Raw genomic sequence first — 72089 nt, forward strand, 5'->3', positions numbered from 1 at the left:
ATATATTTCTCATTTAAAGGAAATCGGAAATTTTTCATAAAAAGACCTGATAGTGTCTGTTCATATCGTTTGCCCACTTTTTGATGGTGTTGTTTGTTTTTTTTCTTGTAAATTTGTTTAAGTTCTTTGTAGATTCTGGATATTAGCCCTTTGTCAGATGGTTAGACTGCAAAATTTTCTCCCATTCTGTAGGTTGCCTGTTCACTCTGATGATATTTTCTTTTGCTGTGCAGAAGCTCTTTATTTAGTTAGATCCCATTTGTCAATTTTGACTTTTGTTGCCATTGTTTTTGGTGTTTTAGTCATGAAGTCTTTGCCCATGCCTATGTCCTGAATGCCTAGGGTTTCTTGTAGGGTTTTTATGGTTTTAGGTCTTACGTTTAAGTCTTTAATCCATCTTGAGTTAATTTTTGGGTAAGGTGTAAGGAAGGGGTCCAGTTTCAGTTTTCTGCATATGGCTAGCCAGTTTTCACAACACCGTTTATTAAGTAGGGAATCCTTTCTCCTTTGATTGTTTTCATCAAAGATCAGATGGTTGTAGATGTGTGGCATTATTTCTGAGCCCTCTGTTCTGTTCCATTGGTCTATGTATCTGTTTTGGTAGACATGCTGTTTTGATTACTGTAGCCTTGTAGTATAGTTTGAAGTCAGGAAGTGTGATGCCTCCAGCTTTGTTTTTGTTTTTGTTTTTCTTTTTGTTTTTGTTTTGCTTAGGATTCTCTTGGCTATATGGGCTCTTTTTTGATTCCATATGAAATTCAAAGTAGTTTTTTCCAATTCTGTGAAGAAAGTCATTGGTAGCTTGATGGGGATGGCACTGAATCTATAAATTACTTTGGGCAGTATGGCTGTTTTCATGATATTTATTCTTCCTATCCATGAGCATGGAATCTTTTTCCATTTGTTTGTGTCCTCTCTTATTTCCTTGAGCAGTGGTTTGTGGTTCTCCTTGAAGAGGTCCTTCACATCCCTTGTAAGTTGTAGTCCTAGGTATTTTATTCTCTTTGTAGCAATTGTGAATGGGAGTTCACTCATGATTTGGCTCTCTGTTTGTCTATTATTGATGTATAGGAATGCTTGTGATTTTTGCACATTGATTTTGTATCCTGAGACTTTGCTGAAGTTGCTTATCAGCTTAAGGATATTTTAGGCTGAGACAATGGGGATTTCATTGACAAACATATCATTTGGGACTACCTTTTGGGTTTGTTTGAAAATAAAAAAAACTTGCAATAAGCTTGAGACATAAACCGTGCATGCTAATCTGACTTTTACCAGAACTGTGCACTGGAAGATAGAGGTCGTTGGATAAATATTAGAAAGGGATACTTTGATTTGATTCTATTATTTTCCCTCATATCTTTAGCTTATTGGTAACCGCAAGAACAGAAAGAGTAATTTGCAGCAGAAAATTTTGTCCTGCAGTGTCTGAAAGGTTATATCTTTAAATAGCACCAAATACTAAATAATATTCCAAATGACAAGGCTTTCAAAAGTGTCTTAAGTTCTTGGAAAGTAGAAGAATAGTGCTAATTAGTTCTAATTACTTGCAATCAACATGTCAAAAGAGAAAGCACTCAGTGCTTCTTGTTTCTTATTTTATTGGCCATGGGAACCAGTAAACTGGGTGATCACAGTCCTTTCCTCTTCAGCTAATGACTGCATGTGTCATTAGACAATTAACCTCTTTATACTCTAGTTTTTCCATCTACTTTGTAATGATCTTGACTTCAGAGGAATGCTATGACAAATAGTGCCATATTTTATGAAAATTACTTCTTACTATTAAGTTTAGATTTAGTAATTTCTCATTATTGTGATGATAAATGTCCTTAAATCAAAATAGGTAGAAAACCTCAGAAGCAAGATGGCATTGGAACAGGTTGTGTAGGTTTATTGCAAAGTTGTGATTCTCTAGATCTTTCTGTTAAGTAATAGGACCAAATAATCACATTTATAGGAGCACGCACAGTAGTTTATGAGTGGCAGTATATGCGTGAGTGTTTCCTTTGTGCTAATGCCTTACTATATCTAGGATTTAGGTACTTGACTTAAAGCAATGACGAGCATGATGTTAATCTTACTATTCATAATAATAAAATTATTTTTCAAATAACAAAGTTAATAGTGTTTCTTCACAACTAAAGACTATTTCCTACAAATTCTAAGGGACAGCAATGCTAATATAAGTAGCTCCTAAATTCACAAAACCCAATCAATTATTTACCCATATTTGAAGAATGTATAGTCAATGTATTGGTGTCATTTTGAGTAATTTATTGTCATTCAGCATGTGATTTTTCTAATTTACTTATTATCAAGTGTATGACAGATGGGTCAAATTCATGGAATGAATAGCATAGTACTAATAGGCCTGCTTAATATCTTCCTTTCAAAATCCTAAAGATATTAAATTATCTTATGTAAATCTACCAAGTTAGAAAATGAGGTATCTTAATAAAGAATTATTTTTCACATATCCATTGTATGTGAAGATACATACTCAAAGTAGAAATTTTATAATTACTCAATTAAAATAAACAAATAGATTAAAAATCTATTTTTAATTGAGTTATTTGATCTATTAACTTGCTTTAGCTATTCACCTTTAAACATAGTAATCTCTAGAATTTAAAAGACATTTCAACTAAGAAATCAAAACCATTATATTTTGGTGGTCTAATCAGCTGATGCTTAGTTCCTTGTGGTTTTCACTATTAATACAGCAATAGTTACAGCAATAGTGATCATTTAGTTTGCACTTATTTTAGAACATACTTTCTTAACAACAGTGAATGACTTAGGGGGAACTCTGTTCAAAGTTCGTAGTTGAGAGAACTAAAGCTAAGAGCATGCAAGCAGTACGTAACAGAAATGGAATGCTCAGCCTAAGCCAAAGCCATACAACTCTAGAAATAGCACTGTGAACCACTTCACTATGCCTTTCCTATTTATTGCCACATCCTATACCTTAGTCATATTCACTGCAAAATGAATGACTGGCTTTCATGAGACTGGCATTGAGAATTAAATGTTCAACGTATTTTTATATTAAAGCCATAGCTGATTCACGTTTTATAAGACATTAATGCTACCATTCATTTAGTCATTTATGAATTCATTATTTTATGGCTAATGAAGAATGAGCATCCAATACTGATCAACAGTTTAACTTGGGTTAAAAAGATTTTGCAAAGTTACTATGATATAATAAATAGATAGAAGATATATAATTATATATATAATGATACACCTTTTATGTCTTATATAATTATAATATATAATGATATATCATTATAATATATAATATATAATATATAATGATATATCATTATAATATATAATTATATATTATATATATTATAATGATATATCATTATAATATATAATATATAATATATTATGTTATATATAACATAATATAATTATATATAATATACATTATGTAATATATAACATAATAATATAATATATATTATATAAATATATATTATATATAACATAATAATATAATATATATTATATAATTATATATAACATATGTAATTATATAATATAATATATTTATTATATGTATATTATATATAATTATATATTATATGATATAATATATTATATATTATAATATATAATATATTACATTATATATAATTATATATAATTTTATATATAATTATAAAATATAATAATATATTATATATAATATAATAATATAATATATAATGTCATATATTGTATATAATATTTAATATATAACATAATGTTATACATTATATACTATATATAATAAATATAATGTACAATAGATATGTAATGTATAATATATACAATATGCACATTGTATGCAATATATACAATATTATATACTATATTAATATAATATTATATATTATATATTATATAATATGCAATATATATAATATACAATATATGGTAATATATTGTATATATATTATATATAATATATAATAAATTAATAACTATATATAATTATATATAGCATATAATTAATAATTATATATAATTATATAACATATAATTAATAATTATATATAACATATAATTAATAATTATATATAATATATAATTATATGTGATATACTTTTATATCTTACATAATTTTATATCTTCTATTTATTATATGTTCTGTTTTATTCAGCTATATTCAGCAATGTAATGAAGTAAGTTACTTGTGCTAACTTATTCAGACCTATTAATGGCCTACTCATAGGTACAGCTACTTGCCCCATTTCACAGATTAGACTGATCAAGAACAGAGAGGTTAAACAAATTACCTAGGGTCACTCAGCTAATAAAAGGAAGAGGTAAGGTCTGAAGTTAGTACACAGGCAGCGAAGTCCATCTCCTTAGTGTTCAGGAAGAAAGATCAAGATACATAGAGAAGACAGGGAACTAAAAAAAGCAATGATATACTGAAAAGTAGTTTTCATATATTTTATTTGAAACAAAAAGTACCCAATAGCATAATATAATGTTCTTGTTTAGATTTTAAAGAAATACTTTTGGTATGTTTTTGTAAAAGTGTTTATTTTTTATTTGTACTATATTTTATTTCAAACTGATTAATTCTTTGATTAAATAATTCAATGTAAAATTATTTAAGTAGAGTTTTCCATGAAATAAAATATAGTTTATATGTAGACAATTTTTAAAATAATTTATTTATAGATAATTTCTTTTAAATTGTCTAAAATATATGAATGATAAGCAAAATCTTCAAAATCAAAGCACATAGTATCTTTCCAAGTGTCTTGGATTATTTCTTAAAATTTTAATTGTAACTATCAGTTAGACACTATATTTATGAGCATCAATTTTTTAGTCTTATAATTCTACAATTTTGTAATGGATATATTAAAATTTAATATTTAAATCTGGGAATGATGGAGCTAATTATCTAACACTGACAATTGGTTTCTCAATTGCGTTCCCTCTGTGTACTTTATTTGGTACCAATGAGGAACAGAAGGAGAAGCTAAGCAATAAAAATATTTCAAAGGATTTGACATATTCCAATTTAGTACTTACTATCTGTCAGAGACTAGGTTGTGATTTAAATTTTTGATATCTCGTTTGCATGATAAAGAAGGTGAAAATAGGTTCTTATTAGTTCTTTCACATTGCAATGATTTTTCTGTCTACATAGATTTTTAATGAAGAAATTAGTAATTAGGAATATTCTGAAGCTTCTTTACAATGGCAGTAATAATAAGGAAAATAAGGCTAAATACTCATGTTTACAACTAAGAGTCTTTTGATGTGTTATGAAAAAATATTCAAATATCCCATGGTTATTAAATATGATTACAGGGTTAAGTCCAAAAATTGAATTTTTTTATTTTATTCAAGAAATAGTGTGTAAAAAGAAACTCATAAATTGTGTATTGTTATGTTACTTCAAATTGCAAGGAAAAGAAAATTGTAAGTCCACAAAATTGGAAATTTATTATATGTTTGTGTGATAAGAAACCACATTAAAAAACACACATTAATAGTAGCAGATTATTTAGACACTCAAGATCAAATGCACACATTCATTTAAAAAGTATTTGGGAGGCCAAGGCGGGCGGATCATGAGATCGGGAGATGGAAACCATCCTGGCTAACATGATGAAACCCTGGCTCTACTAAAACTACAAAAAATTAGCCAGGCGTGGTGGTGGGCACCTGTAGTCCCAGCTACTCGGGAGGCTGAGGCAGGAGAATGGCGTGAACCCGGGAGGCGGAGCTTGCAGTGAGCCGAGATCCTGCCACTGCACTCCAGCCTGGGTAACAGAGAGAGACTCCGTCTCAAAAAATAAAAAAGTATTTGAATCTTTAACATGTGCTAACTCTTGTAGTAGGCGCTAATAGATATGGTAAACAAAATGGGCATGTTCTCTGCTTTCTTTTTAGGAAAGAAATACAGAGAAAATTGCACAATTCAATGCAAAATTATAGCTCTAATAAGTTATCTATTTGGGCATATATATAGTGTTAGTCTCAGTAGTGGGTGCAGATAAAACCTTTTTGGGAAAAGTGGCATTTGAAGTTGAGAGATTTAACCAAGTGCAGAAGAAGTGTTCCAGGCAGATGAACACAATGGTATGCAGTGGCAGAGGTATCATGACATTTTGGAGGAATGAAAGAAGCACACATAAATGAAAGTGTCAAGTAAGACAAGGGAAAGAGTATAACGGGCACTAAGCATCAGATTAAAAAATTCAGACGAAATATATATGTACATATGTGTATATAAATGTAGGTGTGTATATATACACCAAAGATAAACCATTGAAAAAAATGAATTGGTGACAATATCAGATTTACATTTTGAAAATTAATTTAGGCTACACATTGGACATTGTAGCAAGGAGGTATGGATACTGGCGTGTCTGTTAATTGATAGTAGTAATCTAAAAAATGATGAGGAAAATTCTGATTAAAATCATGTTAGTGGAGAAGGATATAAGCAGAAAGATTCTAGAATTACCAAAAAAGTAAAATTGTAAGAACTGGGCCATATCTTATAAGAGATGAAACATCTAAGGAGAGTCGGAAATGAGCCCCCCATTTTCAGACTGAGAAACTAGATAAATGATGGTGCCAGTCATGAACAGAAGGAACGTAGAAGTGGACCAAGTAGAATGAATAAGTGGTGAATTATTTGTCCATCATTCCCTGTTTATTTAGTTGAAATGGTATAGATGTGAGGGATTCTTAATAAAGTTGGAAGCTGATACATACAGTAATTAATGGCTGAGATTAATGCCTCATGAAGTACTGACAAGTTATTTAACTTCTCCAAATCACACTTATTTACTTTGTAGCAATTTGATACAAACCAGAACAATCAAATCAGCTTTTTAGCTTTATATATCAAATTGTTTAACATAATTTTATACCTATTTTCTCCAACCGCTAAAAAAAACTCCAGGTGATATGAGAAGACATTTATTAATGTATTTTAGGCTTTCTAAAAGGTGAATGAGAATATATTGTAACTAATAATAGTAGAACATTAAGATGTATTACCAGTAGCAGAAATAAACAGGAATAAAAATAACTTATGCACATGTACGTATTTTATATGCTAGAAGCTGGAACCATTGTTTTTCTAATTGTTAATAACACTTGCATCAACGTTGCTGAGTTGATCATACCCTAGGCCACTTGAAAATATCAATGAAGAGTTACATATGTTGTTGAAGTTAATCTTCCCTTTTGGAGCAAAGCCAGTTTGTAATTACAAGTGGCTCTTGAATTTTCCTATTAAATGAAGTCTACATAAGATACATGCTCTTTTCTGTACCATCACTTCATGGATGAGTGTAGTGGCATAAATGTGTGGAAACATTATGTTCATTCATCATTTTACTCTAGTTTTAGAGACATTTTCTTTGAAAATTTACTACAAAATATTTTCTAATCTGGGAATATAAAGCTTTGGTTCATCATAGTGGTATCTATTTGATTTGGGTATCTCCAATATCTTACACAGAAATTTTTAAATTTTGATGCTACAGAATTACACAGAAATACAAATGTATTTATTTTTCTTGGTAAACTAGGTAACATAAATGAAATTCTCGATGTATTTCCATGACACTGGTCCTATACCTAGTCATCTCCAATTTAATCTTCAAAGCCAGAGGACACCAAAAATTCCTGAAACTTCAAGCAGATGGTAGAAAAATATCTGGTTCTTAACAAGAGTAATATAAAATCTATAAATCCGTTGCCTAGACAATCATTTTGGACTTATAATTTTTTTATTACACTAATATCAACATTGCTATAAAAACTGTATTCTTACGTATGTATACATGTGCACATGTACCCTAGAACTAAAAGTATATAAAAAAAAGAACTGTATTCTTACCCCATTATAACAAATGACTTTACATATAATAATTCTAACACCATTTTTGCTATTTTAATATTTTTATTTTTTTAATATTGAAGTAAACTTTTTTAGTGCAATATTATTTTTGCCCCGTGTCAGCAGCATGAGAATGATGTTTCTTGCTAATTTACCAATCACCCAAATTTTCTTTTCTTGACTCCCCTCTCCCTAGCCCACTCCGTGAAGTTCACACTAAGCCTACCAAGACTTTCTCATCATTCCTGTTTTTCCCTCTCAACCCTACTCATCTCAGTCTGAATGCCTTTATTATAATATTTCCCAATTTTAAGGGCTCCAATTAGTTGAAGAGGACTAAAGTTGAAGGAAACAGTAAAACCCAGGAAGAACCACTATTAGTAGGTATTATACAATTATTTCATACTTTACAAAGATCTCAAATAAATCATTTATACTCTATCACCAAGACCAGCAACTCAATTATTTAATTTTTAGAAAATGCTTACCAAACAAAACTCTTCTAGACTCAGGCAGCTTTATGCTATGTCAAATTTTTGTGTTAAAGAAATATATATATGTTTAATAAATTTTTCTATATTTTTATAATCCTCAATAGGGGAAATAAAACAATAAACAATTCAAATATTGTATTACAATATTTTTTATTCAGTTCAAAGGCTTTCTGAGAAGGTGGAACATAAATACAGCGTATTAAAATTGATACTGGTAACGTTTTGCACTGTAATCACCACCTATATAAAATGGAATGTAAAAAGATACATGAAAATGCCTATTTGAAACAAAAGCTATAGTTTACTATTGAAAATATTGCACTTACTAAAAAATAAAACAAGCAATTCTTAAAAAATATCAAAATATCAATGAGAGAAAAGATTATTGGAAGATAGAATCAGATACAAACATTTGGTTTAGCTAACAATGATCTCCTCACAAGTCTACAGAATAATATTAAATCCAACAAAGCTCTTTCAACACAGAGCAGAGGAGAAAATATTTGCAAATCATGTATCTTATAAGGAACTTTTATTCAGAATCTGTCAAAAAATGTAACTCAATAATAGAAAGACAAATACCCCAATTAAAAAATAACCAAATGATTTGACTAGTCGTTTCCTCTTCAAATAAGATATTAAATGACAAAGAAGTACACGAAAAGATGCTCGATAGAATTAGTCATCAGGGAATTCCAGATTAAAGCCACAATAAAATACCACTTTACATCTGCTAAGATAGCTATAATAAAAAAGACAGGCAATAGCAACTGTTGTCCATTATGTGGAGAAATTGAAACCCTCATGCATTGCTGAAATATAAAATGCTGCAGTTACTTTGGAAAACACTTGCATTGTTAATCATAGAGTTCCCATATAACACAGCAATTCTATTCCCAGGAAAGGGTGAAGAGAACTAAAAACATGTGGACAGGATGGAAATTGTACATGAATATTTACAACAGCATTATTTATACCAACTCAAAGAGGAAACAATCCACATGTCCATCAATTAATAAATAGATTAAAATATATCTATACAATGGAATATTATTTCACAACACGAGTAAAGGACTGATACATGTAATGACGAGAAAAAACCTCGAAAGCATCTTGCTAACTGTAACAGCGAGTCACATACATATTTTATAATTAAATTTATATGAAATGTCCATGGTAGGCAAATCTCTAAAGACAGAGAGAAAATTAATGGTTGTCATGGACAAGAGAGGAGGAAAGGGAGTAACTATTGATGGACTCAGAGTTTCTTGTAAGGATGATCAAAGTTCTAAAACCACTGAATTGTACACTAACATAAGAAAATTTTATGAAATGCAAATCATCTTGCAATAAGGTTTTAATTAAAGAAAGGAAAAATAAACTTGTATGGCCTTTGGACAACTTTTCACCAAAAATTTATTCCTCACTTGATAATGAACCTAATGTTTTTATTTTTACAATCATACCTTGAGAAAGATGATTAAACTGTATATTTTAGTATAATATTAATTTATAAATGTTGCAGGTTACATTTGGACTTTATTAATTTAATTACATTAGCAAATAAATATATAGGTAAAGTAATTGAAAATAATGAGTATACTTACTCTTTTGTGTGGTATTTGGATTTGAAATACAATACCTATTCACTGACATTTAGATTTTGAAAGTAAACAATTTAACCAAAATTTGAGTATGCAATTACTTTCGTTTTGTTTCAATATTGCATCATTATTTGCATAATATATTGACTTTAGAATCATTATTAAAAACTATCCTTGAGATAAAATTTATGATAAAATATTTAACATTTCTACACAACATATGTTCTATGTATGTATGTATGTTTTGAGACAGTGTCTCATTCTGCCACTCAGTCTGCAACATGGTGGAGCAATCTCAGCTTACTGCAACCTCTGACTCCCAGGCTCAAATGATCTTCCAGCCTCAGTCTCCCAAGTAGCTGGGACTACACGCACGTGCACCATGCCCGGCTAATTTTTTGTGTGTATTTTTGGTAGAGAAGGAGTTTCGCTGTGTTGCCCAGGCTGGTCTTAAACTCCTGGGCTCAAGCAATCCGCCTGCCTTGGCCTCCCAAAGTGCTGGGATTACAGACGTGAGCCACTGCACCTGACCACACAGTTCTTTTTAAAGTTACAAATTGTCAATTTGTCATTTTTTCCCCAAGTAGCTTTACCACGTGTTTCATACTATGGCTTCTCAGGTGTTGGATTTCAGATTGTTCTTTCTACAGGTAGATAAATGAATTTCCATCACTGAACGACTTCCTAACTGGTTCTTTGATGTGCAATACTAGACTACTCAAAAGATTATATGTGCTTACTCAATTTTTCAAAACCAGTAAGTGCCTCAAGTCGAGAACTCACTATATTTTTACTGTGCCTGTTATGCATACTTTTAACTACCATATTTAAAAAGTACCTTGTTTTTTTATTATTTGTATTTGTTCACTTTTGAAATGATTGGCCTCTTATTTTATATCAGGGTTGATATTTCTAAACTTCTGGAATTTCTTGGACTATGGGATCCTTCAATTCCAAAAGTTTATTTTAATAATTTTTAACTTAATATAAACATGAATCCTGAGAGTGAGGACAGAAATTAGGGTGAGGAAAAGTATCAGAAGCTAATTATCATTGGCATAAATAATAAAGAGGATGAAGACAGATAAATCATTCAGAAAATGTTGCTTACAAATTATTTGTATTTATAAAAAGATAAAGTAAGAAGGAAAAGTAGACAAATTTTCAAGGAGAATAGTAAAGACTGACAAGCTAGTCCTCTGAATGATTGAGTACTGCAAAGACAAATAAATAGACTGAGCTAAAACAAAAGATGAGACTATCAAATCAAACTCATGAATCAGAGCTCTTTTCCAGTGTCAAGCTTTACTGATAATTTCAAGGATATAAACACTGAAGAGTAACAGGCAAAGCAAGAAGATGTCTATGATAGCAAACATGGTTTTGTAGGTCATTTTTCCTCATACTGAATTTACTCCTGGGGACAGAGTGATAGATGAGGCTACTAATTAGATAACTCAGAGTACCTCACACAGCAGGGAGCATATAGGTTGTAAAATATCTCCACTTTATACTCCAGCATAAATGATGTTTTTTGGAGTCTGATAAGTCCATAGAGGCTAAGATTGTTTAACTTAAGCATTCCTAAACCAGCAAAATTCTAAAAATATTTCAAAAATAAGGAGTCTTCTCCTAGCAAACACCATTATTTATTTACCATGAGGTGAATTACTGGAATGCCTGGAAGGGGATGAAACAAAGTAACTGCCTTCTTTGTTTCCTGGAAGTTGGAAGAGGAGACACTTTCAGGTGTGCATAATAGGGGGCTTATGTAGGACCAGAACTAAGCCTCTCAATTATACCAAGCTATCCATGATAGACCAGGGATCTGATGAGAATCCCACTGACTTCCTGGAAAGGCTAAGAGGGGCCTTGGTAAAGCACACCTCTCTATCTCCTGATTTAGTCAAGGAACAATTAATCCTAAAGGATAAATGTATTATTCAGGCAGGCCCTGATATCAGGAGGATGCTGCAGAAACAGGCCCTGGGACCTGATAGTACTTTGGAGAACCTCCTGAAAGTGATCACCTCGGTCTATTACAATAGATCACTGGAATAGATTCTTGGATTCACTATACCTGAGTAAAGAACTGGAAAGCTGACAGAGTTACCTCTGTTAACCCAGAAGAGAACACAAAGTACCAATGTGAGGAGATCGGGGACCTCAAGCTAAAAATCACATAAGTGTTAATAATTAACGTTTCATGAATATCCTCTTTATAGTCTTGCTTATGCTTGCTGTCTTTACCTTTGTTCTGTTCTATACCATGGGGTACAATGTTGTTTTCAAAATGATTAATATTTCACGTCTATTTCTGTAATCTTTGGCGTTAGATTCTCTCCTTTTATCTCTCTTTGTATAATACACATATTTGATCCATGCATACTTAACCTTGTAAATCTTGTTTCTACTAGCCTAGAGGCCATCAAATTCCAAACAGCCAGGCAACTGGACCCTTGGACAATGGCTCCCTTTTGCCAGGGACCCATAGATAGACCTCTGGGAGAATTCTAAATGCTTTTCTCCCCAGAAACCATGCCCCTGTCAGCAGGAAGTAGCTAAGACCAGTCATCATCCATATTTTAATGGCAGTTAGATATGCCTCCCCCGTGAAGGTCCCAACCCTCAAGCCTGGAACCACGCAGCCCAAAGTGAGGACATACATTCCTGTTTTCCTGCTTGACTGTTGGGTTTTCCAAAACCACCCATGGCCCACTCTGCCCCACCCATCCTGGGCCCATAAAAACTCCAGGCTCCACCAGCAGAGGAGAGGAGAAGAGGAAAAGCAGCTGGACATTGGAGACTATGGTTTGACATTGGAGAGAAGCAGCTTGACCTCAAAGGGAGAGCCTGATGGTGTAGCTTTGGAAAGGAGTCTGGCTAGGGATGGCTGGATTCCAGGAGATTATTTTCCTTTTCCATCCCCTTTTCAGCTCCCCTTCCCATTGAGAGCCACTTTCATAGGCAATAAAATCACCCACATTTACCATCTCCAATTTGTTTATGGGACCTTATTCCTCCTGGACGCTGGACAAGAACTCAGGTACCGGTGCCAAAAACTGTCACACTGACCCTCCACTGACCTGTTAACAAATAAGCCATCCATGGATAGCAAAGCTAAAAGACAACTGACTGTAACACTCTATCTGGAGTTTCAGGGGTCACTGGCAACCCCCTTGATGCTGCCACAGGGCTCACAGAGTTTTGCTACTGCCAGTATCCAAAGGCGCTTGCCCTAGCTCCTGCACCTGCTCAACTGTTCTCCCCCTCCTGCAAGGGGTGGAACTCAGCAGGACCAAGTGAGTGGAGTCTGCCTCTGCTGACATGGAAGCAGCTAGCCAGCCCTAGTGCCCATGCACTCTAGCTCCCATCCACAGAGGGGTGAGGGAAAATTTTCTGCTTCACTGGAAGTGACCTCATGGAAATGGGAGTGAAAGGAATTACAGGAGAGCTGCTTAACTCCTTTCTTCTGCAAACAAAACTCCATACAATCCAAAAAAATGACAGTGAAATAATATTTAAAATTACAGAATAAAATGATGAAGAAAATAAGTGTATAGGCTGGGTACAGTGCCTCACATCTATAATCCCAGCACTTTGACAGGCCAAGGAAGACAGATGGCTTGAGTCCGGAACTTTGAGATCAGTCTGGGCAACATAGCAAAATCTCCTGTCTGCAAAAATACAGAAATTAGCTGGGCATTGTGTGTGCACCTGTGGTCCCAGCTGCTAGAGAGGCTGAGGTGGGAAGATTGATTGAGCTCAGGAGGTCGAGATTGCAATGAGGTGAGATGGTGTCACGCACTCCTGCCTGGGCAACAGAGTGAGACCCTGTCTCAAAAAATAAACAAACAAACAAACAAACAAATAAATAAATAAATGTGTAACTTTAAGACAAAGACTAAATGTCAATTTAAAAGGATAAATTAAATATCCATATTCGTTTTTTGTTTGTTTCTTGGTCTCTGACTCCTCTGACGAAGAAAGTGAATGTTTAAGTGAAGAGACAGGGCAAGAATTTGTAAAAAGTACCTGATGTCCAAAATTTGTAGAGATCCTTAAATATAACCAGTACTTAATTATAAAGTACTTTTCTCCGGAATCACTGAAATACATGGTAAAAAAAAATGTTCAAATTCAATTAAGAAATTATGGGTTCAAAATACTGTCTTCAGAGGAATACAGTAAGAAAATATTGACACTTCCAAATAAGGAAATGACATTCTTTAGAATATTGTCAGGATAAAGAACAATGGAACTCCAGAACTTATCAGATGCCAGGCATTGTGCTACTTGAAAGTTGCTTAGAGTAATTTGAAAGTGATTATGTGGCTATAAAACTTAAATTTGTAGATACAAGTTTTAACATTAGAGTTGAAAATTAAATAAAAAAGATTTGGGCTGATATTAAAATAATAAAATATTTTGTTCTCCATTTGTGAACAAGATATAGACTCATAGGGAAAATTTTACTAGTGTATGTTGTTATATAAGTAACTCATTGAACAATGATGCCTAAATAGCATGACCTTTTAAAAGATTTTCTTGGTTTTGATGTAGTGATACATTTTTTTTATGTACTAATCACCCCTTTTGTTGTAGGAAATAAGAAGCTTCTATATGTGACAGATATTCAAGATAACAACGATCCTGAAGGAACTTGAAATACTGCAGTTTGGTAGCAAGCTTTAAAAGTTGGAATGTTCAGAGCTAAATATTAGATGATGGACATTATTTCAAAAATTTAACTGAGCAAATATAGGAAAACATAAGGAATCAGCACTAACACTGGGAAAAATATGTTATGGAATATAGACTGCAGTAGCTTGAAAATGTAGATGTCAAAATTACCTAGTGCAGCATCAGCTGGCTTTTATATTTTTACGGTATGGAACAAGGTAATATAAGCCTTGTGAAACTTTATGTTTTCTGGTCACTGTTGAAGAATTGTATTCCATTCAAAAGGCTATATTGAAAAATAAGACTTTTGCTTTTAAATCACATCATGCTAAAAGCCACTAATGCATCTTTCCTCATTATCACATAAATATATCTGGAGACTATGCAAAATACAAGTGTCTGTCCAACTTGAGGATTACTCCAGTTAAATTTTATTTACTAAAGGAAAGAAAAAATTTAAAATATATGTATAATAACATTACAATTCACTCTTATAAATAAATTGGTACCAACTTTCACCAAGTAGGTAGGAAATGGATTTGGCATTTCTTCACTAGGTTTACTTAGAAATGCAACATTTTCTTCCACGAGAAAAGGATTTAACTCACTATCCAACTGTCTAAGTACATCATTCCAAGTCAGACAGGGTGTTGCCAGCCTCACTTTTTCTACTACTTATGGTTTAGGTGGAAGAATGTGGAGCATAGAGGCGAATGATTGAAGCAGTAATGTGTATAATGTTTATTACTCTTGCATAAAGAATTGTCATGGAGAGATATAATTGAAAACACTAGGGACTGAGTATTCTGGGCTGGTAAAAAAAATGCAGACTGCCTTACCTTCTTTAAAACAATTTATATCACTTCTACTGGGAGCGATATAAAAATTAAATAAAAATAAAAAGATTAAATTAAAAAAAGATTAAATAAAAAGAAGTTGGCTTAGTATCGTAGAGCTGCATTATAGGATGCCTGCTACACAAGAGCAATTAGACCAGGGCCTGAATTATGCCTGATACTTCCGGGAGAGCAAGTTCTAAAGTCCAAATAGAGACTGATTTAGACCAAAGTAAATTCACACACACCATTTCTCGGCAGAAAAAATATATAAAGGAACAAAAACCTAAATCACAATAGATAAAATATCAAGGAAAATCAGCGGGAAACTATTACAAGTCTTAAGAAAAATACTGAAATACAAAGAGAAAGAAATAGCATTCAGAAGGCTAAAAGAAAAAAATAAGATAAATGTCAATTTTCTGAAGAAAAGTGAGAAGACATTCAGGTGACTTTAGCTTCACATCCATGTTACAAGGAAAAAATAATTGGCCCCTATGCAATCATGGCAGGAGACTATATAAGAAAAAGATGAGATGGATGACACAAAACCAATGGTAAATTCTGGGTAATCACACACAAATGAGACCAATAAGTCATATCATAAGTCCAGATAAGTTTTGCCTGCAGTAGAGTTTAAATGTAAAAATTCAAAACAAAATTTTAATGTAGGTTACTTTAAAATAAATTTGGAATAAGAAAATCATTTCAAAGTGTCATGCTGTAAGAGGAAGATTAATATTTTAAAATAAATAAAAATAAAAACATTTCCACATTAACTGAAATAATAAACTTTTTAAAAACCTGCAAAAATACTTGAAACAGTTAGGGCAATCATGATTGAATATCCTTAATTTATCCGATGATGTTATAAATGAAAGTATCTGCATAAATTTAGAGGTCCATTAGGATTTTTAACAGATAGATAGTAAAATTGGGGCTTCAAAGCAACACTTCTCTGAACCAAAGTCTAGTTTTTACCTCTTGATTGCATAGGGTTTCTGTTTTATTTTATATCTTCTACTTGACTGCCTAAATAAATCAAATATTAATGGTACAACTTTTGTGGTACTTACTGTCAATATATATCTATTCTATTGTTATAATAATCCTGTATTTTTTAACTAAGTGCAATTCATCATCCTGTGAGATTTCTTCCATTTGCATGTGGAATAACCCAATAACAGAGAAGCAGAATTATTAGATGTTAGCCTGTCTTCACAATTTGTGGGAGCATATTTAAACTTCATAATTTAGGATCAAAATATATTACCAATTTTTATTTTCACTTATATTTTTCAGTTGTGTTTCCTTTCTCTTCTACTCTTCTTTATCCCTATACCACAATATTTTTCAACACCAAAGCAGGGGATTTATGGATAACACTTTGATAATGTCTTTTAACAATATTATTAAGGATGACATATTAAAGTGCCCTTTTCAATTTAGTCATATTAATTCTATGCTCAGAGACTAAAGTGGTGTGAGGTTTAGGTATGATGTCAGACTTAGCGCTAGGATAAGGAGATCTGTAATCTTATCTCTCATGTTACTTGAAGATGCAAATGTTAGTGTTTTATGCTGCTTAATGATGTTGCTTTGTATAACTGCTAAAACAAAGTGTCTTCTTAAAGATAGCCCTTCTAAAATTAATTGTTTCAAAACAAGTACCTGTCAATTAATCTGTAAAAGTTTCAATGTCAAAACACATTTTGTTCAGGCATTTAAAAAAATCTTTATTCCTAAAATGTGGCACATATACACTGTGGAATACTATGTAGCCATGAAAAAGAATGAGTTTATGTCGTTTGCAGGGACATGGATGAAGCTGGAAGCCATAATTCTCAGCAAACTAACACAGGAACAGAAAACCACACAGTGCATGTTCTCACTCATAAGTGGGAGGTGAACAATGAGAACGTGTGGACACAGGGAGGGAAACATCACAACAGGGGCCTGACAGGGGGTCGGGGCCAATGGGAGGGAGAACATTAGGACAAGTACCAAATGTATGCAGGGCTTAAAACCTAGATGATGGGTTGAGAGGTGCAGCAAACTACTATGGCACATGTATACCTATGTAACAAACCTGCACTTTCTGCACACGTCCCAGAAATTAAAGTAAAAAAAAAATCTTTATCCCTCATACCTACTTGAGACTTTCTAATCATTCATGTGCATGATGATCGTGTAGCCCTCTCAACCCTCATGCCACCCTTCCTTTACTTGAAGGAGGAGGAAGGTTAAATTCTATATTACCATCCCTCCTTTTACAGACACTTGCATCAGATTCAGAAAGCTTCGTCTTGGATAAGCAGCAGACTTTGGCAAAATAGAGGGTTAGCAGTGGATAGATTACCTAGCTTCTAGTTTTGTGGTGTGGTGCAGTGTGGTTGCTGCAATGATGATAACCAAAGCAGAAGCGTTTACCTAAATCTCAATTTCAGCCGCAGTGGTGTGACCTAGAAGCAAAAAGCCTACAATAGCTCCTTAATTTCCAGTCCTTTAGCACTTCCATAATTTTAAAGTACATATTTTGTATTAGTATGATTATGATTGTTGTTATTTTGGCTTAAAATACTAATATTAATATTTATTACCTACATACACCCCTTATTAAACAAACTATAAAGATCTATTTTTAAGAATGTAAGATTTTTTTTGTGACCGAGAGGAGCTTATATGTACAAAAGACTATTTAGAATTACATGGAGTTTACTACTTCATTGAAATGGCAAGTTTAAAAGGGCTAGCATTCTTTAATTATGGTTTACCTATTTACAAATATATAAATTTTATGTAAAATAAAACATTCATTTTGAAGAAATTTTAATTGTCTGATTATCTCAAATTTAATAGAATACCCTTAAACAATCGGCTATTTAACTACATTTATATTAACTTTTAAATTTCCATGACTTCAAGAACTTGATGTTAACAAGCAGAAAAAGCACATTCTCCAAATACTTAAAAATCTCTTAGAAATAATGTAGTAAGTGAGAATATATTGATAAGGAAATTGGTAATATTTGCTAATATTCCTATGCTGTTAAATATTTTAAACATTCTTAAGTAACAACCATACAAAGAGTGTTTCTAAAAGTTACACAAAGATGCCCATTCTACATACTGGATTAACTTAATCAGTCTTATAGTTAATTCTAAGTCTTCCCAGTTTTGTAAACCTCTTAGCTTCTAAGAAACAGATTTACCTCTGGGTACTTAAGTTTATTTGGTTTGTAACTTATGAGTTTCATTGACAGCAATTTCAATTTTAGACAGGATGGAGGATGCAGAAGACAAGGCCTATAAGCTGCATGGTAAATTCTAGCTGTGGTAGAGCTGGGCCCGTTATTTTCATATTTTCATCTCTAAGACAGTGGTCAATTATAAGGCTGCATCCTTCAGGTCGAATGGTTTCACTGCCTGCGTCTTATGCATTCGTTATATCCATACGTGATTCTTTCTTTAACTCGTTGACTGAAACCTACATAGTTTTAGTTCTCTAAAGTTACTTAATGGTTCTCAGGGCAGTTTATCACCTTTATTTTTTCCCAGACTTGTTCCCCTTTCTTAATCATATTCAATAGATGCAACTGTCTAAATAGTAAACAGGGACCTGGCCAACTCACAGTCCTGCCATTGAACTTGCCTACTGCCTAATCTCTCCCTGACTCTCCAGAGATAACATCCTACAGAGATTGAATTTCCTCCTAAGGGCACACAAATGTATTAGAGAAGGACATCAAGTTTAAAAAACTAAGTAATGATGGTTTCACCAGTGTATGCACATGCTTAAACTCATCAGATTGTATACATTAAATAGCTGCACTTTTATATATCAATAAAGCTATCTAAAAAAAATTTAAAAAGCCAGCTGGACGCTGGACATTTGTTAATGGGTATTACCAGCATTAACACTTAACTCAGAGCAAAAAGAAGCAATAATTTTTAGAATATATAATTTTTTTCAGGTTACATCTACTTAATAAATAGTTCAGAATATTTCCTCTGATTTGGATATACCCTTTTTGAACAATTGATTATGCATTTCCTTGTCTATATATCAATGTACTTTTTGAATACTTGGCCATTTTTTCTCTTGAGAATATGAAAAATTTATTAGAGGAAGGCCTGAATATAATTTTGTCAACCATTCAGTGCTCATGAGATGGTACTCCATGACTTAGAATTTTAAAATTTTCTAAGAATAATTTAATATAAGGGTAAAAGTAATTATTGGCTTCTCTGGCCTTTGCATGACCCCTAATAATGTCACCTAAAATTTTATGAATGTAAATTAGGTGATGGAAGGATATTTAAGCTAGGGACAGCTTTAGAAATATTGGACTAGGGAAAAGGTTTTTACCTTATTACGTTTTGTCCATACAACTCACGTTCAGTAAGACTACAGCCTATTTCCGAAATGCCTACAGGCTTCGTGACATCCATCGCACCTCCTAAGAATGTGTCAACCATTCTGTCCCCTAAGCTTGGTTACTTTGAGTTTCATTAGGACATAACAACTACTAAATGAGAGTAAAGAGAAAGGTGGCCCAAGTATCTGTTAGTGGAAACTTTACATACTAATGTATAAATGCTCTATATTTCTACAGTCATATTTTCATCTATTATTTTCAAGCAAGCTATTACGACCTGCAAAAATATTGTGACTTCATCATAAACCTGAAATATCTACTAGTTGGAAAAGGTAGAATGAAATAAGCACAGATTTACATGTGTGCAGTTTTTCAGAAATATTGCACTGAAATCCCACATTCAGAAGCAACCTATGTTATTCTGAGTTATCCAGAGAAACCGAGCCAATAGTATGTATGTATGTGTTATAAGACATTGGCTCATGTGGTTTCAGAGGCTGAGAAGTTCCAAAATCTGCAGTTAGCAAGCCAGAGACCCATGAGAGCCAACGGTATAGTTCCAGTCCAAATCCAAGTCCAAATCCAAGTCCAAAGGCAGAAGAAGACAGACATCTCAGCTTGAAGACAGTCAGGTAAAAACGAAGTTCTCTTTTAGTGTCTTTTTTGCTCTATTCAGGCTTACAATAGATTGGTTGTGGTCCACTCACTGTAGGCAGGGCAATGTGCTTTACTCACTCCACTGGTACAAATGTTACTCTCATCCAGAAACACCTTAACTGACATACCCAGAATATGTTCAACCAAATATCTGGGCATTTTGTGGCCGTTTCAAAGGGCCACATAAAATTGCTCATCACAAGTCCTAATAAAACAGCTAACAGACTTAAGCACTGTATCATTACTTTACTACTGTCTATTTCATACATCATATTGATATTAATGTAATTTTACTCTGTCACAATTTTCTCCCTTTATTAATGGGTAATTATGTCCTTTAAATAATATCATTCTTGCAGTTGGAAAATTAAGCAAAAGAGGGAAATCTGTTCATCTTCTTTCCATCACAGTGTAGCTACTTTCTCCCATTACTATTCCCATGCTGAAGCTTCTGTTACTTTCAGAGGAAGAGTCCCTTTCAGAGCACTCAAATAGATTTTCCCTTGGAATTGCACTTTATGCACTTTAGTTGTATGGTCCCTTGTGTCTGAAACAGGTGAATTAAGCCTGGGACTGCCAAAAAAAAAAAGTATCATCTTTGAAGTTCCAAAGAGAAGTGCCCTGGTCCAGGCTGTCAAACAGGAAAAGGTTTTTGTTTCGTTTTGTTTTTGGTAGGCATTGGTCACCTTTTCCTCCAGAATAGAGTCATGAACACAGTATTTAGGTTTTAAAGACAAAAGACTTGGCTTCAAATAAGAGCTCTGCCAATTTTTAGGTTTCTCAAGTAACTTAACCTCTCTGAACTCCATTTTTCCGTTTTATAAAAGTCTGGCAGAGTCATTGTGAAATTAAATGAGACTATGTGTGTGAAATGCCAAGTTGTTAGAGCTTGATTCTCAAATAGCATCAGGATCGATAGTGGTGAAACATGATATTTTAAAAGAACAGTGTTGAAGTGACTAAGGTAAAAAGATTTAGAATCTGCTTCCTCCTCTGTTTTTAACTCTCCTTTTTTTTTGCTTACTTTTCTTTTTTCTTATCAGGATTATTCTTTCTAATAATTCTCTTTAATTTTTCAATGTAGGATTTTTTTTTGAGATTTTTTTTGGAAGTCAGGAATGATGACACACCTCTGTGATTGCATGACTAATACATTACGTATCAAAAAAAGGAGAAAAATCATTTTGAATAAAACCCTTAAATATAAATCTCTAGTACATCTGTCTGTCTTCTAATTTATAGTAATTATATCTACTAATTTATAGTAATATAAATAATTATGTCTACTAATTTATAGTAAAATATTTATTTTATTATTTATTTATTTATTTGAGATGGAGTCTTGCTGTTGTTGCCCAGGCTGGAGTGCAATGGCGCAACCTCAGCTCACTGCAACCTCTGCCTCCTGGGTTCAAGCGATTCTCCTGCCTCAGCCTCCCCACTAGATGTGATTACAGGCACCTACCACCATGCCTGGCTAATTTTTGTATTTTTAGCAGAGATGGAGTTTCGCCATGTTGGCCAGGCTGGTCTCGAACTCCCGAACTCAGGTGATCCACCCACCTCGGCCTCCCAAAGTGCTGGGATTACAGTCGTGAGCCACCGCACCCAGCCAAAATATTTATTTTTATAATGTTAGGAGAGAGCTAATCCAGGAGGGCATTGAAAATACACGTGATCAAAACACAGAGTTGCCATCACAGGATCTTGCTAGAAATGCATGATTTCTTCAGATTTTTCAATCAAAATATATATTTAAATTAAATCCACCAGGTGGTTCATATTCCTGTTAAACTGTGAGAAGCATGGCTGCAGAACATTTTATTGATCAAAAAGGTGCTTATCTAAAAGTCTCTTTCTCTGAAAATGCTTAAGATGTGGCATTGCCTACTACTTTAATATCTGACATTATGAATTCAAAAGAAACTGAAGATTCTTTGATAACTTAGTTCTTCTGATTTCTACTTGAATGCAGATTCTTCTGAATTAGTCAAAGCCGTAGTGTGGAAGGGAAGAGAAACCTGAGCCAATGACACTGCTCAGTTCAAGTAACCTCTTAGATTCTTCTGGTGACCTTTCTTTCTTTCCCATTGATATAGTTTGGCTGTGTCCCCACCCAGATCTCACCTTGAATTGTAACTCCCACAATTCCCACATGTTGTTCGAGGAACCTGGTGGGAGGTGATTGAATTACAGGGAGGGCCTTTCTTGTGCTGTTCTCTTGATAGTGAATGAGTCTCATGAGATCTGATGGTTTTAAAAATAGGAGTTTCCAGCCGGGCATGGTGTCTCACACCTGTACTCCCAGCACTTTGGTCAGGAGATCAAGGCCAGCCTGGCCAACATGGTGAAACCTCGTCTCTACTAAAAATACAAAAATTAGCTGGGCGTGATGGTGTGCACCTGTAATCCCATCTACTCGGAAGGCTGAGGCAGGAGAATGGCTTGAACCCAGGAAGCAGAGGCTGCAGTGAGCCGAGATTGCGCCACAGCACTCTAGCCTGGGTAGGAAAGCGAGACTCAGTCTCAAAAAAAAAAAAAAAAAAAAAAAAAAAGGAGTTTCCCTGTATAAGCTCTCTCTTTGCCTGCTCCCATCCATGAAAGACATGACTTGCTCCTCCTTTTCTTCTGCATCATTGTGAGACCTCCTCAGCCATGTGGAAATGGAAGTTCTCTTTTTCTTTCCAGTCTTGGGTAGAAATTAAACCTCTTTTTATTCACAGTCTTGGGTATGTCTTTATCAGCAGCTAATACACCTATCCACCCTAATTTTTGTTCCAAACATTCCAAACAGTTCCCAAGGGTGCTTTCTCTAATGACAGATCTTCTATCAGCAGCTGTCACAAGTAAAGTTATGACTTTCCCCATTTTATCATTATGATTATTATTTGAAGACATGATTATTTCTGAAGATAATATCACATATCAGTAAGGAGACCTGGAAAATGTTAGAGAATTAGTCATATACCTGTATATCTAGAAAGAAATCACATAGATCTTACCAGCTGCACCTACCATACAAAATAGTTTCATGTTATGCCCATAATAGAAGTGATAGTTCAGATAAAGTTTATTTTGATGGTCAAGTACAAAGATTATTCTAAAGAATTTTTTTTATATATTTTGCTTGGCTCTGCTTCCAGACCTACTTTCCACTGGCAACATTTAGCTGAGTAGTGAGCAGAGTTTAAGTAGAGCCATCTAGATAAATTCTGATTACTGTTTAGTTTAGAATGGCAGTGGTTTCAGGATGTCATATCTACACTTTTATCTCTAGCTATCTTTTTAAAGTAACTGAAGACTGGCTAAAGGTAAATTAAAATAATAGCCAAGAAATTGGGCTGGTGCATACTTTTGGAAATAAGGATGACTAAAACACTTATAATTAAATATTATATAACTTCTGATATTCTTATGTAATTGACTCTTGTGGTTTTCTAAACAATTATACCTGTCATTTTAATTTTTATTATATAAAATATGTTCAGATGTACTTAAACTTGTCTAGCAAAATAGGGATATTAAAGGATGAGTTGGGCTGTAAAAATGTGCATTTTTAAAATGTTCATTTTTTACTGATATATTCTTTGGAAAGTTTACCAAAATGTAAGATTTTTTTTTCTTTCCTACAGCCAAAATGCTCATATTGAAACATGTTCTATTTTGTCTCATACTAGTCTGCAAGGGGAGCTTTGCAATATGAGAAATTCAAAGAAACTTATGAGCAGGGCTTGATTATTATAGGTATCATTTCAATTCATTACACCTAAGGGAACCCTGGATTATCAGAACTACCTATGTTAGTGAATAGTTTAGTGGCAAGAGAAATCAGAATGTAGTTATTTAAACCTATTTTTTTCTTTCAAGAAAATAACTTTAATCTTGCAAAAAAAGATCTACAAAAGAACAAAGTTTCAGGTTTCAAATCATACTTAAAGGTCTACCTGATAATGACTCTTACCAAGTTATTGTATATCCTGTCATTTTTTTTTATCTATGCAGTTGCATATGTGCATGTATAGAAAAATATGTAGCATGGTTTGTATGTTAAAAAAATTACAAAAATGGTATCACACTGTTTTCATTGTTTTTTATTTCATCCTTATGATATGATAAATTCCTACACACACAAAGACACACACAACACACACACACACACACACACGAACCTAAACAGTTCAAGTGGAAATTTTAGAATAAGCTTAAAATTGTCATAGGCTGAATCCTTCTTTAGTGTTCATTAATATCACACATATTTAGGAAAAATATAATATTTGATTTAAAACAATAGGGATTAGGTGTAACATAATTAATATTTTAACATAAAGTTAAGTAACTAGATTTTTTTAATACGTTACTTATGCTGTCAAATAACATTTTATTAGTGGGTTATTTAAATTACCGTAGTTTGCCCACAGAATAATATTTAAACATAGTTATATTTTTGTATTTCTTCTGATGTTTGTTTTCTTTCACTCTGTAACCCTATTCATAGTAATTTTATATTGCTGCCCACTCTATATAGAAACATATATCCCCTGCCCTCTAGGACTTATGCCATAATTTATAGAACTTAAATATATTATATTTTATTATTATGGCACCCAGCCAGGATTCTTTGGAATATTTTTATAGATTAATAAAAGCATTCTTCATCAAGCTACCATCTGCTAACTTGTCAATTTTATCTTACCTATGCACAATGAAGTACTACAGGGCTTGTAAAATCTGCTCAATAATAGAATCGATTTAGGCCTAGAATAATTATGCTTTTTAAATTTATTTTTCTTATCATGTCCATGGAAGTCAGTAATAGTGTTCACTATTAGGGACTTAAAGAAACACATGAAAAGTGAGCACAGGCATATCGCACTACTACATTTTTCCCTTCCTTTAGGTGCTCTATAACTGTTAAAATTTCTTCACAGTTTTGGATATGGCTGTTTAATATAGGTCAATTCAATATGGCATCTTAAGTTTCATTATGAAAATTTGATTGCTCCTCTACTAAAATGAAAATCTATATCAATATTTTTGTTTAACATGCTGAAAATTGTCACCAAATATTTCGCATTCTAATCAAATACTTAGTTTTATATATGTGTGGATATCAGCAAGAAAGTTTAATATAGTTTAACAATACTTGTATAAGTCAGACTTCTTAATTAATTATTATCAGAAAATCATTAGCAACTTACAAAAATAAATTTACTGAAAATACAGTTTTGAGTAGCTGTATTTTGGAACATTCTTTTTTGCTTTATATTTTGCTTTTTTCCATATATTGATCTAACAAATATCCAGGTTAGTATTTTCTTTTAGCACGACTATATTTTCTTGGTAATTTTTAAAAAATTACTGTTAATTCTTTACATCAAGGGATAAGCACAAACATTATCTAATTTAGATAGAAAAAAAGAAATCAGATTATGCAGAACACAGATGTAAGTAATACTGTTTTTCTAAATTAATATTATATGGGTATCAAAATGTAGCTTATTCATGAAATACATAGACGTGTTGTTTAGAATTTTTTTTAACTTTTATTTTAGGTTCAGGAGTACAAGCGAACGTTTGTTACATAGATTAACTCATGTCATGGGGGTTTGTTTTACAGATTATTTCATCACCCAGGTATTAAGCCCAGAACTCAGTAGTTATCTTTTCTGCCCCTCTCCCTTCTCCCACCTTCCACCCTCAAGTAGACCCCAGTGTCTGTTGTTTTCTCCTTTGTGTTCATAAGTTCTCAAAATTTAGCTCCCAATTATAACTGAGAATATGCAGTATTTGCTTTTCTGTTCCTGTGTTAGTTTGCTAATAATAATGGCCCCCAGCTCCATCCATTTTTTTCACAAAAGACATGATCTTGTTTGTTTTTATGGCTGCATAGTATTTCATGGTGTATATATACTACATTTTCTTTATGTAATCTGTCACCAATGGACATTTAGGTTGATTCCATGTCTTTACTATTGTGAATAGTACTGCAATGAACATATGCATGCATATATTCAGAACAAATACTTATTTGGGTACACAACCAGTAATGGGAATGTCGGATCAAATGATACTTCCACTCTCAGCTCTTTGAGGAATCACCATACTGCTTTCCACAATGGTTGAACTAATTTACACTCCCACCAACAGCATGTAACTGTTCCGTTTTCTCTGCAACGTCACCATTATCTGCTACTTTTTCACCTTTTAATAATAGCTATTCTGACTGCTATAAAATGTATATCTTTGTGGTTCTGATTTGAATTTCTTTTTTGAGACGGGGTTCGCTCTATCACCCAGGTTGGAGTGCAGTGGCATGATCTCGGCTCACTGCAACCTCCGCCTCCCAGATTCAAGCAATTTTCCTCCCTCAGTCTCCTGAGTAGCTAGGATTACAGGCATGCGCCCCCATGCCCAGCTTTTGTTGTTGTTGTTGTTGTGTTTTTAGTAGAGACAGGGTTTCATCATGTTGGCCAGGCTGGTCTCAAACTCCTGACCTCAGGTGATCCACCCGCCTCGGCCTCCCAAACTGTAGGGATTACAGGCATGAGCCATTGCGCCTGGCTGCCAAGTGTTTCTTAATGACAAATAATCCTTTTAGCCAAGGGTCCAAAACTTCTCAGATTACAGGCCTGTGCCACCACTCCCAGCTAATTTTTGTATTTTTAGTAGAGATGGAGTTTCACCATGTTGGTCAGGCTGATCTTGAACTCCTGACCTCGTGATCCACCTGCCTTGGCCTCCCAAAGTCCTGGGATTATAGGCATGAGCCACCACACCCAGCCGATTTGCATTTCTCTGAGGATCAGTAATATTGAGCTTTTTCAATATGCTTGTTGGTTGCATGTATGTCTTCCTTTGGAAAGTATCTGTTCATATACTTTGCCCACTTTTTAATGGGGTTGCTTTTTTTCTTGTAAAGCTCTTTAAGTTCTTTATAGATGCTGGATATTAGACCTTTGTCAGATGCATAGATTGCAAAAATTTTCTCCCATTCTGTAGGTTGTCTGTTTATTCTGTTGATAGTTTCTTTTGCTGTGCAGAATCACTTAAGTTTACGTAGATCCCAATTGTCCATTTTTGCTTTTGTCCCAATTGCTTTTGGTGTATTTGTTATGAAATCTCCCATTCCTATGTCCAGAATGGTATTGCTTAGGTTGTCTTCCAGGGATTTTATACTTTTGGATTTTATGTTTAATGTTTTTATCTATCTTGAGTTTATTTTTGTATATGGTCTAAGGAATAATTCCAGCTTCAATCTTCTGCATGTGGGTAGCCAGATATCCCAGCACCATTTATTGAATAAGGAGTCTTTTCTTCATTACTTGTTTTTTTCAGCTCTGTTGAAGCTCAGATGATCATAAGTGTATGGCCTTATTTCTGGGCTCTCTATTCTGTTCTGTTGGTCTATGTGACTGTTCTTACCAGTACCATGTTGTTTTGGTTATTGTAGCCCTGTAGTATAGTTTGAAGTCATGTAATGTGATGCCTCCAGATGTGTTTGTTTTGCTTAGGATTGCTTTGGCTATTTGGGCACTTTTTTGGTTTCATATGAATTTTAAGATAGCTTTTTCTAGTTCTATGAAGAATGTCATTGGTGATGTGATAGGAATAGCATTAAATATGTAAATTGCTTTGGGTAGCATGGCCATTTTAATAATATTGATTCTTCTTTCCTATTCATGAGCATGGGATGTTTTTCCATTTGTTTGTGTCTTTTCTGATTTTTTTATAATCAGTGTTTTGTAGTTTTCTTTGTAGACATATTTCACTCTCCTGGTTAGTTGTATTCCTAGGTATTTCATCCTTTTTGTGGCAATTATGACTAGGATTGCCTTTCCAATTTGAATCCTGGCTTGGCTGTTGTTGATATATAAAAATGCTCGGCCGGGCGCGGTGGCTCACGCTTGTAATCCCAGCACTTTGGGAGGCCGAGGAGGGCGGATCACGAGGTCAGGAGATCGAAACCACGGTGAAACCCCGTCTCTACTAAAAATACAAAAAATTAGCCGGGCGTGGTGGTGGGCGCCTGTAGTCCCAGCTACTCGGAGAGGCTGAGGCAGGAGAATGGCGTGAACCCGGGAAGCAGAGCTTGCAGTGAGCCGAGATTGCGCCACTGCACTCCAGCCTGGGCGACAGAGCGAGACTCCGTCTCAAAAAAAAGAAAAAAAAAATGCTCATAATTGTTTTTCATTGATTTTGTGTCCTGAAACTTTGCTGAAGTTGTTTATCAGCTTGAGGAGCTGTTGGGATGGGACCATGGGTTTTCTAGATGTAGAATCATGTCATCTGCAAACAGAGGTAGTGTGACTTCCTCTCTTCCTATTGTGATCCCCTTTATTTCTCTATTTTGCTTGATTACTCTGGCTAGGATTTCCAATATTATGTTAAACAGGAGGAGTCATGAGAGAGAATATCCTTTTCTTGTGCCACTTTTAAAGAAGCTTATCAACATAATTAGAAATGATTAAGGGAATGTTATTATTGGCCCCACAGAAATAAAAATAACCATCAAAAACTACCGTGAACACAAACTAGAAACCTAGAAAAGATCAACAAATTTCTGGAGACATACACCCTCCCAAGACTGAACCAGAAAGAAATTAATTCGCTGAACAGACAAATACTGAGCTCCAAAACTGAATCGGTAATAAACAGCCTACAAAAAAAAAAAAAAAAAAAAAAAAAAAAAAAAACAGGACTTGATGGATTCACAGCTGAATTCTACAAGAAACTATTCCAAATATTGAGAAGGAGGGAGTCCTCCCCAGCTCATTCTATGAGGCCAGCATTATCCTGCTACCAAAACCTGGCAGAAACACAACAAAGAGAAGAAAACTTCAAGCCAATATTCTTGATGAACATTGATTAAAAAATTCTCAACAGAATATTAATACTTGCAAAGAGAATCTAGCAGATCATGAAAAAGCAAATCCACCATGATCAAGCAGGCTTTATTCTCAGGATGCAAGGTTTGTTCAATATATGCAAATCAATAAATATGATTCATTACATAAACAGAACTAAAAACAAAAACCACATAATTATCTCAATAGATGCAGAAAAGGCTTTCAATAAAATTCCACACCCATCATGTTAAAAACTCTTAATAAACTAGGTAATGAAGGAATATACCTCAAAATAATAGGAGCCATCTATGACAAACCCGCAGCCAACACTGTACTGAACTGGCAAAAGCTGGCAGCATTTCCCTTGAAAACTGGCCCTAGAATGTTTTTGAAAACTAAGTAGCTTTTAACACAGCTACACATCTGTTCTTTGGCCCCATCACTAAAAATTTAAGTAGCGTAAAATCATGTTAAAATGTTGTAAATTGCATTATGTTTGTCTATTGTCTAAATTCCTTTGGTGGCATTCTAGCAAAATCATTTTAGATCATAGCTATTTTTAATACATATTTTTCAGAAATAAAATCATAATTAAAAGATTTATTATATTTTACTAAAAACTATAAAATATCCATGTATTTAGATGATGAAAAATAGTGTTTAAAACTTGATCTGAAATCATTCTTGTTTGTCAAAAATACCTATAATTCAATCACTGAAGAATAAATAAGTATAGTTTAAAATTTGAAATGTTACTGTATGTCTATGAGATTCTAGAGGGGGTGAAGCTTATGAAATAATTTGGTGAGGTATTTGAAATAAAGCAATGCTATTATTATTTCATTAAATTGGTCTTAATTAATTACCAGCAAACATGATCTCTTGTTTTTTAATGTACAGAAAATAATTACTATAGCATCAAAACTCTGCATCTTTTCGCTACCACAGATATCTGTCTTTTCAAACAATTCCTATTTATACACCTTCATACATTCATGATTAACCCCTTCTCACTTCACATTGGGATAGCTCTGTGATATATCTAAATGTTTTTCCAAATATATCACAGAAACATTCGTCTGAGGAACTCTGTGTGTGTGTATGCATTACAAGAGATGGGTGTGTAATGTGTTCTTGCCACTAGTTGTAGCAATATTATCATCACATTTATATTCATTGCTGATGTGCACCAGAGGGAACAGATTACCTAGGATAATCAGTAAGGCACACCAAAGAGACCAGCTTTCAAACTGTCAACAAATCTCAAAGAATCAGAGGGTATCAAAATATGTGTTCTGTTAATGTGGAGGTCATTTCCTATAAAATTGAGGGAACTTGATGTAGAGGTGGATTTACAGCTAAATATGAACATGAGGATCAAGGAAGTTACTTTTCTTTTCCCGTTTGCTATTCCCTGTTGACAGACAGCATGGTATTATAGTTGTTATGACAGGTATTACGGAATCTTGAGTTTAGGATTAAAACTAAAATTGGCTTCAGTTCATGACTCTGTAATTATTAACTGTAGGATAATACTGCTCTGATTTCATTTTCCTTATTACAAAAATAGCACTTTTTCGTGTGCTGCAAATCAGCTGGTGTATGTGAAATTGCCTAATGAAGAATGCATTAGTTCACTGCTTCTCCAGCATTTTTCTAAATTAATACTTTATAGAGGATAGTAAAGATGTATTGGAATTTGTATCACAAAATGTTTTACCAGGAGTTTGATATTTTTCTACATATTGTATTTTACACTGCAATATCTCTGATCAAGGTGATATTTAAATGAATTTCTATTTATTGCTTTAGAATAAGTTTTTTTTCTGGAATCTTTGTGATAACCATAAAACATATTGTTTAATTTGCCTACTGTAAACTAGATGCTGTCCTTACTCTCATTTATCCAATGCTAAAACTAACACTAAACAAAAAAACATTTCAAATTTCACACAGACAATAAGTGGTAGAGGCCCAATTTTAAGAAACATATGTTTTTCTGATTTCAGATATAAACATATAGCATATGGGACTGAAAAAATATTCTTACAGTTTTTGTAAAAGCATAAAATATAATGAGAATGTTCATATCTACCTGCCAGAAAGTTTTACTTCTTTTTGACCCATAAAACTAGTCCTTCAGATTTTGCTTCCACCCACCAGTTATAGTCACCCATTCTTGTATTGCTTCCATCTCAATAATGATGAGGTTAAAGTCTCTGAAATTTCTAAAGGAAAATTATATCTACTAGTAATGTCCTTCTGAGTCCTAGAATTTCATTTGTTCTGATTTTTTGTCTTTACTTTTCTCCAGACATTTTTGCCTCAATTATATGTCTTGTGAGCCTGCTGATGCTATTAATGTCTGGCTAATGATTCTTTCTTTAAAAACAAAATCTGAGGCCAGGCATGGTGGCTCATGCCTGTAATCCCAGCACTTTGGGAGGCCGAAATGGGTGGATCACCTGCGGTAAGGAGTTTGAGACAAGCCTGGCCAACATGGCGAAACCCCTTCTTTACTAAAAATACAAAAATTAGCCGGGTGTGGTGGTGAGTGCCTGTAATCCCAGCTACTTGGGAGGCTGAGGCAGGAGAATCGCTTGAACCCAAGAGGCGGAGGTTGCAGTGAGCCGACATCGCACCACTGCACTCCAGCCTGGACAAGAGCGAAACTCCATCTCAAAAAAAAAAAAAAAAAAGGAAGAAAGAAAAGAAAAGAAAAAAATCTGAGTACATGTGGCTGTACTACATGCATATGACACAAATCAAATTGGTCTGATGAACATAACATCAAATGTAAAATCTTACTGTTCACCACATCCCATTTTGCTTTCCAGAAATTATTACTGCTATTCTTGTTGTTTATAGTAATGAGAAAAACTTCTGTCTTAGGTAACGTATCTATCTCTGTTAACAATTAAAGAGTTAACCATAAAATGCATGAAGTAGTATGCTGACAATGCTTATCTATTTCATTTAAATTTTTTTTCATAGGTTTTTGGGGAACAGGTGGTATTTGGCTATACAAGTAAGTTCTTTAGTGGTGATTTGTGAGATTTTGGTGCACCCATCCACTGAGCTGTATACACTGAATCTATTTTGTAGTCTTTTATTCCTCACCCCCTTTCCACCCTTTCTCCTCAAGTCCCTAAAGTCCACTGTATCATTTTTATGCCTTTGCATCCTATAGCTTAGCTCCCACGTATGAATGAGAACACAGGATGTTAGGTTTTCCATTCTTGAGTCACTTTGCTTAGAATAAGAGTCTCTAATCCCATCCAGGTTGCTGTGAATGCCATTAATTAATTCTTTTTTATGTCTGAGTACTATTCCATCTTATATATCTACCACAGTTTCTTTATCCACTCATTGATTGATGGGCATTTGGGCTGGTTCCATATTTTTGCAACTGTGCAATTCTTAACTATTTCAAATTGCCATCTCCAATGTCAGCTCTAACCTGTTGTGGCAGAATCGTTCAAATGACAATAAGCTTAAAAAATAGAGACATATTTCTGTTTCTCTCTCTCTCTCTCTCTCTCTCTCTGTTTTACCTGAGGGCAATAAGCTGGTTGATAGAGTGGATTTCGCTTGATATGATATATACAGTTTCAAATAACAGTTTGAGAAACAAGGAAAAAGACAAATGCCAATGGCTCAGCAATTAATGTCAAAATATACAAGAAAAAAGTAACCAGGTAAACAAGTTATTAGAAGACAAAGTAAGATGGCTGGCCAAAACTAAACAAATAATCAGAATTCAATTTCTCATTTTAAAAGTATGAACTGATAATTTTCTCTTTATTTAGGTGTGTGTTCTTGAACAAACTTTTTTAATGGAGTATCATCTAGCCCCCCTTCTTAAGTTTGTTGATGTGGACATGCTATAAAGGGAAGGAAAGGGGACAGGAGCAAAGAGACAGATCAGCAGCATAGCTAGCTGACAAGGTAAAAATCAGCCTTTTGTCCCACTGAATTGAGTTTGATATGATAGTGTTATTCTTGTGGTTTTTTTCCTGTCAATAGAGTAGACTGTGGAAGGTAATCAAGGCAAATAGGTACAACAGACAAATATATATTACCCATAGTTTTTCATCTTTATAAGGTACTAAAACATCCTATATGTCTATTACTCTTTTCTCAAGTTATTCTTTTTATAATGGACATACTCCATATTTTTTGTTTTGTGTTATATTGTTTCATTTATGTTTGCTCTTTTGGCCCTCTCTTAGGTGAGATTTGGAGAGCAAATGAGAAAAAATAAATTAATTGTCTACTATGTTAATGAAATAACCTGATATCTGATCATTTCCCTGTGTTTTGATCATCTGTCTTGTCTTGTTCTCTATTTTTTTCTTATATTTGTAAACTATTTATTTACTTGCTGGTGAAGTATTAGAGTTACTTTTTGGTGACTCTAACACAACTGTAATTCCTTTTTGCTTTTTACTTGACATTTTCTCTTTTAATTGTTTTGCTGATTTTTTGTAAATCCATGTCCATTTTGATGCCAACTCCTCAGTTCTTCCTTGGTCAAAATTGTTAGATATCTTAGATTGTGTAGAGTATTTCCCTTACTTATTCTGATGGAATATCTTGCTGTCAAAACTGTGCTAACACTCATAATCCAAGGGCTGACAAACTGAAGAAAAACAAAACAAAAAAATAACCCATAATATTCTGTCAGATGAATATAACTCAATTACTGCTCCAAGTTGGTGAAACATAATTTAAAATGCATTTTAATGATTCATACATTGTAAACATATTTTGAATTAATATATAGTAATTTTCCTGTAACTGAGAAGTTTATGAACTGCCTGGTCACATGATAAACTGTAAAACAAAGTCATTTAATAATCGAAGAAAGTTATTGCAAAGCACGACATGCATGAATCACTTTCTTACAATAATACTTGGAATGTAGCCTGTAGTTAAAGGCACACTCAAATTTATTTTTAAAATCATAAATTGCAGTTACATTAATATACAGCTTCTTAAACTATTTAGTAATGACCTGATCAGGATAAATTAGGTCATTTTCTGGGAACTAATATTATACTGTTCATTGAACACATTACAAATTTTATTGGATTAAATGAAGTAATACCAACACTTTCACCCTTTAATGTATTTATAATTTAAGTGAAATATTCAAATCATACAACATAATTTACTACATATTTTATTTTGCACCCATCCGTATGCCAAGAACTACTCTATGTAATAGCGGTGATAGAATGATGCATAAAATATTGTCTTGACCTCCAGGAAAGGGACAAAAAGTGTTGCAGGAGATAAACACACATAAGTGACTACAATATACCAGGCTGTGATAGATAGTGCAATAGACTCCAGTATAAAAAAAATAATTTTTTTGGTAAAACATAGAGCAAGCAAAGAAAGAAAATATATTTTATCCTGACATTAGGCTGAAATTGTGTCCAGTAACCAAAGAAACTGCAGAGTCTGACTCTAGAAATGCAACCCAGGGAATATCTAAGGAACATATAATAGCACTCTTCTGAATAAAAGTAACAGAAAGTAAGCTGGGCTAGCCTAGGTTTAAATAGGAATCTGTTGTAACATACTGGAATATCTCACAGAACCCAACAACAGAAATCCTACTAGGTCTCAACAACCAGTTGGAATTGGGGATTCTTATGTCAACAGGTCTCTTGTTCCCTCTGGTCTCTGCTTACCTTTGTAAGAATGCTAATTGAATGTGTTATCTTTTCAAAAATTAGCCTTTTCCTTTGTGTTTCACCTGGCTGGGCCTGTATATCGATGGACTCTTATTTTTAAATGTTAGAATTTCAACTACCATTAGAAGTACAGGTCTTACTTTCTAGTTCTGTTTTCTAACATTTCTAGGAAAAGACTGGCACAACTTGCCCAATTCTGTGAACTGGTGAGCGGATGTAGATTTTGCTCCATTAGCAATATGAGAAACAGCTGCAGTCAAGTAGGTTGTATGAATAGGACATTTTCTAAAATTTAAATGCTTGAGGGATTCTATACAGGTACTTTAGAAGATTAATAAGTCTGCTTAATAATTCTTAAAATGGTCAGCTCTGAGGTTTCTATTTGAGGGATTACTTAGGAGTCAGTTATTATCAGAATTCATAAATCTGAATATACATAGCTAACAACTATCATGAAGTTATGGAGCTAAGCCTAAACTCCAGTGATAAGACGTGGCAAAAAATAAATAAACACAACAGGACCTAAGCCACTGCATAATTTTCAGAGCCACCTTTCAATTGGAGAGGAAAAAGGAACCTAACAAAGTAATCGAAAGTAATTTTCTAAATGTGGAAAGAGACAATGCCTTGAACACTGATATTGTTTGAATATTTGTCCCTTCCCAATTTCATATTGTATTGTACTCTCCAATGCTAGAGGTGGGGCCTGCTGGGAGGTGCTTTGATCATTTGGGTGGATCTCTCATGGCTTGGTAACTCTCTTCATGATAGTGAGTTTTAGTGAGATCTGGTCGTTTAAAAGTATGTGGCATCTCCTACTCCCCATACTCTTTCACTTGCTCCTGCTTTTGCCATGTGATGGGCCTGTTCCCCCTTCTTCATCCACCATGATTGTAAGCTTCCTGAGGCCTACTTAGAAGTCAAGCAGATGCCAGCACACTGCTTTCTGTATAGTCTGCAGAATCATCAGCCAATTAAACCTCTTTTCTTTAGTTACCCAGTCTCAGGTATTTCTTTGGAGCAATGCGAGAATGGCGTAATACAAATACCATATAAAATTGTAATAATTTCCTCCTATTTATTGGACTCTTATTCTTCATGGCACAATTCTTTTTGAATAAGACAGCAGAGTATTTATAAATAGAAGCTCCCTGTGTTCTATATCTTGCCTTCTACAATTAGAAATAATCACCTTGGAGGTGACATTTAAGCTCTTTAATCTTTAGTTTTTCACCTGTAAAACTGAGAATAAATTAGGTCATTCATGAAAATCAGTTGGCACAATGCATGCCGTAAAGTAGTTGCTCAATAAATATTAATTGCTGCCAGTGTAACACCCAGATTTCTATTTGAGGCAAGTCATTATTTTCCATTCTCTCCCTGGATATATAACAGATTCCAATATCTTTCATATGCTTATAATTTCCAAGTCTGTAATTCAAACCATACCTTCCTATTACTGCCTACTAGATGTGTAGTGCAGACATCAGCATCCACACATTACAATATTTATATTTCTAGAAGGAAGAATTGGTAATCCAATAGACAGGAGGAGTTAAGCCATTCACTAACTCAAATTTTACTAGTATAATATATTATGTAATTCATTCATCATCCATTTATTCTTTTATCCATTTAACAATTACTGATTTAGAAAATGTATTTGTCTGCTGCTGATTTAATAAATGACAGATATAATACTAGGCACCATAGATATAGTTCCTGCCTTTATGGCACTTAAACTGTTTATGAACAACAGCATACAATCAGAACATTGGTAAGTGTAACATGTAACAGACTGTTTAGAAGGACTTCAGTTCTTCCAATATTGAAGCTAATGTATAGAAATAGGATTTATAATTTCAGATCAACACTTTTTAGTTCACACAACTGCTAATGACCAGTAGTCATATGGAATGATGCCAGAACAAAATACCTTAAATATTCTAAGAGAAGTAATGAAAGGAGATAAATATGATTTCTTCTACTGTATCAAGTGGAAGGTTCTCCTAGGGAACCACTCATACTTATGGGCGGTGCTTGCAAGACAAGTGAGTGATATAACATTCACCAGATGCATGTTTATTCAACTACAAAAACTACTCTTGTGCTGTAATCACTATAGAGTTTGGTGAGAGTGTTCTTGAGAGAGTTTTCTCTCAGTCTAAGGTGATGGGATAATAAGCTTGTGACTTCCTTTTCCACATGACTGTTTAAAAGAATAGATGCTTGAATGTGTCCCATTAAGTTTGCAGCTACACTTTATCACAGATTTTGTAGCCAACACTGGTTATGAAGACATCTAAATGTAAGAGTGATATAGTTTGGATGTTTGTCCCCTTTAAATCTCATGATAAAATATAATCCCCAATGTTGGAGGTGGGACCTGGTGGAAGATGTCTGTGTCTTAAGGCAGATCCCTCACAAATGGCTTAGAGCTGTCCTTGCCATAGTGAATGAGTTCTCAGGAGAGCTGGTTGTTTAAAAGTGTGTGAAACCTCCCCTGTCCTCTTGCTCCCACTCTGATCAGGTGATGTGCCTGCTTTCATTCACCTTCTGCCATGATTGTAAGCTTCCTTAGGCTTCACCAGAAGCAGAGGCCAGTACCATGCTTCTTGTACATCCTGCAAAATCATAATCAAATTAAACCTCTTTTTTCTTTTATAAATTACTCAGTCTCAGGTATTCCTTTGCAGTAACATAAATAGCCTAACACAAATAAGTTTTTTGGGGGCACTATTACCAAAAGGGTTTGACGGGACCCTGAGGTGATGTGCCTTAAAAACACTGTTACATCATTCCACACCAAAAATCATGGTTCTTAAGAGAGCATCTTTGAAAACTCTGTATGTTCCCATAGCTCTAGTGATTGAGCAGGTAAATTAGCAGGATTTGAGCCATGAACAATACCCAGGCAAAGTGAAATGAAGCAAATGGATTATTGCAAAAATTGAGATAAGAGATGATTGGGGCATGGTTAGAGTAGCAGCAATTGGCGTGAAAAAAATTAGTGGACTTGAGATGTATTTTGGAGCTGTAACCAGCATTTGCTGGCGGGCTGGATGAATGCAGGGAGAATACAAGCATGACTACTGAGTTTTTGGCCCAAACAGCTGATAAGACAGTGGTGTTAATTTTAGAACAAGGAGCATTGGCAGACTAATAAACCTAGGTAGAGGAGTCATTTGTTCCATTAAATTCTTGTTAAATTTTAAGAAGTAGATAAATAAATCTAAAACAGGCAGTTAATAGAGCTTTGGGGTCTAGAGGGCAAGTAGAATATTTGAACTTCAAGAGGAAACAGGATAATTCTTCCATTTAACAGGAGAAAAGACTAAGATCATAGTTCAGACACAGGATGGCTTTGAGATTTGGGGGTAAGAATTTGAGCTCCTCCTTGAATACTCTTATTTTCTCAAACAGTCTTGACATGAGACCCGTGGATGAGAAAGAAGACATACAGGAGTTAAATATTAAGGAAAAAGGTTAAAATTGTAAATTAGTCTCAAGAGTGAAAAGTGGTTATACGGGGGGACATGTTAGATTTCTAAGCAATATCAAGTTTCTGTGAAGTCTGTGGTCATGAATTTTAAGTGAAACCACTGTGGAACAAAATCAAACTTTGCCTTGGGTTTGATTCTGCTCTGTCAGAGACAATTTTATTATGATTTTTTAATGCATCCATGTGAAAGAGTAAGGCAAAATAGCCCCTGATGAGAACCTATACTAGGATGATGAGCTAATATGCAGATTAAGTGAGCAAATTTCCATACTAAATATTTCATTCTTAAGTGAAAAAAATACAATTTCTGATGGCAAACAATGTTTACCAATTTTATGGTCACAAAAAAACCTCATAGTTAAAAGTTATATTCCGAGGATACTAAACATGAGTTTCATACTTAAATTTCTGCTTTGGAAACCTGAATTATAAACTTTAATTTATTTGATTTAATTATGGAAATACAAGTTACAAGTCTATTAGATGAAGAGCCTTGAGAGAAATATAATCTTGTTGGCATAATTATTGTGGTACAGTTATGTAATTGTTCTCAGCAAGTTAAGGAAGAGTAAATTGGAAAATGTTTATGTTTAAGTGATATTATAAAATGATTTTCAGGGCAGCCTAAACTGTTTTTTAAGCTTAATGCATGCTCTGTTTCTTGGATTGTGTTAATGTCAACTTGGTTAAGATGGAAACTGGATTTCCCAGACCCTCTATCCCTCCAGGATTCCAAATTAGAAATATTCTAAAAAGGATCGTGTATGAGATTTGGAGGATAAAAATGAAGCTGTAGTAATTATTCTCTGAAAGCCATACTGTTCACATATGGTGGCAGATATAGACAAGAGTCCCAGCTACTGTCTATTTTGCATCCAGTTTGTCTTCCCAACTGGTGGCCCTGTTGACCAATAGAAGCCTTGAATGATTTTAAGTGCTTGGCTGAGAAGCTACACAGGTGTTAAATACATAGACGCACTTAGGATAGCTTGTTAGCTTCTTCAACCAATTTAACGATGATACATCTAACTTTTCACTAACCTTTTTTCCAACTCACTATCATCACCGCTTCTAATCTTAACGGAATGACTATTGCTTCTCATAACCATAGCGAGCCAATATCACCTCTTCAGAGTCACTCCCATAAAAAAAAACTTTACATCTCAATACTAATTTCCCTACAAATATTACAAATTATAACATTTACTGCCACAGAATTATCGTATTTTATATCCTCTTTGAAGCCACACTAGTCCCCACCCTAGTTACTATTAACTGCCTAGGCAATCAGACAGAATGCCTTAACACAGGACTACACTTTTTATGCTATATGCTGGTTGGATCTCTATCCTTACCCATAGTACTCATTTATGCCCTAACTTCCCTAGGCTCCCTAAATATACTAATTACATCATATAGTGCTCAAGAAATAATAACTTCTTAATCCAATAGTCTTTTATGACTATGATACTTCACAGCATTTATAGTAAAAATATCCCTCTATGGACTCCATCTATGACTGCCAAAAGCTCATGTACAGGCCCCCATTGCTGGGTCAATAGTCCTCCCAGCAGTACTCCTAAAATTAGGTGGCTATGGAATAATGCAAGTCAACTTAATCCTTAAACCCCTAACAGAATTTATGTCATACCCCTTCTTCATACTATCCATATGAGGAATAATTATAACAAGCTTCATCTGCCTGCACCAAACTGATCTAAAGTCACTCATTGCCTACTCCTCTGAAAGCCTCATAGCACTTATCATAGCCATCCTCATCCAAACCTCCTGAAGTTTTGTAGGCATAATGACCCTAATAATTGCCCATTGACTCACCTCATCCATATTATTCTGCGTTGCAAACTCAAACTATGAACGAGTCCATAGCCAAACCATACTGCTAGCCCGGGGCCTTCAAAAACTCCTGCCACCACATGATGATAATAGCCACGTGATGACTCTCCAGCTTCGCCCAACCTCAAACCTCAACAGCCTCCAATTTCACTCACTTCACCTACCCCCGTCATTAATCTAGTAGGAGAAATTTTCATAACCATAGCCTCATTCTCTTGATCTAACCTTACCATTATGTTTATAGAACGTAATGTATTACTCACAGCCCTTTATTCTCTGTATATATTAATTATTATACAATGAAGAGTATTCACATAATCACACTTATAATATTAAATCATCCCCCATAAGAGAAAATACCCTAATATGTAAACATTTTCTACCCCTTCTATTATCACTAAACCCCAAGGTAATTTTGGAGTTTATATAATGTAGCTGTAGTTTAATTAAAACATTCAACTATGGATCTAATAATAGAAGTCTATAACTTCTTACCTACCAAGAAAGTATGCAAGGACTGCTAATTCATGCCCCCATATTTAACAATAAGTCTTTCTTAATTTTTAAAGGATAAGACTTATCTGTTGGTCTTAGGAACCCAAAACATTTGTGCAAATCCAAATAAAAGTAATAAATATATTTTCTTTCTTTACACTGACTCACTAGTCCTACTAACTTTTCCAATTATTATTACCTCAACTAGCATTTATAAAGACAGTTTGTACCCCAATGATGTAAAATCATCCATTGCATGTACCTTTATTACCAGCCTCATCCCCACCACCAGATTCATCTATACAGGCCAATAAACCATTGTTTCAAACTGACACTGAGTGACAGTTCAAACCCTAAAGCTTTCATTCAGCTTTAAACTAGATTACTTCTTTACAATATTCATTCCAGTAGCACTATTTGTCACATGATGTATTATAGAATTCTCAATATTGTATATATATACTCAGGCCCCAACATAAATCAATTCTTCAAATATCTACTAATTTTTCTCATTACTATACTAATTCTAGTCACTGCCAACAACCTATTCCAACTCTTTATCAAATGGGAAGGTGTAGGTATTGTCGGTCCAAGCTGCACCATTTTGTAAGCGCCACTTTGCAGACCTTAATCAGAGTGAAACATTCCACAGAGGTTTGGGCCATGACAACCATCCTGCCTAACCACCTGACCACAAGGCACAGGAACATCCTTATCATACCCTGCCGGGCAAAGGCACAACTGAAGGAACATCCTTCTGAACATCCTTCTGAACATCCTTCCAGACAGCAAGCCACACCACGAAGACCACCAACCCTGAACCTATAAATTACCCCAGCCTGTAAGCAGCAATGGGCTCTGGCATTAAGCTGGTCCCCCACCTCCGCACGTAGTGCTGGCAATAAACCTGTGTTGCTGTAGAGCCGCCAACTCTCTCTCTGTCTTTCTTCAACCTTTACCTTACCTTCAAAACCTAACTAGGTCCTTCCTGCTAATTGGCTGATGGTATGGCAGAACAGACACCAACACAGCAACCCTTCAAGCAATCTGACATGATTGCATCAGAGACATCGGCTTTATCCTAGCAATAGCACGATTTCTCTTGTCCAATATATGAGAATTTCAGCAAATATTTATCCTCAACCCTAGCCCCAGTACTCTCCCACTAATTGGTTTTCTAGTAGCAGCAGCTAGCCGATCAGCTCAATTTGTTCTCCACCCCTAACTCCTGTCAGCTATAGAAGCTCCAACACCCATCTCAGCCCTACTCCACTCTAGCACAATAGTGGTAGCAGGCGTTTTCCTACCGATCCAATTTTATTCCCTAATAGGTAATAATATACCTATTCAAACACTCACATTATGCTTAGGAGCTATTACTACACCATTTACAACCATCTGTGCTCTAACACAAAATGACATAAAAAAAATTGTGGCATTTTTCACCTCGAGTCAACTAGGATTCATAATAGTTACAACTGGCATTAACCAACCTTACCTAGCATTTCTTCATATTTGTACACGTGCCTTTTTCAAAGCTATATTATTTATATGCTCCAGGTCTATTATTCATAACCTCAATGATGAGCAAGCTATACAAAACATACGTAGGCTATTTAAAGCCTTGTCCTTTACCTCTTCCTCACATATTATTGGCAGCCTCGCACTCAGGTGTATACCTTTCCTCAAAGGCTTCTACTCCAAAGATCTTATTATTGAAGCCACAAACACATCATATACCAATGCCTGAACCCTCTTAATCACACGCATTGCCACCTCCCTAACAGCTGTCTGCAGTACCCAAATTATCTTCTTCGCACTGGTAGGACAACTTCGCTTCACGACCTTAGTTGTTATCAACAAAAATAATCCCCTCCTAATTAATTCAATTAAACATTGAACAATTGGTAGCATTTTTGCCAGATTTTTAATCTCCCACAATATCTCCCCAATATCAATTCCCCAAATAATTATGCCTCTCCACATAAAGCTCACAGTTCTGGGCATAACTATCCTAGGCTTCTTACTAGCACTATAACCCAACCTTATCACTAATAACCTCAAACTTATATACCCATCACAAATATTTAAATTTTCCAGTGTATTAGGATTTATTCAACCACAATGCACTGTGCAACACCGTATTCAAACTTCCTTGCAAGCCAAAATATAGCCTCCCTTCTACTAAATCTAATCTGAATAGAAAGGACAACACCAAAAACACTGCCCAACTTCAGATCATAGCCTCAACCACTGTACCTGCCCAGAAAAGCCTAATTATGCTCCACTTTTTCTCTTTCTTTATTCCATCTCTCCTAATCTTATTCTTAATCATTTAACTCTACTTCCCTGGGTAATCTCTATTGCAACGAAAATACTAACAAAAAAAGATTAACCAGCAACCACCACCAGTCAACTCTCATAGCTATATAATGCGGCCACACCTATAGAATCCTCACCAAGTAATCTCACTTCCTCACCCTCAAATATTACCCAATTTTCCATATTTTTAAAATTGATTACAATTTCTACCTCGTCATAATTATTCACACTACCATTACCAACTCTAATACCAATCATAATATCACCTTAAATGTCACCTCGTAATGTCACCCCAAATGACCACACTTGGCCCCCAAGCAATTTAAGGTGTTAAATACAGAGAAGTCTTCAGGATTAGGAGTTAAGACCCTAGGATTAAGCCCCTGGGGGCTTGTATGTATTTAACACCTCTGTAGCTTCACCTCTATAGCTCCCAAGATTCTTCTTGGGAAGAGGGATGTGTTTGCTTTTTTTGATTATCTCTTCAGACTTCATGTTTTCACCTATCAGTCCTTCAAGCTAATTCTTTAGTGGCCTTGATAGTAATAATCTAATGCGATTATTATGCATTGTATAATTGTATCAAAATATCTCATGTACCTCATAAATACATACATCTACTGAATACCCACAAAATTAAAAATATATTTTAAAAAATCTTTCCTTGTTTAGAGTTTCGTGATGGTGTATACAATGTGCATTTTGTTTTGATTTCGATATCAGCTTAGACTAGGCTTACTTGTAGAAAAAAACCATGCAAAATATTGTTAGCTTGCAAGAACAAAAGTTTATTTCTTACACATTTTAATGTTTATTGCTAGTCAACTTTTGCTTTGTTTCAAGTCTTTTTTATTACAGTACACCAGCTAAATAGCAGTCTTTGTCTCTGATTACCAAGACCCATGACACATGGGAAAATAGAGAAAGCAGGCTCTCAGGCCAGCGCGGTGGCTCAAGCCTGTAATCCCAGCACTTTGGGAGGCTGAGGCGGGCTGATCACGAGGTCAGGAGATCGAGACCATCCTGGCTAACACAGTGAAACCCCGTCTCTACTAAAAATACAAAAAATTAGCCGGGCGTGGTGGCGGGCGCCTGTAGTCCCAGCTACTCGGAGAGGCTGAGGCAAGAGAATGGCGTGAACCCGGGAGGCGGAGCTTGCAGTGAGCCGAGATCACTCCAGCCTGGGGGACAGAGAAAGACTCCGTCTCAAAAAAAAAAAAAAAAAATAGAGAAAGCAGGCTCTCATGAAGACTCTTAAGCTCTTGCTCACAAGTGACACATGCACTACAAACTCACATTTCATTCAAAAAAGCAATTCATATGACCAATCTGAATTCAATAGAAAGTATAATTCTTCCACAAGGATATATCTGGTACAGAGGAAAAGCAAAGCTTTTGAGAATACCAAAAAAAAATCCATCCTCATGTTCAAAATATTTTTTTTTTTCATTTAAGCACAAAAAAATACAGTCATTCTTTTTCTAGGTAGACAATGCATTGCCCCATTCACTTATGACATCAGGTCCAAGTTGAGGATTTTTTTGATGGCCCCCACATTAGACCTGAATAGGATTACATTAAACCCAGAGATTTATATATGAAATTGTCACATTATCTGCTTCTCACTTCCTTCTGTGATTTCTGAATCCATACGTTTAGCATAAAAGTAGTAGAATGGGGATAATATAATCATAGTTAATGGTTTCATTTAGAAAGGCACATAGCAGTTACTCTTCCTTAGTATCCTGAAATCCTACTGGGTAGAAATTGCAAAGGGACCATTCACTGGTGTTTGGGAATGTTTCTTGATTAGAGCCCAGTCTATGATTCTGAACAGCTTTCCAGCTCACTGTTTCCCACATTCCTTAGCTCCACCACCCAGTTTTGTCTTTTTCACCACCTTATATTTTGATGCCAGTATAATGCTTGGTTTGTAATAGTTGCACAGTAAAGGCCTACTAAGTGAGTAAGCAATTTACAAAACAAGGTAAGTATAAGGAATGAAATGTTATATAATGTAGAACAGATTTGTAAGCCTTAGAAAAATTCAAATAAGCTCAATTAAGACTATTATTTCAGGAAACCCTGGAATGGTAGGGTATGAGATGGTAAGAAAATAACGTTTTCAGCAAATGGAGAAAATGAGTAAGGTCATCAATGAACATATTATATGTGAGACAAGCTTGATGAGGATTTTGAAGGAAAATAACTTTACATATAAAAGAATTATAAACTGCTAATATAAAGTTTTAAGTATTTAAAATTTAAATTTACCAATTTAAATATTTTATACAATGCATATAATTTTTGATGTAAAATAACAACTGAAATGAAAGTTGCTCATGTTTCCTTCAGAATCTTCTTTCTCTTATCATTTAAACACACAGAAGCGTCTTCTCATTAAAAAATGACACTGGGACCAGTGAACCTACAAAGTGTTCTTGCTCTATCCTTCTCACTGTGATTTATGATCATGTACTTAAAAGTGTCTTCCCAAAGCATTAAAATGATAAAGGGTTCCAGGATTACAAAATAATGCCACTGGAGAGTTCAAAGGAATCATTAGAGATTTTTAGGATAGAAAGAATGGAATGTTGTTTTATTATTTCATTGATCCTCTCTACATTTCTGCTCAATTCTTCCTTAGCGTTTCTGCTACACACATAAATTAAGTAACTGGCTGTCAACTAAATTCATTCCCACCCGAGAGAAAAAAGAAAAAAAAATGGAGAATTTGCCATATGTGAGTTTGCACATAAGCTGTTAACCTTTAAATGTTGATGCCTCTCATGTGAACAGTAATTAAGCAGACATGATAGAGCAACTCCAGTAAGTACTTAACTGGATTATTTGCATGCTCCCATGTCTATTACTATATTTCTCCTATCTCATTCAACATTTGCTAAACACACGTTAGCTCCCTGCTGTAAGTAATTCAATATGCTGGTTGCTGAGATTTTTACAGAGGAATATGAAAATGGAATAAAATTCATACACAGTGTCCTGCCTTTGTCACTCAGTAGACATGAAACTTTGTGCATGTTGCTTAACCATTTCTGGGCCTCAGTTTCCTCATTTATAATACAGGAATGTCAACAAACCCCATCTCACAGGGTTACTAAGAAAAATGCATGTTTGTATGGAAAGCATCCAAATATTAGCTTTTATTAATGTTAAAATTGTGAAAATTGCTAGAAAACTACAATATGGTATGACTAATTGATTTAATGCTAGTAGTTATCAAACTCTATAGAACTGTGAAGAAGGGCTTAACATTATTTTAGAATAAGGTTTACCAGGAAAAGAATTTTTGAGCTGACCCCTGAAGAAAGAATAGAAATTAACCGATTGGTAGAGCAGAAGAAGGGCAGTACAGGAAAAGAACAGCATATGTTACAAGACACATGTGCTAGAGCATATCACATTTTTATAATTGCAAGCCATTTTTGCATAGCTGGAACAACATTTTCTGGGGATAAGCTTCTGAAAACGGTGCTAGAAAATATTTCTCAGAGCCAGACAATAAAGAACAATTCCAGGTTACATTTTTTGACCACAGCTTTCATTGCTTTACCTATAAATATACAATATAATTTAGCTGTTGTAAAAAACAATGTTTATGGTTTTTGTGGGAAATGGATATCAAAACTAAATGAATTAATATAATAATGCAGGATATTATGAGTATTAGATGTGGTCTTATAGTAGTAGAAAACAATTCATTGGAAGGAAAGAAAAATACATGAGAGATATTTAGAATATAGGATCAACAGCAGGATTACTTATGGTAAACACTGATTTTTCAGGAAATAGCAAAAGAGCAGGGTTTTTTTTTTTTTACTAACCCCACAGTAGCCAAAAATGTAAGAAAGGAACTAGAAGAGAGTGGCATTATGTAATTGTATAATTTTGAGTGAACTTTTAGTCTTGATTTCTAATTTGATTGCAATGTGGTCCAAGAGAGTGGTTGTTATTTTTTCAGTTATTTTGCCTTTGCAGAGGAGTGTTTTGTGTTTGATTATGTGATCAATTCTAGAGTATGCACCATTTGGCAATAAGAAGAATATTCTGTTACTTTTGGGTGAAGAGTTCTTTAGAAATGGCCTAAATGCCCCAATTAAAAGACATAGAGTGGCAAGCAATTCATTGGCATGTTGTCTGATAGGGTTTGACTGTATTCCCACCCAAATCTTATATTGAAATGTAGTTTCCATAATCCTCACGTGTCATGGGAGGAACCAGGTAGAGATAATTGAATCATGGGGGCAGTTTCCCCCATCCTGTTCTCCTGATAGTGAATGAGTTCTCATGAGATCTTACGGTTTTATAAGGGGCTTTTCCCCGTTTTGTTCTGCACTTCTCTCTGTTGCTGTCATGTTAAGAAGGATGTGTTTGCTTCCCCTTCTGCCATGATTGTAAGTTTCCTGAGGCTTCCCCAGCCCTGCAGAACTGTGAGTCAATTAAGCCTCTTTCCTTTATAAGTTACACAGTCTCAGTTAGGTCTTTATTAGCGGCATGAGAACAGACTAATGCACTGTCTTTAAGAGACTCATCTCACATGCAATAAGAATCATAGGCTCAAAATAAAGGAATGAAGAAAAATCTACCAAGAAAATAGAAAACAGAAAAAAGGAAGGGCTGCAATCCAAATTTTAGACAAAACAGGCTTTAAACCAATCAAGATTAAAAAACAGATTTCAAACCAACAAAGATTGGACTTCAGGTCCATTTGGTCCAATAGTGAGTTTAGTTCCTGAATACGTTGTCAATTTTCTGCCTTGATGATTTAATACTGTCCATGGGGTTTTGAAGTCTCCCACTATTGTTCCGTGGGAGTCTGAGTCTCTTTAAAGGTCTCTAAGAACTTGCTTTATGAATGTAGGTGCTCCTTTGTTGGGTGGATATATATTTAGGATAGTTTGATGTTGTTCTTGAATTGAACCCTTTATCATTATGTAGTGCCCTTATTTGTCTTTTTTTAGAAATCTTTGTTAGTTTAAGGTCTGTTTTGTCTAAAATTCGGATTGCAATTCTCGCTTTTTTCCTGTTTTCTATTTGCTTGGTAACTTTTTTTATTCTTTTATTTTGAGCCTATTGTTATTGCATGTGAGATGAGTCTCTTGAACATACTGCTTCTTTATGCAGCTTGCCACTCTATGTCTTTTAACTGGGACATTTAGGCCATTTACATTAAAGGTTCATATTCATATGTATGCACTTAATCTTGTTATGATGTTAGATGGTTATGCAGACTTGTTTGTGCGGTTTATAGTGTCACTGGTCTGTGTACTTAAGTGAGTTTTTGTCTGGCTGTTAACAGTCCTTCCTTTCCATATTTAATGTTTCTTTCAGGACCTCTTTTAAGGCATGTCTGGTGGTAAAGAATTCCCTTAGCTATTGCTTGTCTGAAAAGGATCTTAGTTCTCCTTTGCTTATGAAGCATAGTTTGCTGAATATAAAATTTTGGGCTGGAATTGCTTTTCTTTAAGAATGTTAAATATTGGCCCCCAGTCTCTGTTGGCTTGTAGGGTTTTTGCCAAGAAGTTCACTCTTAGTCTGATGGGCTTCTCTTTGTAGGTGACCGACCTGACCTTTTTCTTGAGCTGCTTTTAGCAATTCTTTCCTTTCATTTCAACCCTGGAGAATCTGATGAGTATGTGTCTTGGCAATTATCATCTTGTGAAGTATGTTTGTCGGGTTTTAGGTATTTTCTAAATTTGAATGTTGGCCTCTCTAGTTAGATTGGGGAAGCTCTCATGAATGATATCCTGAAATATGTTTTCCAAGTTGCATACACTCTCCGTCTCTTTCAGGGACACCAATGAGTCTTACATTTCTTCTCTTTATATAACTCTATTTCTCAGATGGTTTGTTCGTTTCTTTTCATTCTTTGTTCTCTATTCTTGTCTGCCTGTCTTATTTCAGTGAGCCAGTTTTCTGGCTCTGAGATTCTTTCCTCACCTTGGCCTATTCTGCTATTAATACTTGTGATGGCATTATAAAATTCTTGTAGTGGGCTTTTCAGCTCTATCAGAGGGGTTACATTGTTTTTCTATACTGGCTATTTTGTCTGTCAGCTCTTTTATTGTTTTACTATGATTAGCCTCCCTAGATTAGGTTTCAACATACTCTTCCATCTCAGTGATCATCATTTCTATTTATATTCTGCATTCTATTTCTGTCATTTCAGCCATCTCTGCCTGGCTCAGAACCCTTGCTGGGGAGGTAGTTTGTTTTTTTTGGAGGAAAAAAGGCACCCTGGCTTTTTGAGTTGTCAGACAGCTCTTGTGCTGGTTCTTTTTCATCCTTGTGGCCTGATGATTTTCAGACTTTGAAGTTGATGACCTTTGGGTTTTTTTTTTTTTTCCCGTTTATCTTATTTAATTACCTTAAGGGTTTGATTGTGGTATAAGGTGGGTTCACCTTACTGGCTTTGTTTCTGGAAGATTTTAGGGGGTCAGCACTCAGCTCCCAATTTCTGGACTATGTGCTCTAACTCTGGGTGTCTTGTATTAGCCCCAACTTTGTTTTCTGGCTACTCAAGGTTAAGAATCCTCTGGACTGGTGGGGCCAAGCTGCTCCTGGACAACTGGTCACTATACTCTGCGGGTGGTGTCAGCCAAAGCATTTCGCAATGTGGTGGCAATGGGATCTGTCCTCATTCTCACTTGCTAGCAGCAGTGGCAGTGGCAGTGCAGTGGAGTGCAGGCTTATTGGTTGTGGCAGGGTGCTAGTGCGTGCCGGGATGCCTGCCTCTATGTGGGCATTCACCACAGTGGCAGAGGCATCATGGGCATGTGGGGCAAGGAACCCCTGCTAGTGACTGTTTGTGGTCCTGCTGGTGGTGGTATTATCATGAGGTCAGGAAACTGGTGGGAACAGGTCTGTGTATGCTCTCTGTGTGCCACAGGCAGGGGTGGTTGCTCAGGGTATGGGAGGATCCACTACTCTCACTGCCTAGTTTCACCCTTCCAGCAGTGTTGGTGCAAGGGTGGGGCACTGGTGGAGCTGGGCTGGATGGCTGTGTGTCTTCCAAGGCTATAACTACATTGCAGATTAATGGGGGTATAGGTTCCGAGTGAACTTTGCCTCAGCAGTGGCAGAGCAAGGTGCATATACACACATGCGCTGGTAGGGCAAGGATGGCAAAACCTGCCCATGCACAAACATTCAATTCAGAATAACAAGGGAATGTGTGAAATTTGACTTCTCAACATAGCAGCCATAATTAGCAAGTCATTGACTTCTCTTAGCCTCAATTATTTTTTATTGTAAAATTATGAAAAAAAATTTCACTCAAGTTATTATAAGTATAAATATAATTGGTATGTAAAAGTACATGGTATGTTATGTAAATGTTCAAAAGTAAAGTTATGATTTCATTTATCATAATCATCAACAATTATTATCCTCAGTATTATTCAAAGTTAGATTATCTATACAAAATAAATACAGATGTTCAAAATATAAACTGAGACTAATTCTCTATGACTGATTTCTTTTTCACCCCCAAAATGTGAATTTCCTTAAACAGATTGTCATGGGTAAATTTTTTTAAATTGCTTCCTTTGGAAATTGGTCTGTGAGTTAATGGATGCTTGTATTTTCCTCATAAAAATTAAGATAAATGTATGTAAAATTATAATTTTTATTGGAAATGTCTTCTAGTGAATTATGATTTAATATTGGTCTTGTTTTTGACATGTAGGATGAAAAGCAGTTATCACGATCTTTAGAGCAGTTTGGGATTTTCCTTGGCTACAAGTAATTGAATTATTACCAGTGACCCCTCACATAAAGAAATATTCAAAGGCAAGCAGTCTGGAGCTTCAGCTAAAGCTCTATAGTATCAGCAACATCCCAATCTCCTTCTACATTTCTGCCTGATCATCTTGAGTATAAGCCTTTTTTTTTTTTTTTCAATAACATTATGGTTGTATGGTCATGCTCCATCTGTGGCTTCATATTTGCAATCCATGCCAGAATAGTTACGGGGATAAATAAGCAACAAAGAGAAAGAGGTGATACTTATATCAAGACAACAAAATTTCCCAGAAATCCCTAGCAGTTATTCATCAGCAGTAACTCTATCTCATGACTAGACTGAACTGCAAAGAGGCTGGGAAATGTAGTTTATCAACTGGACACATTGTCACCCTAAACAAAATGGAAACTTTGCTGATAAGGAAATAGAAGAGACTAGATATTGAGTAGGCAACAACAGGGTGAAACATCATCAACAGGATGAAAACATCTTCTGTGTGATCAGCATGCCAGGAGATGTGGAGGCCAGAGGGTTTGGTGCAGGAGTGTCTGTAGCAGAACATGGCCAAAGACACCTATTTCTCTAGTTGTCAGTTTCTTTTAGTAAATAGAGACAGATGGTGGCTGGAAAAAATTTCTTTCTAAACTGCTATTGTGGAACATGTTACAATGATAGTGCATGTGTTCTCAGTTTATGATCTAAGTTAAAAAGAAAGATACATAAATTATTCTATGTAATTATTGAAGTAAAAATTCATTTAAAAGATTGTGATTATCAAGTGGTTTATAATCAACATTGAATGGTAATTAAGTATATACATATTAACATACTACTTAGAATTATAATCATCTGAACAATGTGTTGTTTTTATAAAATGAAATTTAGATTTGTTTGCTTATTGTATTTGAAGCTTCTAATTTTAAGGCTCAGAATTTCTGTAAATACCACTAATTTATATTGCTTTTCTTTAAATACACATTTTTAGTGTTCTGTTTAAATATACATTTCAGTGTTCTGTTATTACTTTAAGTGTTAATATGTATTAACGTATTTATTATGTATATATTTAATGTGGTATTGACAATCAGAGGAGTTGCTGTGTATTAATCTAAGCAAGTGTTTGCAGTGAACAATTGTCAGGTATGTTTAGTAAATAGAGACAGGTGGTGGCTGTATAAAATTTCCTTCTAACCTGATATCATGGAACATGTTACAATGAAAGTAGACTTCAGAATGGATTCTGATAAACATACAAATATTTATCACCAATTATATATAAAAAAATCACATAATGTAATTTATAGTGTTAATTGTTTATTTGAGGCACTTTTAGAAGAACTTTGAAATTCTCAGTTTACTCTAAAGCAGATAAAATTATAACTTAATAGAAGGTCCAGCCATGCTTGTACTTGGCTCAGGTATCAGAATATTTGATTAAGAAAAAGAAGAGGGAGAGAAAAATTGCTGTATGATGTGTGAATGTACTATACACTCTTTTTAGACAACCGTATATCCTGAACATCCCTTATTCTTCCCAAATAAAACATTTTAATATTTATAATGTTAAGTATGAGCCTTGTGTTGCATATTTACTTAATGATGTATAAAGAGTTTGTATAAGATTTCCGAAGTCTGAATCCCCAATCAAGGACTTTCAAATGCTAATTATCTACCTCCAAATTGTGTAGTCTTAATTAGGGTCCTACAAATGTACCATAAAATCCCTCAGGTATAGGATAAAATTAATTCATACACACACGCACACTGCTCTATATACTGAGTTATTTTAAATTTCAAACATAATCTGTAAATACATTTGTCAAAAAGGTGAAGGTTGCCTTTATACTGCACAGCAGCTAAGGATTGGATGGAGGACAAAGTCAATGCTTAGAGGGCTTTGCATTACCGAATGGGCCAACTGAGCTTAAGAATACCTGAACATGAAAGCAATAAAATGTTAGCAGTAATTAGCAGTAGACACTTTGTCCAAATGACCAAATGATATCTTGAGATACCACTGTGTCTCTGAGAACCCTGTTACTCCTCGTACCTCAGACTTTTAGGATATTTCTTGAAGTCTAAAGTGCCATTAATTGGCTATTAGATGCTTCCCTCCTCCTCTTTCGAGGTCCATTGGACTTATCAGGGATATTTTGTAATTTTTGGTCTTACCCTGTGGCCATTTGCATGTTTCATGTGATTCCTAGGATTTCAATGTGCCCTTGTACTTTGCAAGAAAAAAATTATTGTAGAGTATAATGATGCATGTGTTCATAAAAAATTTACAACTGTGTCACATTTTGGATTTTGTAGTCAATAAAATACTTTCTAGTTGTACCTGAATGTCAAAATATTCCCAGCTGGAGCTCACTATATTAATAAATATAAACTTGGAAATAACAGCATTTAAATGTAACACAAATGTTCAAAAAAATATAAACATTTCACACTAAGCTTTCAGTTGTTTTGCCATATGTGTCCCCAATAAACATATAATTGGTTGCTTAGACAATTACTTATGCAATGCCATAAACTGACACTATAAAAACTATTTTCACTCAGTTAAAAGCTTGCTGTGTATTGCATTGTAATTTTCACTGACAATGAGAAATCAACATATTTTATAATAATTATTTATACCATTAAAATTTTAAATGACAACATTTAGCATGCTTAAGTCTGATTGTTATAGCTGTTATCCACAAAGAGTTGACATTAGAGTTAAGATATTAAAAAGCAAGCTGCACAAAATGCCTAAGATGTTTTAACATTCAGAATATAAAACAAACTCTCAGTATTATAATAATGTAACTTTATGTTTTACATTATATGTTACAATGTTTACTAGCTAATATGGTTGGACTAAAATTACAGAGACATGCACAATTTTTAATCTGTTATTCAGATGTCACATCTGCCTCACTAATAGGAAATCAGGCCTCTTTTGGGTAGGTTTCTTAACCTTTTCAGGCTTATGACTCTGTTCTCCTGTTTAGCCAGGGTAGTTGACTGAAGCTTTCTCAATTGCTATTCACTTGACTGAAGGTGATAGCAAAAATATTTAGCAATCTTATTTTGTAATTATTTATTTTTGGACATTTGGCTCTCTATTCTCCTAGTGTACACACTTCACTCGGACAATTTAGAAGCATTTTCTAGTTATAACAAGTTGAAACTAGTTGTTCCACCTGGAACCAGTTGCCGCTTCTCTGCACAGACTTATATTACCCTATCTATCCAATTAAATAGCTCCATGCTTTCTTGCTTCAGGGGGATTTTTTTCTGTTAAAGAAAAATACTATTCATGACATTTCTTCAAAACGTAAGGCACTCTTTATTTGGGACTACTGTAAGGGGTCTTGCAATAGGGGGCATAGATTCAGCTCAACTCTAAATACAATAAGATAAAGTTGAATTTTATAGTTAAAGGCTGGGCCATGGGAAAAAATTACTAAGAGGAAACATCAGGGGTCTGGGGAGATTCTGATTCAACCCACCTAATAAGACTTTTGTTGGAGGTAGGTCACATTGAGAGGATGAGGATATTGATCTGATTTCGAGGGAGGGGGATTCTGGATAAACTGACTTAACAGGAGTTTTCTACAGTTGGGGTCTAGGGGAGTATGCCCTAAGATGGCACCTAGATAGGCTCTGAAGAGCCCGACTAAAGTTTGGTCAAGGAGAGAATCTTTATCATTTTCCAGGACACTGAATCTACACTTGTCATTTGGCTTCAAAAGCATATATATATTTGGAATTAACTTGAACTACAATAACATGCAGATATATATATATATATCAAATCTATATTTGACAATATCAAATCTATATTTAAGAATATCTAAATGTATTTTCAAAATTTTTATTAAAAAATGGAAGTATAATATTTTAAAGGAAAGATATATATATATATATATATATATATATATATATATCTGCATGTTATTGTAGTTCAAGTTAATTCCAAACAGTCTCCTTATCCCTCAATTTGTTACATCTCTTGATCAAAATAGATACCGGGTAAGTGTGAAGGAGCGATTCTACTCAATATTTCACTTTTTTTTTTTAAGTTGCTAGACATACATGCAAATATCTTTTCAAGTCAGTGTGTCTCACATTCTAATGTATATTTGATGAACCTGGTGAGCTTGTTGGAAAGGCAGATAGATACTCAGGCACCACCCTAAACTAACTGAATCTAAATTTACATTTTAACCAGATCCACAGGTGATTTGTATGCACATTAAATTTTGAAAATCGCTGTTTTTTAGGGTATTTTTGTCTACAGGAACAAATACAGAAAATTTGAGCATGTACCATGGTTTTTCAGAAATAGACCTACAGTATTAGATATGTATCGTATTCATTTTCTAGATGACCCTTTCTTACTGATTACTGGATTACCTTTAATTTCTTTAAGTTCTGAGGCAATTATTATGTTGCATAAAATCTAAGGAAGAGCGTTAACTGGTATAATAAATTAGAAATTTCAATAAATTTTATTTCCAAATTAAATATGTAGAATTTTATGGTGCTGCATCACAATTTGATATAATTACAATCTCTTGGAGACATGGTTATGAGGGCACTTTAAGATAGTCACACCTATTTGTTAACAGAAAGAAACAAGAAGATGTTGGAATTTCCCTTTATCCAAAGACCTACAGGAAACAGAATATGTTCTCTTTAGCTGTCTAGAAGGAAACACCATAACTTGTTATTTTGAAAACTAATGGTATAAATTCATCTAGTTCTTTAACATTTATTACATTACACAATTACCAGGACTTGTGTTTGATGTCAATAAACTAAATGAGACACAATCTTCCCCTCAAGAATTTTAGCTATTTGTGAAGGCAGACAAGCAACCAAAAGACTTCAGAGAGCTAGATGTTACTGAAGAAACAGAAAATGCTAGGTAAAGAATATTTAGGCCAAGCGCGGTGGCTCATGCCTGTAATCCCAGCACTTTGGGAGGCCGAGACGGGCGGATCACGAGGTCAGGAGATCGAGACCATCCTGGCTAACACGGTGAAACCCCGTCTCTACTAAAAATACAAAAAATTAGCCAGCCTGGTGACGGGCGCCTGTAATCCCAGCTACTCGGAAGGCTGAGGCAGGAGAATGGCAGGAACCCAGGAGGCAGATCTTGCAGTGAGTCGAGATTGCGCCACTACAGTCCGGCATGGGCAACAGAGCGAGATTCCGTCTCAAAAAAAAAAAAGAGAAAAGAATATCTAGTGATCTAGTGCAAGGAATGCATATCCAGGTGAGGCAACACATCTAAAATTATACTGCATGCAAAGACCGTAGTCATGAGCAAGATATAATCGGAAATGAAGCTTGTGGGAAGCAGGTGGGAGGAGAACAGATTGTATATTGTCTTATTACCATGCTAAATAATTGCCCTAATTAAAGAACAAAACCATTTTTATTTCACTCAGAAACCCTGTGTTACTGAATTTTGAACTAGGAAGTTCCCGGTTTCTATTCTCTTTGCCATTACATGGCCTATGTCATTTAGTAAAGAATAAATAATTCTTTCATCAGGGGCTGAAAGTATCTCTTTGCTAGTTTGTAACCCCCCGTAATAAGCTTCTGAATTCCTTTATTGAGGCTAACACTAGAGAGTTAGGTGAATTCAAATCCCTGTTTTGCCCTGGTCTGTGGAGTCAGGGGTCCTGAGAAGGAGTTGGCTCGTCTACTCTTCTGTCACTCCCCCCACCGCTATTCCTCTCCTTCTCTCTATTGTTGGATAAATATAGGTACCCAAACTATTCCCATTTCATTTCCTATTTCTGTGCCAATGTGTTTATGTACATTGTTGGAATAAGCCGAGTTGTGTGATGAGTGGTAGGGCACATTGGCCTTCTTTGGCCAAGATTTGTCAAAAAGAACACCTAGGCAGTGGAAGTAGCAGAAAAACAAATAGCTAAAAAAAATAAGAGTTCAATTTCAGCTTGAAGACTTATCAGCTATATGACACTATGCAAAATATCTAGAGCTTCTCAGCCATATTGTCTTCATTTGAAAATGATGAAGAGTGGGACCTGGCTCCTAAGATTGTTTTCAAGAACTCTATTACATTATGTAGTTGAAAAATTAGTGACAGGTAAATGTTGCAGACAGTTGAAAAGTAGCCCTATTCCCTGTTTAGTACTAGCAATTTGGAAATCGATTGGGTCAAATAAACTTACTTAAAGAGAAAAGAAATTGTTATTAAGTATTTTGCCTCAGTCCTACAAATTTGGCATTGGGGTCTGAAAACTTTGTCCATGTGATTGTAGAGTGAGATACTGGGTGCAGGACCTCAGACAAGTTGCTTCATCCATTGAAGTCACAATTTTATTCTTTATAAAATGTAGACAATAAGCACTTTCTTGATGGAGTTTTTCAGAGGATTAAATAACAATTATGTAAAGCACATAAGCAGTGTCTGTTAGTGTTGAATATATAGTAATATTAGCTAAAATAAGAAAGTTGACAGGAAAGTATTTTTGATTATTTGTTCATCAATAGAGAATTACTTGTGAAATGAGAAAACAAGCTTAACATACTCCAGTAGATAGTCAAAGCTATAGAAATGTTGGTGAGAAGCCATTAAGACACAATATAACGTTTTTGAGAGCTGGGTTGCTTATATTCTTCTTTTTATCTTTGTAATTTCTTATCACTAAGCAAGGTAAAAGTACCCTACATATTAGGGTATGCAGTTTTAAATAAATTTGTTTTTTAATTAATTAACGAAAAAAAAAAAAAAAAAACCTGGGTGGACCTCACAGTTAATCCCTTGACAGAGCACACATTTTCATTGGGGTAAAGTCTCCCTGGTACTATATCAAACCAGTTATCTTCTACATTGTGCTATGTTCAAGGTAAAAAGTACTGAAACACAAGTTAAAAAAAAGAGAGAAAAGAAACATGAATAAAAAAGGACATCAATAGCCCCTTTTTTCTGATTTATGCTTCTGTGACTGCACACACGTGGTTAAAGATGTGATGCCGGGACCTGAATTACATTAATTAATGTGCCAAGCATATCATAGAGTCAGATTTATAATGATCTATCCTTTCTTATTTCTGAGGCAAAGTGTTTGACACAGAGTAGAAGCAAAGGTGATTTGTTGCACTAACCTTCAACGTGTATAAATAACTGGCAAGGATGATTTATTGCTAAAATAAATCCTAATATGATTAAATATTTGCTTTAATTGCATAAGTTTCAGTCTCACTGACCACACAGACAAAGTGCAACCTAAAATTTGTGAGTAATGTACAAGCCCCCGGAGGGTCAATTATAAAGTCTTTGCAAGATCACATTCTTCCACCAAACGGATAATATCAAATCTATATTTAAGAATATCTAAATGTATTTTCAAAATTTTTATTAAAAAATGGAAGTATAATATTTTAAAGGAAAGGCATATAAATCTTGATAAGTCATTTTTATTTATTTATTTAATATGTTGGTATTATTACATGAAAGGACATGGAATTTTAGTTCAATAACTATTGGTAGTTGCCACATTCCTAGTATTGTAAGCATTATTTCAAGAAAACAAATAAATCTATGGTCTTAAGAAATAGTCATATTCTCAAGACACATGCTCTTCTTCTGGGGAAAAAAAACACTTCTCCAACTGTTTCGTTATCATACTAATCAATTAATAACTAAAAAGCAGGAAATATACCTTTAGTAATTAAAGAAATAATCACAATGAATGTGCTAACAATGTATATTAGTTATTCATTATCAGAAAGGTGTGCTATCAAGTTAGATCCATTTTTGAATAGGAAATTCTACTTGGGGATAAAATCAAACAGAGGTATGAAAAAACACGTGTAATTGAGTAGTTTAGACCTTAATATTTTTAAAAAATGGTGAAGATTCGACTAGCGTGTATCAAATTAGTTTAATATCCTAGGTTTAAAAAAATTCCACAAAAATGGAAAGTAACTATTTAAAAGAAAATGTCATATGAGTATGATTCCAAAATCCTAAAATGAAACATTCTTTTGAAGAAGAAAACATGTAGCTGAATGCATCCTGTATTAAATTTGCATTAAAAGTGTAACCTGTTGAAACAAGTTGTAACATAGAGCTACTATAACATGGGCCTGTTCCAAGTACTCTTTCCATAAGTGAGAAATTTTAAGTAGTTTCTTTGAGTTGCAGTATATTGGTATAGAAAACTGAGAAATAGTGAGAAAGGGAAGTAATATCAGAAAGGATTTGGCCCCAGTTCCAAATTTTGAATTTGAAATCCAATGGTTATGATGTTACCTTTCAATGAAGTTTCAAAGAAATTTACCTTCTAGGATATCACATCCTATAAAGGTGTTGATTATTATAAATAATACCTACTGTAGTGCTCTCTAAAACACATCTATGAAAATTTGAAGTTTAAGAATCTTACCTTATTTTTCACCAGTAGTGTCCAAAGTCATCTTCTTTGGATGAAACAAACAAACGAAAAAGCTATTCAATTCTACTTTACCCAAAATGAAAGAAGTATCCTTCCCAACATTTATATATAGACTTACTCTGCCTCACTCTCTCAGTCAAGCACAAAGTCCAGTAAGCGAGAATTCTGTGGGAATGTTGAGAGTTTTGGAACACTGAGGGTTTAAAGATAGTGCTACCAAAGACTGCTCATTTTCAGTGTACTTTATTATAGAGAGAAAGAGCACTTGAAAAAAAGGTTCAGAACTATTATAAAATTACATAATTTCATTACAAAAATCTTCATCTTCATGAACTTTCATATTATAGCATAAATAATTTAGAAACTTTTTTTCTTATTTGTTTAAAATAATTGAAATAAAAGTTTCTGGCAGTTTTAAGGCCATATCTTAAAAATATATTTTTTGAAAAGTACCTTTCAAGTACTTTTCAAAATAACTATCAGAGACATGGACAATTTTTTTTCTTTCCATAGTTAATAAAATAACTGTCTATTTTGATTTTAATATATTGATCATTTCTTTGCCCATTAGTCACTACCATTTTCAACTGATAGACAATTACATTTTTTAAAAGTGGAATATTTACCCAAAAGTCATTTATTACCCTTTTTTTCATTTTCTTCCTCTGTTATTGCAGATTAAGCCTAAATATCTTTCCAGACATATTTGTATCTCAGGGTTGACTTGTGACCCTGTTCTAGCCATTGAAATACAATGAGTAGCTGTGTTAGAAAATATTGTAAGGAAATTTCTCTTCAGTTTTTTTGCCTTTTATGCTCCCTTATTTTGATTTCATCTTCTTGTCTGTATAACAAATATAAGGTGAAATATGTGGCAGCGATCATGTAAGCATGAAGATGAAAGTCACATGTTGGAACAACAGGAGACTGAAGGACAGTGATATTTGTAAACTTTGTTGAACATAGGCAATAGCTCTGAACTTCCTCTCTTTGTAATTCTTAAGATAAGGGAAAATTGAATTCTTATGTGTTAAAGGCACTGTTCTTTATTACTTAAAACCTAACATGTTTCTAAAGGATACTTTAAGTTTGGATATAAATTAGAATAAAAACAAGATCATTCTTATTCTTAGAACCTTTCAACAACTTTTCTATTACAGTTAATTCTGTATTCCAATGGTATGTCATCTCTGCTACAGTTTGCAGTCTTCAGTACAAGGAGTAACATCATTCATTCACCACATATACCTAGGCCCATTACTCTGCCTAGTAGGCAGTAGGTATTTAAAAATATCAGAAGCATAGCTGAATACATGAATTCATTTATTTATGCAACAGGAAATTACCGAACACATTTCGTGATAAAGGAGATTTCAGTGCAATTGGAGTAACAAGGATGAAAAGACAGTGTCCTAACCTCCAGGAATACACAGTTTAGTCACAAGGGCAAAAATCAGTGCACGATGTGTTGAGTACCATATAAACTTATTGACAGGTAAACTATATGTCAAGCTGAAGGAACTCACATTACTGAAGACTGTATTTGGGCTGAATCTGAAGGAAGAATAGGAGTTTACCAGGCGGACCAGAAAAGGCCATCCTAGGAAAGAAGAACAACACGTGGAAATAGAGTGGATCAGAACCTGGCCCTTTGTGGGTACTTAATAAATATCTGTTGCACTGAATTGAACTAAATTATTTTTACCAAGATAGACTTGTTGGGCTCAGGGGGAGTTCTTGGATCAGAATACAAAAATGTGTGTTTTGGCAAAGTGAAAACCTAAAGTGACTTTTTTTTATATGCGAAACTTTTAGGTTTAGATACAGGGTATTTCAAAATATTTCACAGGATTTTCAAGACTTTGGCTAATCTAATTCAATATGCTCTTGGTGTTAGAGTATAAAAAGATATCCAAAATGGAATGAAATACTAAGGCATGGAATTTTATGGCCTGAATGTGAGGTCTTTTGTTGGATTCTCACAGTACCCTGATGGTCTGTTCATTCATTTATTTAGTCTATTTTTCTATGTCATTCAAGTTGGATAATTTCTATTACTCCATTTTCAAGTTGACTGATTTTTTTGCCCTGTTTATTCTGCTGTTGAGTCCATTCCTGGAGTTTTTAAAATTTTGATTATTGTATGTTTCAGTTTCAAAATTTCCACTTGTTTCACCTTCATGTTTTCTTTTTGCTGGGGCTAGTTTTGCAATTATTTCAAATCTGTTCATAATTACTCACTTCATCGGTTTTATCATGATTGTTTTACATTTTGCTTCAGATAACTTTAGCTTCTCTGTTATCTCAGGATTGACATCCATAGACTGTCCTTTTGTATATTCAGTTTGACATCTTGCAGCTTCTGGGAATGACAGAAATGATTGATTAAAACCTGGATATTTACATATTTAAAATATGATCTTATTTACATTTTCTGTCTTAAGTGGCTCTCTTGACAACACTCTGGCAGGGGAAGGATAGGCAGAGGTACCCACTTCTCTGACAGGTAGAGGTAAAAGTCCAAGTTCTCCACTTATCCTCCTTTGATAACTGAGGGAAGGATTGCTTTTGGTGGAACTGAGGGCATTCTAGCCTCCCATGTGGTTTTCTGTTAACATTGCACTGGGGGTGACCTCTCTGCCACTAGAAGATCACCAAAGTACTGATTCCAGTTCTTTATTCCAGTAAAATACTTAAAAAAGTTTATCCTGAACCAAATGTGAGTGATCAAGGCCCAAAGCACAACCTCAATAGGCCCTGAGAACATGTGCCCAACGTGGTTGGGTTACAGCTTGATTTTATACATTTTAGGGGGACAGATATTACAGGTGGTCATCAATCGATATATGTTAGGTGCACATTGGTTTGGCCTGGAGAGGCAGGAAAATTCAGAGTTGAGGGACTTCCAGGTTAGAGGTGGATTCAAAAATTTCGGATTGGCAATTGGCTGATAGAGTGAAGTTACTATCTAAAGATCTGGAATCAGTAGAAAGGAGTTTCTGGGTTAGGGTAAGGAGCTCTGGAGACCAAGGTTCTTATTGTGTAGATGAAGACTTCAGAAAGCTGGCTTCAGAGAGAATAGAAAATAAATGTCTCTTATCAGACCCTAAAAGGTGCCAGCCAGTTAAATCTATCCTGTGTCATGAAAAGGCCTGGAAAGAGAGGAGGATTCTCTGCAGAATATAGATTTTCCCCATAAGTGACAGCTTTGCAGGGCCATTTCAAATATATCAATGAAATATATTTTGGGGTGAATACTTTGATTTCTTTTAGGGCCGGCTATCTGTCCTGTGATGCTGTATTGGAGTCAGGTTAGAATTAGGTATTTCATTGTGGTAAAGAGTCTTTTTGTCAGTCTTAAGATCTCTGTTTTAATGTAATGCCGGTCAGTTGTGCCTTAATTCCAAAGGGACGCAGGCAAAATGAGACATGTCTGACCCGCCTCTTCCCATCATGGATGCACTAGTTTTTCAGGTTTACTTTGGAATGGTCTTGACTGAGAGGAGGGGTCCATTCAGTCAACTGACGGGCTTAGAATTCTGTTTCTAGTTTACAGATATCAGAGGGTGCGAGTACCTGTTGACCCCTGGCAGGTATAAAAACCTCAGATCCCTATGCACTTTGTCTAACACCACTGTGGTGGGATGTTTAGGTGACTCATTACAGCCTAGGAAGCCAGTTTTGTTGTTGTTTTCTTGTGTTTTTAGGCAGGCAAAGAGCAGTAATTTTCTGAAGGTTTTCTGTCTTGCTAAGTTGTTCTTTTTCCTGGTCCTTTGTCTAGAGATAGCAGGCTTTTGTTGGGGCTTTTGTTGTGCAGACCTATGGGCATTTTGGGGTGGTCAGTTTGTTCAGCTTCAAGTTCAGAATTTATGAAGCTAAAAGAAAATTGAGAGAACACACTAGCATGTCATTCCCAAAGTCCCTAAATGATCTTCCTTTCTCTATTTGCCTTTTAGAGTCCACTTATGCTTGTCTTATATATGATTTCCAGGGCTTTTAGTTGCACTTAGTGCAAGGAATAGAGAAAGATATACCTACTCCATCTTCTTTGACATGTAAGTTTTAAGAATAGCTTTTTTACTTATATAATGCAATTCATACAAATTATAAAATATATCATCTACATGTAACAAATCAGTGTTCTAAACTTATTAAGTACTTTTAGAAAGTTTTGTAATAATAAAATTAGTCAAATTTCAGTCATATAGTATTGTAATTAGTCTTCATATAAAAGTTGCTTAATTTTACTAGATGTCAATATTTTTAAAATTTTGTTTTTATATTTATTAATCTTATTTAATAATATTGGAAACAGTTTACTAATTATTTTGGAGTGATACTTTTATAGAAATTACTATATAGTGTACTATTGTGTGTTTTTTTGTTTTTTCAGTTGCTCAGTAGATTTATAACCAGTTTTTTGGAATTACGATGTATTAGTCCATTCTCATGCTGTTATAAGAACTACCAAAGACTGAGTAATTTATAAAGAAAAAGAGGTTTAATGGACTCACCATTCCACATAGCTGGGGAGGTCTCACAATCATTGCGGAAGTAAAAGGAGGAACAAAGGCATGTCTTACATGGCAGCAGGCAAGAGAGAATGTGCAGGGGAACGTCCCTTTATAAAACCATCACATCTCATGAGACTTATTCACTGTCATGAGAACAGCATGGGAAAAACCTGCCCCCATAATTCAATTACCTCCCACCGGGTCCCTCCCATGACATGGGGATTATGGGAGCTAAAACTCAAGATGAGATTTGGGTGGGGACTCAGGCAAACCATATCATAAGATAAGAATGAAGATCAAAAACTATTTGCTAAATAAAATAACTATAAAATATAATTAAGCGTTAATGCTATCAGCAAGTTTTTAAATAAAATTCACTACCATTAAATTTTATATATCTCTAAGAAAATATAGTTGTAGAAGGTCACCATTAAAAATTGACATAACTGCAACTTTCTTTGAAAGAAAGAAAGAAAAAGAAAGGGAGAGAGAGAAAGAAGGAAAAGGGAAGAAAGAGAGGGGAAAAAAAAAGAAAAAAGAAGGTATCATTTGTTTTCCTATTCTTTTACTTTTTTATAGTTTATAGGTCAGGTCAAATCTTGACTACAGTGTCATGACTACAGTGACAACTCCAGAGCCTATCTTTATTGCAGGTAGAAACGTTAATTGGAAATGTCCTTTCAGAGAAAAGCATAACTTAAAAACAGTGTTTTTCTTATTTTACTGGGAGAACATGCCAATATTTATAGCTCATCTTTTTAGTAGAAATCAGAAAAATGTGCCATACACTACCTGCACTGAGAAAAAATTCTTTTTTTTACCCAAAAAAGAAAGACGTTTTTATTCTTTTAATTTCTAAATAAGTATCCACTCATCTAGGTTAATTTATTGTCATATAAAAATAGTCTGTAATGACAGAAATCAGAACAGCAAGCTCATTAGCAGGAAAGGTCTTTGCATCCACCATGTACTCTTTGTCAGGGTTTCAGAAGCATTGAAATAGGAGGAGGGAATTACCCTCCAGCATTGCCTTTACACTTGCCAGGCCTGGAAATCAGAGCTTAGGTGCCCGCATAACTCTCTGACATGGTGATTTATTGAAGGTTGGCTTGCAGACAAAAGACTTCACCGAGCTATGTGTTAGGAGTTCATGAAATAGCTTCACTTCTTATGTCTTTTATACAACCTGCTAGCACATTTTAAATGCTCCTCAAGAGACAGATTAAAATAAAAAAGATAAACTCAGCCTTTGGCATAAACTATATTTCGTAGTTTTATAAACTATATGTATAATTATGTAAATATGCTACATAACATATATTTATTATATAGGTGAACACACACACACAGACACACACACAGACACACACACACACACACACACACACCATCATATTTCAGTAGTTTCCCCTCGTTATCAAAGTTCCAAAGACAATCAGGCTTGCTTTTGACTCTAAATAATTTCATGATGTCTAAACTATAATTAATTAAAATAGTAAATCTTAAGAGATACCAGCTGGAGTAAAGTATGCAGAAAAAATCAGTTGAAATAACTGTCTTCCAACTCTGCTTTTAAATTAAAAAATAAAATACAATTAGGTCTGAACCGAGATAAGCATAAAAGGGACCCATTTCTTCGTTTCTGATAGCCCCTGAAGCACCATCACATAATAAAAATGACAAATGACAACACAGAAAACAGCAGGAAGTGAGTCTCATTTGTGAGACTGAAGGAAACCTGTGGATCAACCATAGAAATGAAGCCGCTAAAACAGGACAGAACAGTCTATCCTGCCTACCTGCCCCCCCTTGCCCAAATATCAAATAGATTATTGAATTGTATGAATTCAAAGTAAAACCTATCATAAAGTATTTTTATCTGACAGAGTGGGTTTTTTGCATATAATTAGTATTATGAATTTAAAAAACTACATTAATGACTATTATTAGTTTCTAATTATTAGTTCTAGGCTATTAGATAGCCTAGAGCAATACATGTCGAACTTCTGTTCCAACATCACAGGTTTGATGTCGTGACTCTGACTAAATATGTCTTGTTTTGTTTTGTTTTAGACAAGGGATCTCACTCTGTTTTCCAACTGGAGTACACTGGTGTGACCATAGCTCACTGCAGCCTCAAACTCTTGGGCTAAGCTATCCTCCCACCTCAGCCTCCCAAGTAGCTGGCACTACAGACATGCTGTACCATGCCCAACTAATTAAAAAATATATATTTTTAGAGATGGGGATCTCACTGTGTTGCCCAGGCTGATCATGAACATCTGGCCTCAAGCAATCCTCCCACCTCAGCCTTCTGAATCACTAGGATGATAGGTGTGAGCCACTGCATCTGGGTGAATCTTCTTTATGAAAAATATTTATATTTCTTTCATCATGGAATTCTTTCCAATGTAGATTTTAAAATACATTAATATAATTTATGTTGACTACTAAGTCTTTTGATCTCCTGTCTTACATTTTGCACTTGAGATGACTGCCTCAGTCACCTTAAACATCCTAATTATTTTCATTGATGGGTAGAATATTTGGCTGAGACACATCTTTCCTTTCTCCTTTAAGGCGTGATTCTACCAGTGCATTCGGGGTAGAAGAAGAGAGATATTGGAGACAAAATAATCCCTTACATCACTGATCTTTTGTATACTTCTCTTGATGTTAGCTGTCAAAACTCTTTGGCCAATATTCATTCTCCTTTCCATGACATGCCAAATGCTGATTGTCTTGTAGGGTGTGTGTGTAAGTTTCTTAGACATAACTACTTGGAATCTAAGTCACCAGTTCTTATTATTGCAGATCTCACTGTTGTTCAACTTCTCACACTCCTGTTCTCCTTGATGTAATTCTGCCCTTCAAATATTCCCAGCTGTGTGTTGTCATTGGGGTCCATTCATCAGCTCCCTTACCAGGTGTAAACTTGACCCATGAGAAAAAAAATTCCCTAAATTTAATTACACATATGATATTTTCTTTTGAGGGTATACGAAGTGATGTTACAACTTATGAATACAATATGGAATAATTAAATGAAGCTAATTAACATATGCATCACCTCAAATAATTAATATTTTTATTGTCAGAACACTTGAAATTTATTCTTAGCAATTTTGAAATACACAGCGATTTTGAGATACACAAATTATATTATTAGCTGTATTCACCATACTATGTAATAGAAATCTAATTAAAAAAAGGATTCCTCCTGTTCACCTAATATTTTGTACACTTTGATCATAATCTCCCCATTCTCCTCAACGTCCAGCCTCTGTAACCTCCATTCTACCCTCTGCTTCTGTGAGTTTGATTGTTACAAATTTTACATATAAGCGAGAACATGCAGTATTTTTCTTTCTTTGCCTGGCTTATTTCACGTAGCATGTTTTCCAATTCTATCTATGTCATACAAATAATACAAATGACATCTTTGTATTATTTTATAAGGCTGAACAGTATTCTATTGTAAATATACATGTGAATATTTTAAGTATTCAATATGCTAGTGATTTTGCTAGACATTTTTTAAAGAAATATTCCAATTTAAAGCTGAGAACTTGATACCATTAAAAAGGAGAATGGAAAAAAAGAGGTTTAGGCTGATAGTGAAAAGGAATTTTAAATAAATTATTTAATATTTGCTATTTTAAATTTAATAAATAAAACAATCATTTCTGCTATCTGGCATAACATTGAACTCTTTCCATTACATAATTTGCCTACTCTGGACATTAGCAAAAATGACCTATGAATGTGAGTTTCTTATTTCATTTTTTGAAAACTAGTTACTTTTCATTTTTCGGTTCCCAAAACACCACATAGAAGCTTATAAGAATTTTTGATTTGGATTAATATGTTAATGATTGTTTTAGCGATAAAGAGTAAAATCTAACATAGCATATGTTAATTGCATTTTATGATTGGCCTTTCTGAGTGCATTATCCCAACCACACTTCACAACAATCTATTGAAGTAGTTATTATTATTGTTTTACAGACACTTTTGAAGTGCTGAGAAGTGAAATCATTTCCTCAAGGTGGCATAGTTCATAGGTGTTCAACTTTTGATCGATTCTGATTCTTTCTCGAGTGTTTTAATGTAACAATCTCTGAAGAATATTATGTGGGGAACTTTATGAAGACTAACTCTTTTCAAATTGGTTTTCTACCTATTTGTCTTTCTCTGATGATGCTTGCAATTACAGGTGTGATTCTTCATAACTTTAAAGGCTCCTGACTATAGCAAAATTATATATAAAAGTCCATCTGAAGCAAAATAGGCATCTGTAAGTCTCTGACATTGCTTTGTATTCTCAAGGTAACTAAGTGGAAATGCTGCTGCAGAGGGCCAGTTTGAAGCATGTAAGTACAGCATATTGTCAGGCTTTCTTTTTTCCTGCTTACCTCCTTCAGGCCCTCAAGAGGCAAAGTTTGGGGTTGAAGGACGAGCCTCAGCAGATCCACTTATTTGATTAGTGTCTTGCCTGCTCTGCTTTTCCTCAGGTTCATTGACCAAGATGATTGCATTCTCTGTCCTTTGCTAGGCCAGCCAGGCAGAGGAAAGGGATCATTTGCTGAGATGTGGGTCCTTTGGGCGGGTCCATGTCTTTGACTGCACTGTTGACTGCCTAGTTCACTATGGTGTTCAGTAATAAAAATAATAAAATGAGTCAAATGGCCCCTCTGTTAGAAGGAAATTCTACTCAACCCTGATTCTCAGCCAGTAAAGTCAGACTTCGACATAGCTAGTGAACTGTACTGATGGTGGAATAGTCTCCCCAAAGATGAGATATATGATCCATAGCTTGAAGAATTTTAAAGTGAAATAAACACTGCCTGACAAAGGAGAAAATAATGAAATCTTGTACTATCTGAGGATCGCCAAATATCGGTTTGTGGCTTGGCTTTTATCGTCGCTAATTCAATTCTGTTGTATTTAAACTGTAACGGGAGCACAGATTTGTATCTTTTTAGCATTTGGAGGAAAAATATCAATTTTAGTTACAGTACAGTAGAATCATTTTGAAAATGTTATATATCTCACACTGAAATATATAAGTCAAATGCTTACAAGGTTTAAATATGTTGGTAAAATAAAGACTCAGTTCACTTGACAGAAAATGTTGACATATGAGATGTTAATTTCCCCAATGGAAACCTAAGGCATATTCTGAGTTTCTGCAGAGACACAGCAACGCCTAAAGGCTCTCAGCAGGCAGGCTAGACATATATATATATACATACAGGTATATATATGTATATATATATATAGAGAGAGAGAGAGAGGCAGAGATTTTCTGTTAAGTTTACAGCATAACAAGACAAGCAAGTCATTAATTCATTTTGGTTATTACAAGTGAAAACTTGCACTTAATGGACCAGCTAATGAAATCAGTAAAATTTCAATGAAGAAATACTGTATGCTAACAAGAATAATAATTAGTTTTACTACAACAACATATTAACTTTCTTTTTCACATTTTCTTAGTAAAATGTATCATCCTGAAAATATAGTATTAACATTTCCACCTAAAACCTAATTAAAAATGCCCACAATATATTTTTCTTGATCATCTACTTTCTATAGTAAAATATACATATAATTAGGACCACAAAGGTAAAATTCATGACAATGTAATGAAGCTTATATTTTGCTACATAAATGCTTCCCAAGCACGTTAATGCTGTAAGTAACATTTCTTATGGGATCTAATTTGAAAAAGAAAAGGCAGTATTTTTAAGGTATTTATTGCAAATGAACAAATACATTGTGAACTACAAATATTCCTTTGTCTTTTAATTCCAGTAAGATTTCTACATCATGTCTTGGAGATATTGCAGTTTTAGTTCCAGACCACCAGAATAAAGTGAATATTGCAATAAATCGAGTCACACAATTTTGTTTGGTTTCTTGGTTCATATAAAAGTTGTTTTCACTACACTATAGTTGATTAAGAGTACTACAGCATTATATGAAAAAAATGTACATACCTTAATTAAAAAATACTTTATTGTTAAAAAATGCTAATAATTATCCGAGCTGTCAGTTAGTTATAATCCGTTTGCTGGAGGAAGGTCTTGCCTCAATGTTGATGGCCACTGACTGATCAGGGTAGAGGTTCCTGAAGGCTGAGAGAGCTGTGGCAACTTCTTAAAATAAGACAACAGTAAAGTTTCCCTCATCAATTGACTCTTTCTTTCATGAAATATTTCTCTGTAGCATATGATGCTGTTTGATAGCATTTTTCTCACGGTAGATCTTGGAGTAAATCCTCTCAAGCCCTGCCACTGCTTTATCAACTAAGTATATATAATATTTTAAATCCCTTGCTGTCATTTCAACAGTGTTCACAGCATCTTTGCCAGGAGTAGATTCATCTCAAAAAAACACTTTCTTTTTCATCCATAAGAAACAACTCTTCATCTGCTGAAATTTTGTCATGAGATTGCAGCAATTCAGTCACATCTTCAGGCTCCATTTCTAATTCCAGTTCTCTTCCTTGTTCCACCATGTATTAGTCTGTTCTCACTCTACTGATAAAGATATACACAAGACTGGGCAACTTACAAAAGAAAGAGGTTTAATGGACTTACACTTCCAAGTTGCTGGGAAAGCCTCTCAATCATGGTGGAAGGCAAGGACGAACAAGTCACATCTTAAATGGATGGCAGCAGGCAAAGACAGAGAGAGCTTATGCAGAGAAACTCCACCTTATAAAGCCATCAGATCTCATGAGACTTATTCACTATCAGGAGAGCATCATGGGAAAGACCTCCCCCATGATTCAATTACCTCCCACTAGTCCCTCCCACACCATGTGGGAATTCAAGATGAGATTTGGGTGGGAACACAGCCAAACCATATCACACCCACCACATCTTCAGTGACTTCTTCCACTGAAGTCTTAAATCCTTCAAAGTCATCTACGAGTTTTGGAATCAACTCTTTTCAAACTCCTGTTAATGTTGACATTCTGGGCTTCTCTTATGAATCATATATGTTCTTAATGGCATCTAGAATGGTGAATCCATTTCAGAAGATTTTCAACTTACTTTGCCAGGCCCTATCAGAGGAATCACTCTCTCTGGCAGCCTTGTAAACTGTATTTAAAATTAGTTTCTTACATTAGTCAAATTTGAGAATCTTTGCTCTCAATAACCTAGACTATTTGATTTTCCTCATACTTCTCTGATTCTTTATTATTATTATGTTTTAAATCTCTTTTATCCCCTTCTCACTTGGACTGCCTTGTAAGTTCTGTTTTCCTTTTGGGTACAGCACTTACGTGAGTCACACCAGTCATCAACATTCACCCCTGTGTGTGGGTAGGGGTGGGGACTGTGTGCATGCGTGCACTTTACTTTCCAGTCTACGATCCTATAGCATATTTTAACTTCAATATCACCTACCAAACTCTACTATTACTGTGCTAATTCGTTTATGCGTCTTCTTACATAAAGATTTTCTTAGTACATTACCACATCTGACTCTGCTCTCTATCTTCCCTTACCATCCTAGTACTCAGCTCAGAGTGTCTTTCATTGATTCTGAGTTGAACAGAATAAACCAACAATCATCATTATGTTTTTTTAAGAGAAAATTTTGTAGAATGGCATATGGTTTTTTTTAATTTTAATATGTTAAGAAATGTTTAGAAACTTATCTTTTGAAAATACAGGAAAGACAGACTCCTCTTCAGGGTGCATGGCACATTTCATTTTAAATAAACCTAAGTTTCTACTAAGAAGTTAATACCTTCTTATACGCAAGTAAGTATTATAGTCAAACAAAAATATATTTCTGTAAACCTTCTTTATATTCTGCGTTATAATTTTGGAATGGTTTGTTATCCATATCTGTTTTAGTAAAAGAAAATACAATACCTGTTTTATAGATAACTTAGTGATTCCAGTTTTCTAATTGCAATTTAGCTCATTTCCCAAATGGCAGAATGCTATTTTAAAGTAAATTCCCATTCCTACTAATGAAGTCAACTCTATTCACGCAATAAGGCAACCAATAGATGCATATTGATCTCCTACTATGTGTCAGGGAGTAAGACAACTGCCATATTTTTTAAAAAGGAAAGTTATATTAGTTGTACCTCAGAAAG

The sequence above is a fragment of the Nomascus leucogenys genome, chromosome 5 (genome assembly GCF_006542625.1).
Source record: "Nomascus leucogenys isolate Asia chromosome 5, Asia_NLE_v1, whole genome shotgun sequence".
NCBI classification, from domain to species: domain Eukaryota; kingdom Metazoa; phylum Chordata; class Mammalia; order Primates; family Hylobatidae; genus Nomascus; species Nomascus leucogenys.